Source organism: Ostrea edulis, chromosome 2 (assembly GCF_947568905.1).
Source record: "Ostrea edulis chromosome 2, xbOstEdul1.1, whole genome shotgun sequence".
Taxonomy (NCBI): domain Eukaryota; kingdom Metazoa; phylum Mollusca; class Bivalvia; order Ostreida; family Ostreidae; genus Ostrea; species Ostrea edulis.
In genome coordinates, this window is record NC_079165.1 from 66507696 (window position 1) to 66579784 (window position 72089).

Below are 72089 nucleotides of genomic sequence, written 5' to 3' on the forward strand. Positions count from 1 at the left end.
CACTGAAGGCAAAGTTTAACATATTCACAAGAACAAAAAACTCAGTTATAGATGGGAAGAGAGTGCTTACATGTGCTATGGGTAATGATAATTAATACCAAAATGTTGTGGATTATATCCATTTCAAAATTTACCAAAGGCGAAAGTGCGAAGTTGCGAAGACAAATGAGTTATATCCGTTTCTTTCTATCAACTTCGCTCTTGTAACTTCGAACAAGGGCTTCTTAGCCTTCACATTTACCTCCCTTGTCCTCGCACTTTCACTCTAAACGCATATAAGCCATATAATGAGGCGTTTAATCGGAACATTTTATACGTTATGTCTGAAAATGTTCTACATGAAAATGCACTATACATGTATGTAACGATGTCTTCTGTTGCTAAGCAACAGAGAATATTTTACTTCTAAGATCAGTTTGGTATTGTTTCTTAGGACATAGATGCAATTATTCTAGCGTTTGAAGAAAATAATAGACACCACTGAGTTATTTGATTGGTCATTCTTACGAATGATTCAATAAAACTTTTCTCATATTTTATTAATGATTATGCATATTTGTATGAAATTCATTAACTCATCAAGAAATTGTGACTACAATAGCAAGTTTAAGAGAGTAACTTGTAGAGACATATGGTGTTTGTTGTTTCTGTCTAAACGAGATGAATTCATTCTGCATCGTCAGCTTTCCATAGTTTTGTACCAATATTGCATTATCACCTGCATATGGAGATTATATCTCTCAACGGATTCAGCACACGAGAGCAAGCTCCGAGTATGATCAATATTGAAATCAAGGCAGGCTACTGACAAATAAGTTGATGTTATAAAGGTCCCAACTATCTCGTTTTAAGTAAGCAATTTGGAAATCCTCGTTATAATGATCTAATTTGCAAATACAATCTATCACAAGGTCGAATGCTGTCAGACGTGATTCATACCAATTGTTAGGCGGTATTTTGTATATTGATATTGACAAGGACTAATCGGTTTACATGAACAATATATAGGGCTCGAGAAGGGTATGACCGGTCGACATGGGGTGCTTACTCCTACCCACTTGACCCCGCTTCTGGTATGACCATGGGGCTGTGTTTGCCCTTCTCTTAATTTTGTATTCATGAGATTGATCACAGTTTATCTCCACTTGTTCATCATAAAAATACAATATTTACTTTCCTAAAAGGTCCACATTACCCACAAGGAATAGCCACTCTTATTGTATTCTTATAAATTAGGTAGGTGAGAAATAGAAGAAAGAAACACGGAATGGTGTATATTCGAATAGCTGCTTGTAGACACTTTATTACATTTGAATAACAGATGATTACAAACACTTCCAATCTTATCGACAACATGTAAAAGTATCCCTCAAGAATCACATGCGAAAATGATGTATTTCAAAATCACGGAAAATGATAAACAACTATCATAATATCCCAAATTTTGACAAACCAAATTCTCCTACCTGTAAACAGGAATTACTTTCCGCAATTGGAAAATGCATATATACATGTATATATATGTAGTACACAGTATGTATAATATTTATAACAAGCAAGTTTAGAGTGCTGCAGTACATGTACCTCGACCTCTTTATTTAAACAAAATGATCACATGATTACTTAATCAAATACTTTAACGCACAGAATAACAAATATCAGAAAGTTACAGCACTGCTGAAGGAGTGTTTTTGGTTTTCTTGTACAATAACTTTCCAATAGTAGAAAGCTATTGTTAGTTTATACAAGCATATTTTCATTTGTTACCAGGTTATCAAGATATTTAGACACACCAGGATTCAATATCAGGAAGTCATGGTGCAGGTAAGGAGGTGTTAAGTTCTTTCTATACAATAACTTCCAATATGATGAAGTTATTCTCCGTCGATACAAGTTATCATGAATATTACAGATGGCAGAAACGTCCTGTGCTCTGCAAAGTCTTCACCGGCCTCTTTGGTATCGATACAAACGATCAAATATGTTTTAGCACAAGATAAACCGATAAATGCAGCGTATATCATCACGTTCTTTGGGATCTAAGATGACCACAAGTTTCCTTACTACAATCTGACAAAGCAATATATTTTCATAGAGTTTATTGTATTTTCCGATTAAAAGAGCTGGATATCAGTCCACACAATTCAATTACCAGAAGATTTACGAATTCATAGTTACCATTTAATACCTTCTAAAAATAAATGATAATCAGTGAACAATTTTCTGATAATAGGTATCACATATATTTCCTTACCATAATTATGTAACATGCACAACCACTAAAAAGGTGTATTCTTTCTTTGCAGAGTGATGGAGAAGTTATGGTTGGATTCTGAAGAACATTTTTTCCCAATAAACTGTGTACCTTGCAACGTATACATACCCAATTCATGTTATCTAGATCCTATATCAATACGCTGAAACAGCCACTGGAACTACATGTTATCTAGATCCTATATCAATACGCTGAAACAGCCACTGGAACTACATGTTATCTAGATCCTATATCAAGACGCTGAAACAGCCACTGAAACTATATGTTATCTAGATCCTATATCAAGACGCTGAAACAGCCACTGGAACTACATGTTATCTAGATCCTATATCAATACGCTGAAACAGCCACTGGAACTACATGTTATCTAGATCCTATATCAAGACGCTGAAACAGCCACTGGAACTACATGTTATCTAGATCCTATATCAAGACGCTGAAACAGCCACTGGAACTACATGTTATCTAGATCCTATATCAAGACGCTGAAACAGCCACTGGAACTACATGTTATCTAGATCCTATATCAAGACGCTGAAACAGCCACTGGAACTACATGTTATCTAGATCCTATATCAAGACGCTGAAACAGCCACTGGAACTACATGTTATCTAGATCCTATATCAAGACGCTGAAACAGCCACTGGAACTACATGTTATCTAGATCCTATATCAAGACGCTGAAACAGCCACTGGAACTACATGTTATCTAGATCCTATATCAAGACGCTGAAACAGCCACTTGACCTACATGTTTGTAATTGCACTGCAATTTGAGTTTCCCATTCACTGCGACATAAATGGGGACCATAATGAAATATAATGATAGTGTTTGTATGTTTAATATGGGGTTAAACGGAACATCCATACACGTATTCATATATATATATATATATTTATATCGAGGCAGGCTACTGACTAAAAGGTGAGAACGCCGTAAGTTGAAAGATTCTGTGTTCAAACTGTTTGTATACTATACACTTACACTAAAAATGTTCAAATCAATCAAATCAACAAAGTTAATATTGCAGGACTTTAAACAGTCTCGTTTAAAGTCAGCATTTTGCAAATACTATGATCGTTGTAATGATTTGATTTGCAAGTACAACATATCATAAGGTCGAATGGTGCCCGACGCGTTTCAAACCTATTGGTAGGCTTTAATTTACATACTAATTTTGCCTACAGATTACTCCGTTTACCTGGTTAAGATATAGGGCTGAAGACGAGTGTGGCCAGTCAACAGGGAATACTTACTCCTCCTAGCCAGCTGATGCCACCTCCAGTCTGTTCAAGGGTCCGTAATTGCCCTAGTCTTAATTTTGTATTCTTTATATGATTTGTGAGATTAATCACAGTTTATTATTTGTTCAAATTTGGATGAAAGACGCATTCTCAATCATGCAAACAAGTTTGCAGAAGGACTTTGAGCTCTTTAATTTGACCCCGAACAAGCAAGTTTTATATATCCTCTACAATTTTAGAAAGTTCGACAAAAATTGGGTTAGAAATACTCCTTAAATACTGTCCGGAAAAGGTTTAGGAATGTCAATTCCAGACCTTAGAATCTACCATGAAAAATCAATAAAATTAAACCTAAGGATTTCACACACGAAAGCATTCCTATAAATCTGATAACTTTTTATATTGAAATTCAGGGGACCAACTTCAATTGTTCATTCTATACAAAAAGTCAATATAACCTAATGTTGAACAATATATTAATAATGTCATTGTAGGTGTACTTTTACTTCAATAACAAACTGATCAACCTCAAAAATCCTAAAATGAATTCAAAATTAAGAGTAGGGCAAGGACGGACCCATGGGAATACCAGAGGTGAGATCAAGTGCCAAGGAGGAGTAAGCATTCCCTGTTACCGGCCACACTCGCCGTGAGCCCTATATCTTGATCAAATAAATGGAGCACTCCGTTTTCAAAATCAGCTAAACAATTGGTATGAAACACATCGGACATCATTCGACCCAGTAATAGCTTGTATTTACAAATGAGCTCATTATAATGAACATAGAATTTGTAAATGCCGAATTTAAACGAGACAGTTGAAACCCCTGTAATATCAACTTATTTGTCAGTAGCCTATCTCGATTTAAAAATTGACGACATTCAAAACATGCTCTAGTGTATCAAAGTTTTAATACATACACACCTTATGCAGGTGAGATAGTTAGATTGATATACAAATAGTAAGAAGTTGCCGCAATATAACAGATACTTCAACATAAGTGACGTGAAAATAAAAGAAGTAGACTTTAATTGTATTTCGTCCTTCTTCCTGAATTTTTTTTTTCTGGGGATTTTGTGCGTTTTTGTTATGTATCACGAATATTGCGATATAAGCTTTCATTAGTACCTTGATTAGATATAATTGTTATCAATTAGAACCCCAATATTTTGAATGCGATAACTAAAACTTAGGGTCCACTTTGGTAAAAACATGAACTCTTTGAATCCCTGAACCTCTGTAGTGTTGCTTCCAATTTGTACACAAGTAAGGGAATCTTATTTTCCCATAACATCTGTGTGCATTATATTGAATATAATCTTTCTCATTATCGTACAAGACTCCTATGGTCAATGATCCACCTACTTTTGTTACACACCATGCACGTGCAATTGCTATTATATCACCCCATGGATTCAGTCTATCGCCATATCGCCCAAGTCCGGAATGTTCTACTGAGCTAAAAGTAACAACTGCGTCAAATAAACCAAGTGAACCATTCATAAAGCTCTCACTGAATTCAGATGGAACCATCGTTTTTACTTTTGGATGCCTTGATTCTATTCTGCCGTATTCTAAGGTCACGACTTCTTTTGCACCTTTTTCAAGAACTGTCGCCTCAAGCCAAGGATTTTCTGAACCAATTACTAATACACGTCCATTCTTAATTCCTGGGGCATGATCCATTCCATCCCTCAATGCGTTTGTCTCTGAGGCACCATAGTTCCCCCCTAGTGCACCTCTTGCTGCTTGCCTTACCATCTGGTCAATCCCTTCTTTTGACCAGACAGGAGACCTAGCTTTGGATCCTAAATATATCTGGTTGAAATACCAAGCAGAAACAGTTAACCTGTTACCCATCGTAAAGTCATTCCAAAGTTCTGGAGGGATTTCTTTAGGAGGAACTTTGAATGTATGACCTTCATCAATGTATGGATTCCGATAAATAGCCTTGCAATTTATTGGAGCCGTCACATGATTAAAATATGGACCAGGAGTGCCTGGTCTGGAAGTATCACATAAAGTTCCACAGCTCGCACGAATGGACTTAATTTTTCCCAATTCAGTTAACATACTTGGTGGAGGTTCATGATATGTTTGTTGATAAGACATAGAGTTTGAAAACGTCTCACTCAAATTACCTCGACGAAATTCGTTCAATGCCAGTAGTCCTGTGATTAATAATATCAACAATAATGCGTATTTTATCACTCCATTTCTTCTTCGGAAATCAGGGAAAATGGTCATCTTCTTGGATCACTGAAAAAGAAGCACACTATAATGAATGTAATTAGATGTAAGCAAAACGTACGACGCATGATAATGGGTCCCACAGAAGGTAAATAATACATGTATCTCTATGTATATATACATTATTACACCAAGGAATAAATGACTATTGTATAGTAAATATAACATATCTATGACTATTGTATAGTAAATATAAGTGAACATATAAAACCGGCATCACATCAAGAAATAACCACATCATATAATACAAAACCATCAGGAAGAAATGAAATATCCGCATCATATAAATCAAAACCATCAGGAAGAAATGAAATATCCGCATCATATAATACAAAACCATCAGGAAGAAATGAAATATCCACTTCATATAATACAAAACCATCAAGAAGAAATGAAATATCCACATCATATAAATCAAAACCATCAGGAAGAAATGAAATACCCGCATCAAATAAATCAAAACCATCAGGAAGAAATGAAATATCCGCATCATCTAGTGATCAGTCATTCAAGAAATTGCTTTGTTAAACACCACTTTCATTCTACGTACAACTGCTCTGAAGTTGATAGTAAAAGGTTACTGGATTTCCTCATTGACAATATCGTTGTAGTCTTTAATGATCGGGTCTTCCAAGAGTCTGCATAAATTCCAAAGGCAAACGAATTGTGTTTCCTTTTCAGATGATCTCTTTTTATATTCTTATGAGGCAAAATTTATTCAAAAAGTTCAACATGAGAAGAAAAAATCTCTTGCTGTGGCCTTCAATTCGACATTTAGATATATCGACGACGTATTATCTATTAACAATAATAATTTTCATTCATGTGTCGATTCGATATATTCCAGTGAACTTGAAATAAAAGACATCACAGTCTTCCATAATTGCTTCACACTTTGATGTTTTACTGAGAGATGTTAACGGCAAACTAATACTTCAACTTTATACGGGATGACCTCACTTCTCTATCAAGAACTTCCCATATTTTTGTAGCAATATTCCATTATCACATGCATGTGGTGTTTATATCTCTCAACTGATTCGATACGCAAGAGCTTGTTCTACGTATGATCAGTTTTTAAATCAAAGCATGCTACTGACAAATTAGTTGATATTACAGGGGTTTCAACAGTCAGTATTTTGCAAATGCTATTGATGTATAACGATCTAGTTTGCCGATACAACCTGTCATTGGGTCAAATGTTGTCTGACGTGTTTCATACTAATTGCTAGGTTGTTCTTTACATATCGATTTTGACTACGGATTACTCCGTTAATCTGATCAATATATAGGGCTTAGGGTGTGTGTGACCGGTCGACAGGGGATGCATACTCCTCCTAGGCACCTAATCCCACTTTTGGTATGTCCAAAGGTCCGTGTTTGCCCAACTCTCTATTTTGTATTGCTTAGAGTTATGAGATTAATCACTGTTGATTATCTTCACCTTTTCATAATACAAAACCAACAGCAAGAAATGAAATATCCGCATCATAAAATTTGAATCACCAGAAAGAAATATACACAAACATTATATATATATATATATATATATATATATATATATATATATATATATATAAAGCACCGGTAGGAAATGAGAACCGCAGAAACGTAATAATCTAGGGTGTTGGTTTTTTTTTTTTTAGCATTTAATAAAAATCTTTGATGTTATAAGTCTTGTTGCTCTATGATATATAATGGATATGAAATATTTGTAGATTTGACCTTTAACCTCAGAATTGAGTCTTCCTTGTAATTGATCTTGACCTTAAGTTCCAGTGATATAAATCTGGCAACAAAATACCTTAACCCAAAGATATAAATCTGGCAACAAAATACCTCAACCCAGTGATATAAATCTGGCAAAAAAGTACCTTAACCCAGTGATATAAACCTGGCAACAAAATACCTTAACCCAATGATATAAATCTGGCAACAAAGTACCTTAACCCAATGATATAAATCCGGCAAAAAATACCGTAACCCAATGATATAAATCTGGCAACAAAAATATTGATGGTTACTTATAAATTTGAATGTCGTTTTTCATTTTAAAAATAGTCCAGTGCAACTTCAAAATTAATATCCATTTTAAGATATGAACAACTATATAATGCTTCTTTTGTTGAGCGTCGGTGGGGTAAATATGTTATCATGTAGAAATAGATGAATACATTAGACTCCAGGACTCCATAATATGAATTGCTTATATTACGAACACTAAAAAACTGTTTTCACGAATTATACAGTACATTGTTTTAAAGACTGTCTGGACATTTGTGTATGAAACTTAGTGATCGCGATAAACACGTACTTGTGCATGCGCAAGCTGACCTTTTCCACATGTGTACGGTCGCGTGCTACTTTGTTGAATTACAATTTATAAGCAAAGGTACATGTACTTAAAAGTTTTGTTCATTTCGACGCTCGTATCACAACAGCACATGAGAGCGTTAAATCCGTTTTCAGTTACAATGGAAAACATGCTTACTTTGTTCGTAATTATTTTGAAATAAAGGCATGCTATAATTTGTGAGAGTTAGGGATCTTTTGGATGGGACGTTTAAACCCCGAGATATTGAGTCACAACAGGCGATGGTGCTATAAAGACGGTCTTGAGTTCAATGCAGTGGTCAGAATTTGTGCTACTTCATCAATCAGCTGGTGTCGTCTCGATATGAATGTAAAATTGTCGAATGGAACATAATGCAAAAAAAAAAAAAAAAAAAAAAAAAAAAAAAGAAAGAAAACAACCTCGGGATTGACGTTGCAGATTTTGCTACATATTTATATGGCACGCCTAATTCACAAAAATGAGCTAAACATAGTTTCACAGTTGATAAACTAGGTTTATCGACTGTAAACTATAGTTTACGGACAGTAAACTATAGTTAACGACGTTAATCTATATTTCACATCTGTAAACCGTAGTTAACAGATAATCTATGTTTCACAAGCGTAAACTATAATTAACAATGAAAACAATCATTAGCGATTGCAAAACATAGTTTATCTGATAAATACGGTTTCACGATTGTAAACTACGGTTTACAAGTCTAAACTATTACTAACGAATGTAAATGATAATTTACGGTTTGTAAGATATAGTTTATAGTCATTTAATGCGCCGAATTTACAACAAAGTGATAAACAGTTTTGTTTAATATAGTTTATGAGTAAAAATGGCAGTTAGCTATAGTTTACGGTCAAAAACTATAATTAACGATTGTTAAACATAGTTTATCTGATAAATATAGTATCACAATTTGTGAAACTAGGATTAACAATTGTGAACTATAGTTAACGAATGTAAATTATAGTTTACAAATGTGAATCTGTATTTATCAGTAAAATCTATTGTTAACGTTTATTTAAAGACAAACTTGGATTAGCATTTGTAAACTATAGTTTACAACCGTTAAATATAGTTTTACAGATAAAAACTATAGTTAACGAATCGTTAACTATAGTTTACGGTCCGTAAACTATAGTTTACAGTCGATAAACCTAGTTTATCAACTGTGAAACTATGTCTAGCTCATTTTTGTGAATTTGGCGTGCCGTATATTTACATAATTTAAAGCTTTGGAACATTTTTTCTATTGAGTCCGCCCAAGCTCATTTATATTTAGACCTGTTTGTCGCGAAGTAGCAAAACATAAATATACACGGAGAAAACCCTTTTAGATAAATATAATAACGAGTCCTTTAAAGTAAATGTCATATAGGAGTTGTGCGAATCATTTTCATCAAAGGGTACCGGACTTCTTATTCAATATAAAATTCTTGAAATATCTTTACTAGAGATGTTTCTGAACATAAATCGAATGTGAAGACGAAGATGAATATGAAACTGATGCATAATTGTTTCTGAACATGAATATTGTAAAGTGGCGATAGATAATTAATTTTCCTGGAGACCACCACTTATCATCTGCCATTACCTGGTGGCCGCGACTTAATTTACCTAGCTCCTCCTCCACCTTTTTGACAACGATCATTTTCTTTTATTTTTTATGCAAAATAATATTTGATAAATCTTGATATTTATATTCGATAAATCTTGATTTATATTCGATAATCTTGATATTTATAGGCAAAAATTTTGATTTATATATGCGAGAATCTTGATATTTATATTCGATAGTCTTGATATTTATATTTGATAGTCTTGATGTTTGTATTCAATAAATTATAATTTATATTCGTTAAATCTCGAATACAATGTATACATAACAAGATTGTCGAATATACATAACAAAATTGTCGAATATACATAACAAGATTGTCGAATATAAATCAAGATTTTCGCACATAAACATAAAGATTATCGAATATAAATCAAGATTTATATAATATTGCAACGTTTGACATGCCATATTCATTGGTGCATTTCATGTACATGTACTAATGATTGATTTACATTATTGTTCGATAAAATTATAGAAAATGTCACGTAAACACAACAAAATCCTGTTTCATTTGATGTGTCCAAAATCCTGGGTACCCTGTGACCTTTTAAAAAACCAACAAACTTGAAAATTCTGTGTTTACGTTGGATTTTCTATTATTTGATCAAACATCAATAAGAAGACGTTTTCGAAGGATTAAAAATTTTGGGTAATGTTTTTCAATTGAATTTTTAAGTAACGATTTGTGAATAATACAAAAAATAGCCTGGTTCAAAAAATAAATATAGCTTTTAGCAATATCAAGATTTTACGAAACCCTATAAGTTTGTCTGGGGTATCCTATGTCCTTAAGACTGTTTTTATTTCAGTCAAATACACAATCTTGTACAGAAGCTGTTTTTTATAAATGGCATATCACTGATGAAGATGTTATGCAAAATGTTGTACAAGCAGAATAAGAAAAACAAATTTGATAACACCATCATCAAAAGAGAACTAACATTGCTAAATTACTTAAACGGGCATTAAAAATACTTTCATTCTAAAAGTATATCCTTTATAATATCAATGTCTTTTAATCAAATGGCTACAATGAAACAGTATGCGTTTACTTTAAACACAGTTGTCTTTCTTTATCTTTGTATTACAAATAGGTTAGGAACATCAGTGGCGGATCTAAAGGGTACGGGGTTGCAACCCTCCCCACCGTTTGGTTAAACAATTCCAAGAAAAATTGTCATTTCTGCCCTTTCGGCCTCTTCAGTCCCCTTCCCTTTTTAGTAGGAAAATGTACAAACTTGGGTCGCAACCCCGCTAATACCCCTGCAAATCAACAATCAACAGGTTGATATGCTGCCAAATTATTCGATTGCTTTAACCGGTCGCGGAAGCATACACGGTTTAGGGCGTTTCTTCGCGACTGGGAGGCCCAGGTTCGATTCCCGATGTCAAACCTACATATGTAAGAAGTTCAATTTTGATAGTGACTGTTCCTTCACCAAGCGCCCGCATAAGAAGTGAAATTCGCAGTTCCTTCGGATATAATCTCAAAAAGAGAGAGAGTATGTATTGGCTCATTGACAAACTCTCACTGTAAAGAGAGTAAGTATTGGCTCATTGACAAACTCTCACTGTAAAGAGAGTAAGTATTGGCTCATTGACAAACTCTCACTGTAAAGAGAGTAAGTATTGGCTCATTGACAAACTCTCACTGTAAAGAGAGTAAGTATTGGCTCATTGACAAACTCTCACTGTAAAGAGAGTAAGTATTGGCTCATTGACAAACTCTCACTGTAAAGAGAGTAAGTATTGGCTCATTGACAAACTCCCACTGTAAAGAGAGTAAGTATTGGCTCATTGACAAACTCTCACTGTAAAGAGAGTAGGTATTGGCTCATTGACAAACTCTCACTGTAAAGAGAGTAAGTATTGGCTCATTGACAAACTCTCACTGTAAAGAGAGTAAGTATTGGCTCATTGACAAACTCTCACTGTAAAGAGAGTAGGTATTGGCTCATTGACAAACTCTCACTGTAAAGAGAGTAGGTATTGGCTCATTGACAAACTCTCATTGTAAAGAGAGTAGGTATTGGCTCATTGACAAACTCTCACTGTAAAGCCATGCGTAGGTCATTATCCTGTCTATATTAAAAATCTCTAGATTTTATTGGCCGATTCCCCTGATATGATAACATGCCTTTTACTAACGTTATTGTAGTATAGGAGAGAGGAGAAAATCTTTGGCTGGACCGGGAATCGAACCCGGGATCCCTGCATTACTAGTCAGGTGCTCTAACCAGAGCTATCCAGGCCGATATCCACGATACGTATAGCCCTGATTACCACATTCCTCCCTCCTTAAATAGTCTTCGCCCTCGAAGACACACAACCCAGATTCTTTTAGCCCCTGAGAGGACAACCTGCAAATCCAGGGGTGGTCAACGGCACCAAATGTAGTATATAAAGGAGAGAGGAGAAAATCTTTGGCTGGACCGGGACCCCTGCATTACTACTCAGGTGCTCTAACCACTGAGCTATCCAGGCCGATATCTACGGTCCGTATAGACCTAATTACTAGTTATACTACCAGTGTGCCCCTTTCATGTGCATGGTTTATTGACCATACGCTGTACATTATGCTGCCTCTAATAAAAATCTTGAAAACCAATACTATATACATGTACAACGATAGTATGCTCCTTACTAACCTAATATTGTCAATATACCCCTTCCACGTGGTTTACTGACCACATATGTTACGTGTACTATGACGTCATGAGAATACTTGCATACCCTGTCACTAGAAATTTTACCTAGTCAGCGCTTATTAGGTCGTCATAATCAGGAGCATAACTAAAATATTTATTTTTGAATCTACAGTTTGTTGAAGAAATTTGTTAAAATTCTGCTGTTGGTTTAAATGTTGCATTTTTTTTTTTATTGTTGTACAAGTATGCTGCAGTCTTATATTTTTGTTGTATATTAACGAAGCGGCAAAAATGATTCGCATGTAGTTGCAATTTCGTAATTCAATTAATGAACAACACTAGTTTATTTTGAAATACCCTCTAGATATGATTTTAATCCACATGAAAGTTCAGGAAAATATATTACAATATCAATTATTTAACATCTTATATGACCAGTATAAATGACAAAGTACATATATGAAAGCAATACATAAATTCATCACCGAAACAAATCTTGCTAACTGCTATGGAAAACTGAACGACAATTGTGATACCGAACCCGAGGTTTACCCTTTTACGCTCTGTAAAGACGCTAACTCGTAAGAATATTGTTATTCTGACCCAGTGGTTCTACAGAAGATTCATAATGACCCTAGTCCTGTTCTTAGATCACCTGAAAGGTCAAACCATCTTTTTTTAAAATCTGAATTCTTACGTCACCTGTCTGTTTTGTGTGTCTGTCCAAAACCAGTCCACCGAGCTAATATTTCAAGCAAACTTGTTAAAAAAAACATTTTTTATTCGAATGAAAGTTTGTTCAGTAAAAGCCAATAACTTCTGAAAAGGGAGATCATTAGATATAAATAGGTCTGGGTCATTTTAAAACTTTCTTTTTAAGAAACATTAAGGTAAACGACATCAATCCTTCTGTAAAAGCCTCTTTACATGCGTAGATAAGAGGTTTTTTTTTAAATAATGGCCCCCAGCGGCTATCCGAAGTTTTACATAGGAATATGAAAACAAATCTAATATTCATGACGCAGACGTCAGGTTTGGACTACAAGGAGTATTTTTCAAAAGAACATCGTTATGTATAATTCTTTTCAGGAACAAGGATTTATGTTACCAAAACACCACACGTGACCCTCGAATCATAAATCCTCGCTAAACGGGAGGCGGGCACCATAGTTATGATAAAATATCACTTGTATATCATTCTGACAAATTGTGATTACATGTATTTTGTTCTTTGAAAAGAATGCTTTGTTGTATGTATCTTTCGGGGTAGGGGTGGGGTGAACTAATTATTACATTTTACATTGTATGCAGTGTTAAGGACGCATGCACTGAAGAAAGCATAATAGTATTTCTGTCAGTTTGAGTAAAAAGAAAACGAACGGTACCGAAACATGAGAATTGCTCAGGAAAATAAGCATGACCTCTTGTATTCTTAATTCTAGCATACAGCAATGTTAGGCACATATTAAGCAACACTGACACACAAACAAATGTTGAGATCGTATTCAGCAACACTGACACACAGAAAAATGTTGCAATTATATTCAGCAACACTGACACATAGAAAAATGTTGGGATCCTATTCAGGAAGACTGGCATACAGTAATGTTGCGATCATACTAGTATCCAGAAACAATGCAGTTTAGTTATATTGATAAAACTTTCATTCAACTGCAATGAAAACTCATTAGTCTTTTAAAAGAGAAAAGATATGGGCACTGTAATTTCCTAATTACAATATCTAGTTCTTACCACCTGGTTTTCTTGTAATTAAATCGGTCAAACAATCAGTAAGATAGCACTTTCTTGCATGATTGACTATCTGATCTATCAGGTATTATGTGTGTAGTCATCTTATCTGCTGTTTCAGCCTTATCACATTCATTCCATTGTATTCTTTACTATAACTAATCCTTTATGTTCTATTATATGAAATTCATAATGTACAACTACAAAACTCGAAACGAATGATGGAGGTTCCATACCAATGATTGTTAATGTCTGATAATTTTCACACTAAACAAGATGTGTTTGTGAAACACAAATGCCCCCGATAATGGCCAATTCCAAAGATGGTCAATGTCACAAGGACAAATATCTTAGTATCAGTAGAAAGATCTTTTCACAAGAAATGCTCATGTAATAATAATAATAATAATAATAATAAGACCTTTATTTAACCAGGATTACATATTTAGCGATAACGCTAGTTTTCAATATGGTCCTGCATATAACATACATACAGACAGATATTAGTAAAATAAACACAGATTAAAAGAAGTAGAATACATATAAACTTAAGAAATAATTATGAATGTAAGATAAATAGAATACAAAATGAAGCTTAAAAAGTATGGTGATAATCTCTAAGATAATTTCTCTTAAAACACGCAACACTCGTTGAGTTTCTTATGTTTTGACTCAAGGCATTCCACACTGTGCTCCCTGAAATGCTGAAAGATCTTCTATAATATTCTGTTTTTGCCCTGGGTATATACAAAATATTTGAATAAGAATTTCTAGTTTGCCTCTGACTGACTTCTGATACATATTTAAAAACATTTAAATAATCTGGCATTAAACCATGTAAAACTTTATACACTAAAATGACTTTTCTATAGACAAAGTAAACTGATAGAGGCAACCAGTTAAGTTCTGTAAACATGACATTAGATGGTGTTTCAAAATTTCTGATGTTAAGAATTACCCTTGCAGCTCGTTTTTGCAATATAAAAAGCTTATTCACATTTTCAGCATTTCTTGGATTGCTCCATATAGTACAACAATATGTAAAATGTGGAAAAATCATAGTATTAAAAATCTTCAGCAGCGCATCGTTTGACATAAATATAATATGTGCAATATGAAAGCTCCAATATTTACCATTTAGAAGTTATGACCCATGTCAATCTTTTCAAAAAGTAGGTCAAACTCCAAGGTCAAAGTCACATAGACCAACATTTTGGTACCCACGGAAAGGTCTTGTCACAAGGAATACTCATATGAAATATCAAGGCTCTAGCACTTACTGTTCAAAAGTTACTAGCAAGGTTAAAGTTTCATATAGAATGACAGACAGGACAAAAACAATACCCCCCTCCCCCCCCCCCCCCCCCCCCCCCCGATCTTCGATATCAGGGGCATAAAATATCTAATGAATGTTAACGTCTGATAATTTTGACATGAAACAAAGCAATGAATGTGAACGTCTTATAATTCTTCCACTAAAAGAACCAATGAATGTTAACGTCTTATAATTCTCACAATAAAACAAACCAATGAATGTTAACGTCTCATAATTCTCACATAAACCAATGAATGTTAACGTCTCATAATTCTCACACTAAATCTTTTTTCCTGGATACACTACGTACTGTTGCGACATAACGAATACTCCGGGCTCGATTCTGATCGGAATAACTGATTCCGTAGGTCAGTTTAATTGCTTTCTCTATTTCCTCTCATTACTTCAAATATAACACACTTCAGACTTTCGTATACTCATTATCAATTCAATTTTTACTATCCACACGTGAAATCATTAGACTTTCGGATCCACTTTTGTAAAAACATGCACTCTTTGAATTCCTGAACCTCTGTAGTGTTGCTTCCAGTTTGTACACAAATAAGGATATCTTATTTTGCCATACCACCTACCGCCATTATATCGAATGTAATCTTTCTCATTATCGTACATGACTCCTATGGTCAATGATCCATTCACTTTTGTTACACACCATGCACGTGCTATTGCTATTATATCACCCCATGGATTCAATCTATCGCCATATCGCCCAAGTCCAGAATGTTCTACTGAACTAAAAGTAACAACTGCGTCAAATAAACCAAGTGAACCATTCAGAAAGCTCTCACTGAATTCAGATGGAACCATCGTTTTTACTTTTGGATGCCTTGATTCTATTCTGCCGTATTCTAAGGTCACAACTTCTCTTGCACCTTTTTCAAGAACTGTCGCCTCGACCCAAGGATTTTCTGAACCAATTACTAATACACGTCCATTCTTAATTCCCGGGGCATGATCCATTCCATCCCTCAATGCGTTTGTCTCTGAGGCACCATAGTTCCCTCCTAGTGCACCTCTTGCTGCTTGCCTTACCATCTGGTCAATCCCTTCTTTTGACCAGACAGGACTCCTGGCTTTGGTTCCCAGATATATCTGGTTAAAATAATAAGGAGAAACAGGTAGCTTATTGTTCATGGTAAAGTCATTCCAAAGCTCTTTTGGAATTTCTTTTGGGGGTATTGTCTTATGACCTTCGTCAATGTATGGATTTTTGTATATAGCCTTGCAATTTATTGGAGCCGTTACATGATCAAAATATGGCCCAGGGGTGCCTGGTCTGGAAGTATCACATAAAGTTCCACAGCTCTGGCGAATAGCTTCAATTTTTTGCAGATCAGTCATCTTCTTTGGTGATGAAGTCACTTGATTGCTTCGTAGATCGATTCGTTGGTCGACTTTTTTATAAAGCTTTGCAGTTAAGTCGTTTAGATTTAGTTTACCTTGTTGAACATGGTTGAAGGCGAGTAGTCCTAAGAGTATGAAGACGAGCAATGCAAAATATTTGAGAAACCCGCCTTTCCTTTGCAAATCAGAGAGCATTACCATTTTAAGGAATACTGAAAAAAGAGACCAAAAATTATATACGATTAGACTGCAGAAACCCGGAAAGTATATTATTGTTACAGGGTGTATTGAAAGCGTTGTCATCAATGTATGTAAAATCATTCGAAATGATGCAGTTATTGTAATATAATAATAATAATAATAATAATAATAAGACCTTTATTTAACCAGGATTACATATTTAGCGATAACGCTAGTTTTCAATATGGTCCTGCATATAACATACATACAGACAGATATTAGTAAAATAAACACAGATTAAAAGAAGTAGAATACATATAAACTTAAGAAATAATTATGAATGTAAGATAAATAGAATACAAAATGAAGCTTAAAAAGTATGGTGATAATCTCTAAGATAATTTCTCTTAAAACACGCAACACTCGTTGAGTTTCTTATGTTTTGACTCAAGGCATTCCACACTGTGCTCCCTGAAATGCTGAAAGATCTTCTATAATATTCTGTTTTTGCCCTGGGTATATACAAAATATTTGAATAAGAATTTCTAGTTTGCCTCTGACTGACTTCTGATACATATTTAAAAACATTTAAATAATCTGGCATTAAACCATGTAAAACTTTATACACTAAAATGACTTTTCTATAGACAAAGTAAACTGATAGAGGCAACCAGTTAAGTTCTGTAAACATGACATTAGATGGTGTTTCAAAATTTCTGATGTTAAGAATTACCCTTGCAGCTCGTTTTTGCAATATAAAAAGCTTATTCACATTTTCAGCATTTCTTGGATTGCTCCATATAGTACAACAATATGTAAAATGTGGAAAAATCATAGTATTAAAAATCTTCAGCAGCGCATCGTTTGACATAAAATATCTTATTCTTCTTAAAATGCCAATTCTCTTGGAAATCTTGTTCATAAGTGATTCTATATGACTTTTCCAGGACAAAGTTTCATCAATAATAATACCAAGTAATTTTGACTCCTGAACACATTCTATGACATGGTTATTTATCACTAAATTTAATTTTCGATACTTTGATAATTTTTGTGCCGATCCAATAAGCATACATTGAGTTTTAGACAGGTTTAAGCTTAATTTATTTTCCTTAATCCACATTATACTGCGCTGAAGATCTTCATACATCTTTGACTCAATATTTTCCACTGACTTATCTGTTACATCTTGTGAAGTATCATCTGCATACATATTTACATGAGAATGTTTCAGTGCTTGTGGATAGTCATTAATATACAGGATAAAAAACAATGGGCCTAAAATAGAGCCTTGCGGAACTCCAATGGTTACATTTCTTTCCTCCGATAAATTGCCTTTCCAAATAACTCTCTGTGTACGATTTGTTAGATATGATTTAAACCATTCAAAAGTATCATTGCATATGCCAAATGACTTGAGTTTGTGTAATAAAACCTTGTGATTTATAGTGTCAAATGCTTTCCGTAAGTCTATAAAAATTACACCGGTTGTAGTTTTCACTACCTGATTACATCCAATACAGTGAGCATTTATGGTCTGTTGAGCTCCTTCTGGTCCTGGGTTTAAATGGACATCGTTTGATAAAAGTAGACATAAAAATCCTATATAGTGAGTAGTCCTCACAGAACTTCTTGATTTCGTTGAATGCTCCATAGATAAACTTCTTGTTAAAATTTCACGTCCAAAACAACATAACTTTGTACCATGCATGTCTGAATGATAATGGAATATGTCTCTAAAAACTAAGATTGTTCTGCATGTTCTTGTCTTTTATCTTAGATATTGTTCGAAATATTTTCAAAACCTGTGTGGTTAATATTGGAAACACACAAAATGTACCTAAGTGTTGCGGATATAGAATTAAATAGCAATAGCGATAAAGTGTTCATGGATTTCAAAAATAATTTCAAAGCAAAACAAATTTATAAATCTTTCTGACGAATGTTGATATAAAAGAACAAAACACCCAATACAAAGTGCACACAAATATGAATTAGAAGTTCATAATAATTCTACAGGGAAATCTTTAAAACCTTCAGCGAGTCCAAATGTTCGAAACCAGAAAAACAAAACGACATGTTATGTTATTTTTTTCTAAGCAATCTATGTAAAGAAATAATCTTTATTTGTGAAATAGCAAACACTTTCTTCGACAACTGTCATTTTAAAAGGACTTGACAAAAGTTTTGCAGATTTTAGCTATATTACGCTAATAACCTGCTTAGTGGTCATTTCCGGTTGAATAACTTCTACAGAGATTGCAATTATAGATACCGAAGGATATGGAGACCATGTAAAGTGATGTGAACAACACGAACTGTAATGTGATGTGAACAACACTAACTGTAAAGTGATGTGAACAACACTAACTGTAAAGTGATGTGAACAACACGAACTGTAAAGTGATGTGAACAACACTAACTGTAATGTGATGTGAACAACACGAACTGTAAAGTGATGTGAACAACACTAACTGTAATGTGATGTGAACAACACGAACTGTAAAGTGATGTGAACAACACTAACATGTAAAGTTATGTGAACAACACTAACTGTGGATTTCAAAGAAACAGATAAATAATTCTACGTTTAATTAGCTAGGCGAAACTAGATGTAGGTCCTTCAATAGTCATGTTGCATTCCTGTCATTTATTATAACTTGAAAGTTTCACGCTATATCATGAACATGTGGGTTAGATAAACGCACAAAATTGTCGAAGTGCGCTTGAAGGTAATGCTCATAATAACGATAATGCATTGAATAATACACGCTTCATCATTAAAACTAAAACAGAGAAAACATGGAAATTTATTTAATAAACATTTAAGTTTCTTTTTATTCCGTCTTTTTTGTTTCTTACATGATAGGTTCTTTCACTACAACGCAATAGCTACATTCCAGTCGAGCCTGGACATCAGTAAAGGGAAAAGAGTACCAATTCATTTCCCATAGACCTCAATGCTAACCTTTGGCCCTCTCACTAATTAACTATATCAATTTTAAACAAATGACCGCAAACATTTCAAAGTTCATTCCAAGTGTTGATAAAAAACGACAAAAAATATATATGGTCACGTGCCTTTTATAGAACCACGGGGTTAACCCTCCATTTTTTGATAACGTTCAATTTCTATTATTTTCACGTGCAAACTAAATTATTTTCACAGGTGAAATAAGATTAATTGGCGGATTGGCCCCCACCCCACTCTTTAGGTGGTAGTAATGGATGGTAAAAATGTAATATTAAATTAACTGATCAATTGAAGAATGAACGGAGCCCCTTTCCTCCAATTTAGGAGTGCGAAGTTTGGACAAAAGAGACATTTTAGGTTCCCTTTCTGCTTGTCAACAATTGTAGAAGACAATTTCTCCTCCGACTGTCCTTATACATTTTGAAAAACGGTGCTGCGTGTTTGCGTACTATTCTAAATCTTTCCAAAATAATCACTCAGCGATACGAATTACATTGTTTTTGCAATACTTATCATTTCCATTAGTGGAACTCTTCAAATTAAAGGCGCGTAAAGTCCTGCTACCGGGACAACATAATGTAAACACATTACTTAGTCATACGTAATATAAATTATGGTATCGAATACATATTATAACCGACTGCAAACCACAACACTGATTAAGATTCTAAAGTCAAATTTAGGAATTGATTATTCTTACAAGAAAACAGACGAACGTATTAAACTATATGAGGAAGAGAAGCTACTAAATTTGCCAAATCTGACCGATATAAAGCGTCAATCGCAAGAAGAACTGTGAAGGGAAAAACCTATATGCACATCCAACACAAGAACTTTTCTTGTAATTAATGTGATGAATATGTTTTTAAAGTTATTCTGTCAGACTATGAAGACATTCTATTTTATCATACAGTTAGGACAGGTTCATATGGCATGGACTTTGTAATCGTACACGTACCCCCCCCCCCCCCTCCCCCGGTCAATTTCCATATTTTAGAACAAGATATATACATGTATATGCCAAACTGCATTTTTTAAAAAGCCATTTATAACACTAATTAACACACCTAGTGCGTTTCCAAACTGCATCTAAGCTAATTTGAAAATTACAAAAAATATTGATGGACTTGGGTGTCCAAAGAACATCGTTGTTTGGAATTTTTAAAATAGGTGTGGTGTGTGTTGGAGTTTAAAAAACATGAAACTTCTTTAATAAGATAGTGTTAGAATATTTGAAAAAATGCAGTTTGACTAATGGTAATTTTATTTAAAAATACACCATGTATTTTAACTTTTAAAAAGGGGGATGGGGGTGCTCTGAACGTTTCGTTTATGTCCCAGTAATCTCGCACTTGCTCGCGAGATTTGTGCATTTTCTTACCAATGACGCACAAGAGTCATCAAAGCGCGATAACTCCAACGAGCTGGTAATGAGAAGTATTGGCAGCCGCCATATATAAATTAAGTGGCGGCCGCCAGATAAAATAACTGGCGGCCGCCAGTTAATTTATGTGGCGGCCGCCAGTTAATTTATGTGGCGGCCGCCATTTAATAAGTGGCGGCCGCCAGTTAAATAAATATTATTCTATACCCTGGCACCTATCGGCTTCCGTACGAATCAGAACGCGCGCACAGGATCTAAATAATTCGGAGCACGCCCTATATTATATAGTACTTAGCAAAATTCTCACGATTCAAAGATCGTGAGGAAGTACAACTCCGAAGGGAACCAACCATTTCCATCCGAAACTGACGAACAACAAAAGCTACTCATACATGCATATAAAAGGCGGCAAGAAAGGCAGTAGGAGAGCATATTAACATCAACAGAAATGAGAAAACTGCATACTGAATATGACACACGGAAAGACAATTCCGAATTTGTTCGTGGAACATCGCGAGCTTACTATCAGGTAGAACTGTGACAATTTGATATTATAATTTTTCAGTGAATGCTGACGTTTTAGACAATCTTAAAATATATATCATCTATCGTTAAAGGTGGTGGACATAGATTTAGAAGTGTAGAAAAGTGGACATATAAAATGAACATGTATGTTAGCACGTCGTGTACCGGGATGAGAGAGGATTTGTTTTTAATGAATTACTATTGGTGATAAATATTTTCTTGTTTTTAAAGGCAAGCTGCTGTATATTAAATCATTTGCAGACTTCAGAATCTCTCTCAGACAACAACACAAAACTTCTTCCAGTATTTCACTTTAAATTTGAAAGAAAAATAATAAAGATTCGATTTCTAAGGGTCTCGGTCTAATTTTCACCAATTTACTATTCAGTACAAAATGAGAATAAATTATAAGCGCGTTGAATTATTTTGAAGGGAATGTCAATTGATGTAACAAGTAACAAGTTAAGCTGGGTTAGATAAGCTTTTATAAGTTACTACACAAACTGGTCACGTCATAAACCCTGTGGCAACATACTGAACGGACCCGAGCTTCCTGTTGATTATCACACGCCCAAAGGCCTTAATGTACAAATCAATAGTGGTCACTCTCAGTGAGGTGATTCGTGGACAATGGGCGACGTATATAACAGTACATACCAGTGATGGTGTTAACTGAAGACAGATGATCAATATAAGATGAACAGGCTTCTATCATAAAAGCAATAAAATTCTGGTTTCACAAAAAAAATGAATCTAGGAATATTGACAACACCCGGGTAGTGTACAAATCTTATGAATGTCTGCAATAAATTCAGTTTAGTATCCAATGGGCTTAAAATAGTCTACATGTGTTGGACGATTGCCAGAATGTAAACTAGATTCATTGAGAAAATTTGATGGTTGGGGGGGGGGGGGGGTTCACGAGTAAAAGTTTCTGAATATCAATATCCTATTCAAAATGTACATCAACATTACTCGGTAAAGATTTTTTTCATATGCAAATTGTACATGAAATCGTCCATGTGGACATTTAAATGTCGCTTACCCAGCTAAGTTCCTATAATGGGCAGATTATTGACACACATTAAAAGGATCGGAATTAAACAAGTTCTGACATAACAAATAACTGTACATGTCATCCAGAGAAATTATTTCAAAGTAAATTTATATATGTGTTGTACACGTGATGTATCTATAGATCTGTGTGTAGCAGCAACAATGTCGTGATTCACCTCGAATGTCTTCTGATTATGAATAATATTTGGTCTGTATAAATTTAAGTACGCGTAGTCTTGCTTCAGTTTAGTGTGAATTCTGTCAAGATAGCTTTTTGCCAAATGCAAAATAAGACAGTGGTTTTGAAAATTTTATAATCAGAACTTGTAATTGTGTACTATGGGATTTATCAATCGTTTCTGTAACTAGGTAATTCCATTTTTTACAGCGTTTGAAGGGAAGTGCATCCTGCTGTGTTTGTTTGTTAACTAGCTTTTTTTATTTTGGCCTAAGTAGCTCAGGATAATTTATGGCATTCAACATTTATTGACTTTAAACAGAAATCCGTTTCTCACACAAACAGTAAATTTAATGACTAGTTGTAAAATCGTGTTTCACTAATAGTACAGCCATACAAACTTTGTACCAAGATGGGTTTTTTTTTTAATTTCCAGTCCGAGACATAATAGGGTTCATTTTGAAATAGAAATCTTAAGGAAATCAAGTTTAATTCAAAGATTAAAATTTTCAACCACAGGCCTTAGATAATTAAATGAAGGAAAAAATGTACCCATAATTAAGAAAACAAAAAATAACAAAACAGTGTTGCTCTCAGGAATACAATTATCCTAGTTTAGAATGTACATCAACATTCCCAGTATAGATTTTTATTCACTTTTTTCTGAAGTGTCCAAAATATTGTACACAAAGACAAATACTGATACAAAGTTTTAATGATCTACAATTACCTTTATCTTTAGAACTTATTTTGTATGGTGACAATAATCTCAGTTATAACCAAAATGTTGTAATTTTCAGAATTGTACATGAATTTATTTTGTCTACAAATAGATTTGTTTAATTTCTTAAAATCTTTCATTTTCATACCACAGAACCAACTTGTTTATATCTTTTTCCTGTGTAGTAAATTTCTATATCCATACCTAAATTATATTTGTCAGTAATACACCAGGCTGTAAATTGTCATAGAAATGGAAACTGTTAAACATATCAATGTATGTAATATTATATTGCTTCATTATCATTATATAATAACTATATCTGTATGACCTTGACCATGTATATGTATGGAGAGGGCTTATATAGGCAACACCTGTTGTATGTAATATACATAATAAAATATCTTTTGAATTATAGATTTTTCTGCACATCTCAACTTGCATTCCATGCCATTATCATATGCGTACGGTGAACCAAATATTGTTTGATTGATTGATTCTACTGACTACGTCGGCTATTTTCTTAGCCATAGGTGGACAACAGCTGAAGTTTAATAATTGATTGAATTTTCTAGCCAATTGGAAACTCGCGTCGGTATATCTAATGTTCAGTTCCTATTCTTTTTTTCTTTTTTTTTTTCATTTTTAGACTAATCTAGAAGGGATGGTACAAGCTAGTGTAGAAATACTGCGTGAAATACATCGGCGCTTTGAAAGATGTGAAAAACATATTTTTATTTCGGAACTGTAAAATTAGCTATGTGTACATCACAAGCTTCTCTCCTTTTGTAACTCTAAATAACGTTTAAAAAATGAAATTTAAACTTACCAACGGGGTTATTACATACAGTCCTGTCAAAGTAATTATAAACGATTCAAGACCGTATGACCTGCTACGTTCCTAGGATCTTGGGTATTCATACGCTTTGAGAGGTACTTGCGCATGCTCTCTCGAATATCATAAATGATTCCATAAAGAATTCGTATCTATGTAAGGTAAACACTACGTTTGATATTGATCTGTTTCTGTATAACATCATCTTTACTAGCCAAGGGTGACGCTCCACGGTAAAGAGAAACACCGTGGAACGTCACCCATGGCTAGCAAAGATGGTAAATGTATATTATGGACCCTCTTTATACCAAACTTATAGTGTTGCCTTGTCGCTTAGCATGCAGTAAATATAATAAAGAAATGTGAAGAAAATGTTTAAATGGTAGACGTCAAAATATTTTGAAAACCTAATATGGTATGTCTGACACAAGTAAAGTCTATAATAAAACACCTATTTACTGACTATTTGGACAATAGCAAGTTTATTGTTCCCCTCGACCGCGCCTCGGGAAATAGTTGCTGTCTTGGAGGACAATAAACTTCTTTTGTGTTTATACGTTTGTTTGATCTGTCTTCTTCTGTGTATATATGTTTGTTCTCCTATTTTCTCCCCATCTGTTTATTTTTTATTCATCTGTTTATTTTTTATGATCTTTCTTTCATACTACATGTATAAACCTATTTCATTTCTTACTTGATCCTGCAAAATGGTACATGTATATAGATGGTGTTTTTACAGTCATCAAATGACACTCCTTTACAAATGCATAATATTAGTTATATCTATCGATATAAATCTACTCATATGGTTTTAAATATCAGCATTGCTTGCTCTTCATTTCTTTAAAAGAGCATCACTAATTTTTTTTGCTATTTTACACATATTACTTTAACGCGGTTGTGTTGAATATAACCCAGGTCCCCAATAATTTTCTAAATATGTAATTATTGTACATGTGTAACAACTTCTGTGTTCTACTTCCCAAGAATTGATATAATAAGTGAACTATCAACCAATGACACTATCACAGTTACAGAAACACATTTAGTCTGTCAGTAGTGAAGACCTTGTGATGGTTTCTCTCCTTTTCTACCAGGTCAGGCGGTGGATTAGCCCTTTATGTATCTCAAAAGCTTAAGTTCAACATCAGACATGATCTTGCACATCCAGAAATTGAAATACCTATTGTACTAATATATGTTATGTTGTTTATTAGTCAAAAGCAAATACAGCTTATAGACATAGTATACAATGTAATAAATCTAAAATCATATAAAGGTCTAGAAAGAATAGAAATCGTGCTTGTACTTTGGTATTTCTAATTTGAAAGGAATTCTCAATAATTTACCCAAGTTACATAATGCCTTTACATTCTGTGTCGATAAAAGCTGAATTAATCCCTTTACATTTTGTGTCGATAAAAGCTGAATTAATCCCTTTACATTTACAATTCCTGGATCCGCCCCTGGCCTTTACATTCTGAGTTGATAACAATGGATTGATGTCCTTTCACAAAAGGAAAAAATCTTGATTTGTGTAATATACAGACCACCAAACTTAAATTCTGAATATTGGGATAAGTTCCCCTACTCTGCGGGAAAAGTCTTGGATATTGATACAATGTTTTAGTAGGTGACTTCAGTATAGATATCCTCACTCCTTGCAATCATTTCTTCAAATGTCTCTTACAAAGGCTCAACATCACAGGGGCTAATCCCGTTTTGGGCCCGAACCCTGTGATACCATAAATTATTTATGGTATCACATGGTTCGGGCCCAAAACGGGCTTAGCCCCTGTGCTCAACAGTAGTAATATGGTATACATAAATCTACAAATTTTACAACAATCAGTGGTACGTGTATTGATCTTGTTCTTACAAATGATGTAAATAAGGTTGAATCTGTAAGTGTTGATCCACCTATCAGTAGTTAACATTCCCCTGCCACAACACAGATATTGTTTACAACATACAAGCAACACGCTTATATAAACGTGTTGTTCAAAATTTTAACATGGCTCACTTCCGAGGTTTTAATAAGGAATTCAAAAGTATTGATTGGGATGAAACAATATAGCAACTATTGTACAACCCATTTTGACAAACAGTAGCCCTGATATTCTTAACATTTTTCTGTACATGTATATTTCTGAGGGGATCATTTAAATAATAGTTCTGCAATATGTGGATGCATTCAAAAGGTTTTTAAATTCCTACAAATTGTTCTCGAGATGATTTCGAACATTTTTTCTCATACATTCATTAGTAAAAACATCAGAAGCCTTTTGTGGCCCTTACCTGGGCATTATTCTCTGAATAATGGGGATATATTCCCTGAATAAAAAGAACAAAGGAGGTGTTTTTCCTGAATAATGGGGGGCACAGGGGACATCTTCCCTGAATAACGGGGGCACGGGAGGCACCTTCCCTGAACAAAGAAAGTATTATCTTCCCTGAATAAAAGGGACAAAGCTGGTGTCTTCCGTAACAATGGGGACAAAGTTGGAATTTCCCAGGAATAAGAAGACAAATTGGGAGAGAAAACGATAAAACTTAAAGCCCCTACTGGTCCTGGATTACGTGAAAGCAGCGTGCTCTTACGTCACCTCGCTTTTCTTAGTCAGTGTAAAACTGTAGTCCACAAATATTTTCATTTATTCATAAAGGTAAAATTATTTCTTAGGAGATCTAGTTAAATCAGGTATTGGAGATCTGTATCTCGGGGGTATTTTTATGGGAGAGAAGAACAGTATAATGATACAATTGCAGTCCCGCATCTAGATATGATCACTATCATTTTTAGTCATTGTGATGTTGTTGGGGTTATTTTTGTTTTCATTGTAGACACTCAATACACTCAATGTTTAACTCTCTTGAAAAAGGAAAAACAAAATGTAAAATTCATTTTAAATATTATCATATCTTGCGCAGAGATTCCCAGCCATTAACATAATTTTCCCCAGATAGGTTCCTACCATTTGAAGAACACATGGGTTCTGCGAGATCAATTGTTACCAAAAAATGAAACGATAATATCTCTTAGTCATCAATAAGTGTGATTTACAGGAGTAAAAAGAAACAGTGTGGGGAGTATTTAACTTTGTTACCAAGAAATTTCTGAAAATCGTTGTTAGATTTTGAACAACAAGCCACCACTTTTCTGTCCAAGTGGGCAGATGGAGTAGTATTCAAAGAAATGAACGCTATTGTAGATTATGCAATTGTAACCAAATTGGAGGTGAATTTCATTATATTCTGGAATGCAAAGCATTTTACAAATTACGCAGCGAATTTTTCAAAATAGAATACTGCTCTGAATCAAAAACTAAACAATTTTGTAAACTTAAATCTCCTAGAGATTTTTGTATCTCTAAGAAAGTACTGCATGTTCATTACAAAAATTAATCATATTGTCTGTTCTCCTGATTTTCTTTGTTTGGTCCATATGTTATTGCATATATATGTAAATGCATATACCATTCCATGGTTTGAGTGAAATAAACTGAACTGATTCTCATGAACTGACTGACAGAATGAAGTTATATAACTTTAAAGGTCTAGGTAAATGCATGCCAGACTATGCCAATAATCACCTACCCAGTACAAAAGAAACGCAGCTGAAGCGGAAAGAATGTTAACAATAATCGGTTGTGATCCACTCTGCTTGACCAGGTCAATTTGAAATAATTGTCCATACATTCCTCATTCATTCATTCATTCATACTTTATTTCCTCCCGTAGAAGATTATGAAGAAAATACATTTACATCAATATAATTACAAATACATGTACTTACAAAGAAAGAAAAAAGGGGAAAAACACATTATGTACACAATATAACCAAAAATTGAAAAGAATAGGATATTCTTAGTTGTACATCTCAATAGATGAGTACATATGGTAGCAGCTGTCCCTTTTAAAGCCAAAGCATATTTAATCTGTAGTATAGGGCTGAAGTGCTACGCACCAATTTAAAGTTCAGCAGACGGAATGATGTGGCATCCATTCTAATTTTCTATGAGGATATGAATGAAGAAATTCCAATATGACAATTTTTTGTTTTTGTATTTACACCCACCCAGCGAATTGCAATATGACAGTTACCCCAAATTGTTCTAAAAACACTAACCATGAAACATACGCATGGAAGAAATGAATGGTTGGACTTCATTTAATATTTTTTTATTTCTCTCTTGGTCAACGTTATGCATGTATTTTACACCTGAGCGATTACTTGTGTAAAGTCTATATTTCTATAACTACAACGAATCATTTATCTCCATATTAAATGCATACTCAAATAAATAATCAGAAACATAAACAGGTAAAGATAAATAAATGGAGATCAAATATTTCAAGAATAATAGTTAATAACAAATAAAAACTTTCATCAATTAACAATACAAAACTTTTAAGGTATAAATGATAACTCCATGTAGCTGAAATTACAGATAAATAAAATACGTGTATGATTGGAATGGTCTTTTTTAATTGGATATATGATTGATTAATTAGCCTTAGCATAAATGTTGCAGCTAGGATTAATGGAGGGGTAACTTGTCTGTTTTTCTATTTCTTTCTTAGGACTGAACGATTCACCAAAATATCGATACTGTTTAATATAAATGCTCGATTCAATGCTCCATTCGTTGCCTAGATCATCGGTTCTTTAAATTGGGTTCGGTAAAATACATCGGGCTTGACCTGTACTTATTATTTATACATACACGAGGGATACCCTCACCACGCTTTTTACTCTAGATCGTCTAGGTGCACCTACCCAGAGGTGGACTATACGAACAACATCAACAGTGGGGTCCGATAATGATCAGACTATTTTAGCCTCGAGACTGACAAAAACAACAATGAACTTTAGTTTACGCAATTTCCAAGTTTCCCAATAGTTATTACCCTTTGTTGAACTCTTACGCACGATGAGACGCAAACTATGTTTTCGTATTCACGCGGTGGGGACAAATGCTTATCGCTGCGTTCATATATTGCCTGAAGGATGATTACCAGACGTCATGCAACCACCCGAACTGCAGAAACACACAAAGTTGTAAGTTTATGAGTATTTGATAATAAAATAGCCCAAACAAAACTCGATAATCACCAAATATCTTTGATTAAAGTATCACTCGTGTAAAAGAGGAAATAAAGAATTATTTCATGTTTAATTCAATGGCCTATTCAAACAAATTATTCTTGATATGGTCAGTTTAATGTATACCAACGGCTGATATAAATTAGAATTACGCTTTCATAACGTATCCTTATTTCCATAACCAGTCTATAATATATGTATGCATCTTGTACCCACCCAAACGTTCAACAGAATTCTACGTACCACTACCTCCATCACAAAAAGCTGATATCTAGGAAATTGCGTATTAGTTCGGCGGTTCGGAAACATTAAGCTTCTAAAATTGTGACTGTGAATCTTCGTAATTAATTGTTTTAAAGATTATTTTTCAGACTGTTGCAAATTATTATCCTAGTTCTTGAAGCACTAGTTATTAGATTAAATTTCTGATGTTTGGTAACTGAACTTTGTTGAATCGTGGCATACACATTGCAATACGTATCGTATCGTGAAGGGGGTGTATCGTTTCAGCTCTAGAAAGTACAGAGCCGTATTCAGAGAGGATAAGACACCGACTTGTCAGAAAGCTTATTCAAAGTCACCGAGCAGAAGATGTGTGGTTCCAGGCCCCAGAAGACTACGATGGCAAAGATGACACAGCTGTTCGTTCTAAGGACTATGTCACAGAGACTTGGGTCATAAATAGAATCATTTTGATAAAGACGGGGGGAAACAACCAACGTGGTTGAGGATGACCCCACAAGTTCAACCAAATCTACAGACCTGTCCATCTCAATTCGTTTATGATCATATAAATGGTACAAAGAGAACGGGCAGAAAACAATGTCAAGACCATCCAAATTACAACAGGCGGACTCGTCAGGACACACACCCCCCGGAAGTCAGTCTCTCTCTCTCTCTCTCTCTCTCTCTCTCTCTCTCTCTCTCTCTCTCTCTCTCTCTGCGCAAAACGTCTTTATCGTATTATATATATTTACAATATCGTATTATGTGTATTTATAATATCGTATTATATGTATTTATAATATCGCATTATATGTATTTATAATATCGTATTATGTGTATTTATAATATCGTATTATATGTATTTATAATATCGTATTATATGTATTTATAATATCGTATTATATGTATTTACAAGTACACGTAATATACGTGTGCTTGCAATAGTTTAAAGTGTATCTAAAAACAAGCAAAAGCAAACAAAACAATAACATGATAGATACATTGTGAATGGTTGAGATTGGAAAACAAGACACCAATTCCTCTCTCATTATCATAAGTTAACAAATAGCTATATCACGTTTTGACAAGAAAGCGAAGAGAGCATGAACTGAAGAACTTAAAAAAGGAGGTTTAACTAGAATAATTATAAATCTTTTCAATGTTGTTTTCAGAGGGATGAAACGTCTTATTCATTGGATAGGCCTATAAAACCGTTTCTTAAGGTGGCAGTCAGAGAAAAAGTAATATAATTTGAAAGTTAAATCAGAATGCAAGTCTTTTTCAGTATTTATTTTCATTTTTAATTGTGAATCAACGAACCGTCACAATAGGTGGGGGAGGTTGTGTCAGAAAATGACAAGAGAAAGGGGGCAGTACCCACGAGCGCTTTCTTGAAAATGATTTTAAAATACGTATACAAAAGTATATAACTTGGGTATATGTATATGAAACGGTGAACCTGACGATGACTTCCCGTTTTCTCTGCAATTCGCAAGAAATGTCATATTTGCTTCCATTGTTCATAATTAGCCTTTTGATTTTACTAGATGCTGACCTCGTCATTATTTCACGTTCCGCGTTTTAGCAACATTCGATGATTCCTCTGCCTACTTTTTACAAACTTCCAAATCACGCGATTCCTTCTTACCCAGCGGTCTTTATCCCATGTCACGTGTCACAAAACATTTGCTTGCTATTGTAGCTCAAAAATATTTTTTTAAGTTTTTATTTTTCAATTCAATTCTTTTAACTTTAACCTATACAGCTCATCAGTAAATCATAACGGACACAGGTAATATCAGTATATAAAGTATACACATGACGGAGAAATTTAAGAAAATATTTAATACAGCGTCTGTATTTTGACAAAAGCACAGGTGGGATAGAAGAATCCCGTGCATACATATTGTAGAACCCCATTTGTTTTGCAATAGCCGTTAGGGGTGACTGATTCAATTAAAAGCACCCAGCACTTTAAATAAAGCACAATGTTTCGTGAATATAATTTTCTGAATACCCTATTTAAAATTTCCTACAACACACCCAGTATAGATTTTCCTGTACATCTCAACTTTCAGCCCATGCCGCTATTGTATGCGTACGGTAAATCATATAGTGTTTGATTGATTCTGCTGACTACGTCGGGTATTTTTTCAATCATAGGAGGACTAAGGTTGAAGTTGAATGAATAATTTATTGAATTTTCTCAAGTGGAAACTCGCGTCGGTATATCTAATGGTTCAGTTACTATTTATTTTTAAACCAAAGCTAGAAGGAATGTAGAAGTTCTGGGTGACATGCATCGGCGCTTTGAAAGACGTGAAAAATATACCTGTAAAATTACCTATGTACATTACAAGTCTCTCTCTTTTTATATTGATGTAACACTACAATAACGTTTAAAAATGAAATTTAAACTTACCAACGGAATTTTTACAGTCCTCCCAAAGTAACTATACACGATTAAAGGCCGTGTATGACCTGATCTTGGGTATTCATACGAATTGAAACGTACTTGCGCATGCTCAGCTCTTCCCGACAGGTTTTGTCATGGATTGTTGGTTAGCAAGCAAATTTCAAGTTCAACACAGTCTAATATTTCAACACTCAGAAAATAATGAAGATTCATGATAAATGTATCAAAAAATAAAAATAACATAGATCTACCTGCATTTCATGACATCCAATTAGATGTAACTTTACTTTATAGATTAATCAAAAGTATCGTAAACTTTTGCAAACTCAGTCACTATGAATGCCATGGATGAATGATGCTAATCGGGACCCGACTAGACGAATATATTATAACTAATGTCCATAAAAAATCGTAATCCATGTAAGGTAATCCTCTTGTTACGTTTGATATTGATCCATTTCTGTTTAACATAGATCCTTTTCATACATTGTACATGCAAATTTGTTTGATATTGATTTATTTCTGTAATATAGATCCTTTCCATACATTGTACATGCAATTTGTTTCTGTTGGAAAGAGTACTAACGATTCGTACAATCTCTTGAACATGTACTACCTACTCAGGAGGTCCTAGTTCCTACCACAGAGCTCATCATTCAAACAGATTTGAATCTCTATATAATTATCAATGTTGCAATATTATTTTGCAAAATCATTTAACCTAAATGTTGATGAGAATTTTGAAGAAGATTCACTATATCTACAAGTTTAATGGCGTCCATATTGTACCCCACTCTTTGTTTTGAACGTTTTAATAAAATCGATTATGCTGATAAATCGTAAATGACCGCTTGTTATTCGTTCTTGGGAAGATTTTCTGTCCATGCATATTGTCATTGTAAAACTTGGTACTTCATTTGTGATTTTACCCTGGCTAAAGATGTCATCTTGAATAAAACTTAACTCTACGTGGATAGTTTTTATATCATTTTGACAAACAGTAGCCCTGGTCTTCTTAATATTTATTTGTACATGAATATGTCTGTAGGGATCATTTGAATAATAGTTTTGTAACATGTGTATGATTTCATGTGGTTTTTAAATTCCTACAAATTGTTCCTAAGAAGATATCGAATATTTCTTTTGCATTTCTTAGTAAAAACATCGAAAGCTTTTTGTGGCCCTAACCTGGGCATTATACACTAGTTTGAGAAGCTATCGTAGACATTTTCCCTGAATAACGGGACAAAGGAAGCGTTTCCTCTGAATAAACAGACATAGGAAGCATCTTCCCTTAATAAAGAGATTTAGGAAGCATTTCCCATCAATAAAGAGATAAAGGAAGCACCTTCACTCAATAAAGAGATAAAGGAAGCACCTTCACTCAATAAAGAGATAAAGAAGGCTTTAAAGAACTGACGATACATATAGTTCACAAATATTTTCTTTTATTTTTAGCAGGTCTAGTTAAAACAGGTATTAGAGTCCTGTATCCCGGGTGGTATTTTGATGCAAGAGAAAACTTGCAGTATAATGACACAATTACAGTCCAGTATCTAGATTTGATAATTATCATTTTTTATTCATTGTGATGTTATTGGGTTGGGTTTTTTTTCCATTGTACACACTCAATGTCTATCTTTCTTGAAATTAATTTTAAACATTGATAATTTATTCAATTAAAACTATTTGGGCAGTACAACCCATCAACATTTATTTGTAACAATAAGATAAATACATAGTTATCAAATGCATGTGATTGAGACTCTTAAAGTTTTTAAAGAGGGGATGAAACCCTGATCAAATGTTTCACAGTTCCACACCTCCATTTTCTTGTAATCAAGAAGATATGTACATTGTATCTATGAAATTATGCATGGTTCAATGCATCATTGGAAAGCAGTATTAAACAATAATATTGAACAATACTACAAAAGTATGAAAGCCCAGAAGGCTCATTCGTACAAACGGCATAATACACACGCATACATATCAAGTCGACAATTCAGCATTACGTGATGCAAACAGCATAATGAAGATATATTCCTAGACCAGCAAGGGTAGGTAGATGTTGTGAACCTAACGGTATGAACTTGGCTATTTGTAATAGTATTCTTGAAGGTTTTTTCCTTTAAATATAGTATTTAGGACATTGAAGGATAAAATGAAATCTCAATTCGTTGGGTATCACAAACTTCACATTATCTATGCTGCCTGCTCTCACTCTGGTAAAGACGTATATTTCTTTAAATTTGTTTGACTACAAATGTTCTGAACTTGGGTTTTCTCCCTTTGTATATGAATCATTTGTATATTTAAAAAAATAAAAATAAATAAAGAGACAATTCCCATTTACGCAAACAAATAAAACAAGCATAGACCCGATCACCATACGTTGTCTGATTCTTAATGAATATTTGGGCCGTGATATTAGACACTTGAAAAGAGATGCTCGGCCCTTAACGTAAACTATAACCATGCACATCTATACATCCGTATCATTTGACGAGCAGTTGGATTCTCTACAAAAATGGAACAATATGTCGGGGTCTTCAATGGGTGTAATTTACAAAAGTTTTAAAATAATTTTAAAGGCGAGGAATATTTAACATTGTTACCAAGAAAGTTCTGAAAATCTTTGTTAGATTTAGAACAAGCTATCACCTTTCTGTCCAAGTAGGCAGATGGAGTAATATTCAAAGAAATGAATGAAATTATTTTTTCAAAATAGAATACTGCTCTGCCTCAAACACTAAAACAATTGTGAACTTATATCTTCTAGAGATTATTGTATCTCGAAGTACTGCATGTTAATTACAAAAAATAATCATACTGTCTGTTCTCCTCTGATTTTCTGTTTGATCCGTATGTTATTGTATATATATGTAAATGCATATACCATTCCATGGTTTGAGTGAAATAAACTGAACTGATTCTCATGAACTGACAGACAGACTGAAGTTATATAACTTTACATGCTTGAGACAGAATGTTCACCCATTAACAAGTTTTACCATCACATTCTTTCATAATGTAACCAAAGTTTGAAAAGAATCAATCTTAATTTTTGAAAGTAAGCTTCGACGTGAAATACCCGATACAGATCAGTGTCGCATCCACAACGTGGATACAAGGTCAAAAACAAGAATTATAAAAAGCACCGTAACAATGACCAACGACATGAACAATAAGATTGCGAAAGGATTAATTCAGGGGGATAAAAGAAAAGACCCATAGGAGAGAACAATGTTCTGGATAAGTCGCATTGCTATATCAAGTTTCTTTAACCATTTTCTGTCGTATATATCTTTGTACTTTAATTCTCAGGTACATGTGTCACGTATAAAAGCATGCTATAAGTTTAGGTAATGCTTTTAAACTGCTGGAATAGACAACAGTAGCTAAACACCTCGGGTTTTCATTTTACGATTTCAATACCATGCATCAGTGAATTGTTTTACTGTTGCAAGATAAAAGGCAAGTAAGCAAATAAGGATTGGAGAAAATTGTGTGGTAAGCTACACATCTGTAACAGTTTGTTTTTTGGTTTTTTTTTTATAAATCAAAGCACTGAAAGTACTGAAACGAGGTGACGAACGATGCAAAATGTCACAAAGATACTATTGATGTATACAGTATATCTATTTTGTTCAATCCATGTGCTGCTCCAACACTCTTCAATATTTACTTTAGTACAATCAAGTTTCTATTCACATCATTCATTCTTCGTTTTAAGGACATTATTTTTAAAACTTAAACACTACCTAAACTGCCATAGAAAAAAGAAAACTAGGAATCGAGTTATCACCATACCGGTATAAATTCTCGAATAAAGATTCTGAAAACAGGTTGAAATTCACTGTACTCATCGGGCACAACTGTAAAGTTTTTGAACTTCCCAGTGATTTTTGTTTCCACGCATGATAATATCAAACAAGATGCCCATAGACCTTATCGGTCAGCTTAGCATTATTTAAAAGTATCACTAGCCCAAGGGCTACGCAATCTATAATAATTTTTCTGTTCTGTATACAATGTATATAGGCTAAATTCCAGCGGTATCAAACAAGATGTATTCTTTTTTAATACACAGACACGCACGCGCGCACGCACGCGCGCGCGCACACACACACACACACACACACACACACACACACACAAGTGTGTTCCCTCTGATGAAAGACTTTACACAATATGATATATCTTACATTAACACTATATGACTATTTTGGATCCACCCTTGAGTTGCGAAATCCCAATTTTTGTACATCCCTTTTCTGCTTTTCCTAAATGTGCCTTCAGTTTTTATACAGTATCAGCTGGATTGAAGAAGTCTTTCAAATGATATAAAAGACATTTAATTACTATGACCATTCTGGCCCCACCCTGGTACCAACACCCCAGCCCTACTCCTGGGATAATGATTTTTACAATTTTGATAAATGAGTATCTCTCCTTCAAAGTATCAATAACGTTAAAGAAGATATATAGATGTAACGCATAAATACTATATGTCAAGTTTGGTCCCGCCCTGGAGTTACATGTAGAACATCTACCCCCGGGATCATGAAATTTACAAATTTCAAAAGAAGCAGTTATAAAAAAAAAAATTGTAAATTGAAGAAATTGAAACGGTTCAATCACGACGGACGACGGTGGACACTGACCAATAGCAACAGGTCAACTTTTTAATTAGGTGACCTAAAATTAACTCCATGTTGTGGAAACAAATACAACAAATATTGTTTCAAGAAGTGCATGCATCATCTCTTTTAAAGTTTTTAATTACTTACAAATTGTCATCTCAAAATTGTTGATCTCTTATTTCTATATCATAGATTGTATCAACTTTTGCATTTATTTATCTCTTGCAAATAAAAAATCATGCCAACTCCTGCATTGAATAGTATATTTGTTGGAGTTGGGAAAAACATTGGGCCAAAATTTGCTCTACACCGGCTGCAACGGATGTTTGATACTGCTGCTACTCTAGTCACGAGGTCGTCGAAACAGGAACACATATTTCCGATTCTGGCGGAACTCCATAATTAATCCAAATTGCATCCTTTAAAGAGCACATCTTGTTTTATACTGCTGTCGAATATTATAATTTAACTTGGATTTGCAAAACAGGAAAGAGTTGATATCACACAGTCAAAATAATTAAATGAAAAAGTAGGAAAATACATGTATTCAGTTCCAAAATATATTCAAATCACTAGAGCTTTCTGGATTTTAACATCCATCCTCAGGTGAATACAAATATTCAATATTTGTATCCATCTGTTAAAATCCAGAGAGCGCTAGTGATCTGAATATGCATATTTTCCTGCTTTTTAATTTAATTACATATATATATATATATATATATATATATATATATACATTATATAAAGCACAGAAATAGCAATGAACTCTTAAGTGAACATAACTGCCCTAAGTAAAGAAATATTTAATATAAAGCACAGAAAATTTCACTTTATTTGGATACCCACTTCCGCCCCTACCCGGGATTGAACTCACGACCTGCGGAACCAAATCTCCTAGCAGCGTGTAACCAACGCGCTAGACCGCTCGACCATCTAGGCAAGTCTCTCTCTCTCTCTCTCTCTCTCTCTCTCTCTCTCGTGTGTGTGAGAGAGAGAGAGAGAGAGAGAGAGAGAGAGAGAGTAAATATTTTCTTGACTATTTGGTTGTAAAACACAAAAAGGTTGATAGGTTGGTTGCGTTTGTTACAAGATCGCTTTTAATAAACAAACATCAAATCTAACAAAGCTGAAAAATCACACAAATAAATACAGAATTCGAAACTGACAATGGGTTGGGTGGGAGGGAAGGCTAAGGCACAGCAATACAAGGACTTCCTTTGTAACTTTTAACGAACTTCACACTGCCCTAAAACTGACCAGTATACTAGTATATATACTAAGCACGAAAGCTCTCGTGCATGAGCTAAGAAACCCGCGAAATGTATTTACGGAAAGTAACGAAAAATGACCAATCATAAAACGTAAAGAAATGAATACAACGCAAACCCAGCACACCTCTGGAATGTCCTTCCAGGTGACATCAAGAAGTCAACATATCTTGAAAGAACTACGCACGTTAACTCTGGATTCCTGCCTACATTTTCAACTCGTATATTTTAAAAGCTTCATAATTTTGCTAATGAGTTTTAAAACAAAAATGTAAAATAGAATCCATTAATAATTGATTACTAACTTTAATACAAGTGTTCATTAATTTATTGCTCTTAATTGCAACTCCTTTTGATTAAGGGGAAGAAAAATACGTTTCTTGAAACCGGGCTTTCATTTTCTAAAATGCTTATTGATATCAATAAATAAATAAATAGGCGGCCCCCAGACCCCCGCCTAATTTCCGGCCTCCTCCAAATTGAAGGTTAATTTACGGCCCTGCCTTCCGCGGTTACACAAAAACATCATCAGTTCAAAAAACACCTTAAATTGCAGAGATTTAGGGTCTTTAGTCGATAAAGTATCGGTTGAATACAATTTTCTTATATCTTCCTCGGAAATAATTTCCTTATGTTTGCTTTCACCACCCCCTTCCATTTTCAGCTTTTTCAAACAAGCATGAAAAATTTTGTTGGCCTCCTTGAATCTGTCGTCATTTACAATGTCAAATTTGTGCGTTTTTTCAAATGTTTTCTGTAAACCGTACCTGAGAGAAATCATTGTTTTCTTAGCATAAGGCTCTCCATTGCGATTTCTGACGTTATAATAAAATTTCTTCAGAACAAGAGCCAATTCTTCGGCAGGTATATCTTGTATATCATCGTAATTCCGTTGAAGCATTTCGTTGATATATTGTTCAAAAATATTTTTCGCAACGTTGATAACATTTTTCGTATTCCTGCTTTCCGTTTGATCTAATAGTCTGTATCTCATCATCACTAAAATTAGTAAACCTCGCCATTACGTAAAAACAGCAGACTGATAATCACGTGACTTGCGTAGCCAATAGAAATAGAGCAGACTATTGCCCGGTCAACAGTTCGAAAACTATTGACTGGTCAATAGACCACGAGTGTGAGAGTTGATTTATCAGTTGAAAAGTTCGTTATAGATTGTATTAGTTTTATACAGGGAAAAAAGGTGTATAACAATTTCCATTATTCCTAGCAGAGACATACCATGTATGCGCTAAAAGAAATTTCATAAGCAAATATCAAAATACTCACGCGTATCGTCAACATGCACAGTGAAACACGGGTGTTGCTAAAACAAGGAACGGAAAATCGAACGGAAGACGGAACGGAAAACGGAATGTAGCTAAGATAACACCAAAAATTGCAAGAAAATACTTTATTATGATTAAATTCTCAATTGTGGGAATTTTTTTTTACAAACGATAAAACAATTTTATCTTAAAGCAATACAAGCTGTACTTGTAACTGACGGCATTTTTTTAACTATCCAATTTTGCATCAATTAACTCCTATCGGTATAACTAGAACCCCAAAATCTGAAGCAAAATAAACAAGGGAATGTTGTTTGAGAGTATACCTATAATGAGCGTTTGATATAAATCGCCATTGCGTCGTATACATCGACATGGGAACGAAGATTGCCGAACACAATCGGGTTGCGGAGACCGATGTCATATGCAAAGATGGAAACTGACGTGAGTAACTAAACGTTTCGTTTGTTCAAAATGGTACATCATTTCATGAATGACAAGAAGTACATTAATGTACTTTAAGTGTAAGAAAGTAATAATTACGCAAAATGTGCCACTCAAATGAAATTTTGATAGTGAATTTCTATAAAATTGGCATGTTTTTAAAAATTGTTTACAAACCTGACACGTGCTCAGTGCCTCACTTTCGCTTTTTTTCCGAACTGGTGGTCTCAATGAACATCGGAAATAACGAGCTGGAATTACTGACAGGATGACTTGACGAGTTTATTGCTTCAGATTCACTCTGATTCCATTAAGTTATATATATTCAATCACAAATATGTTAAATATTTGTTCTTTTATTTTTCAATTTATTTACCGTTAGTTACAGTTTGTATTGCTTTAAATTCTGCATTATAAAATGATTTTAACGAAGTTAAACGTCTGTATATGAATTTACAAAGCATTTTGCCAGAATTTGGAAATGTCGGCATTGACAGATGTTTAGCGAGCAGTGACACCTATGGGTAGAGAGTGGAAAGAACACAAGTACTTTATCTGCCACCCCACCCCTGGTGGCAAAACGTCATTAACGCACATTTACATGTAAATTTACACATAATACCGTGTATGTGTAAACTTACCACAGGGAGTGTGGTATGTTTATAACAACGGCAATTCATGATCTTATTAAGTCAGCAAGTTAAACATCTTGTGTTTGATATATTATGTTTTTAAGTAACAGAGACTTTGTGATTGCAGCACTCCAATCCTAAATAGGGAGGACTTCTAACAATTTATATTTTTTATCTAAATACATGTACTTGTATCTTAACATTTAGATTAATAATGAGATGACATTTTAATTCCATTCAAGCATAAATTATCTGTTAGTCTTTTAGCTATTTCATATCTGTTAATTTATCATACGGGTTGTAAATTTCATCCTAGTTTTTATTCGTTCTGTTTCAATCTTTTTTTTTCCCGCTGTATCTCTTCGGGTTGAACACTAATCCGCAGGATGTCGATCAGTAAATGTACGAACATTCACATAAACGCATCCCATATCCTTTATACAACCGGGTTCGTTCGGTTTGATGTGATACATAAATAAATACATGTATTATACCAGGTGTAGAACTAAATTACGAATAAAAGCAAGTTCAATTTAAGGTAACTCCATACTCGCAGTTTTATTTGATACAAGTTTAAAAAGTGTATTTATTTCCATTCATTAGAGTTAAAATTAACAAGTTATCAAATAAAATACATAGGTCATCACACTTTTTAAGATATGAGACGTACATAATCAGAATCATATATCACCGTCAGAAAATTGCAATTCTCCTTAAACAGCGTAATTAAAATTCCACGCAAACTGGTTATTACGATATAGTAGCATTCATAACAATTTCATGAAACTGTATCCTCACAAAAATATACAAAATGTCTGTAAAAAATAAAGCAAATCTATCTCATAATAGACTTGATGAAGATATCAATAGAAACAGTTATTGCCCTTGGATTCAATATCATTGATTATTCATCTATAACTTAGACTTTTGAAATAGTTTATATTTAACAAGATTTTTTACAATAACTATAGGAAAAGACTCCAACAAAATTTATGTTCCTATCATGTATAAATCATTGATTTTGCAATATCTGATGACGTTACAGGAGGGTGAAATTACTTCTGGCTCACTACACCCTGAAATAGTTTCTCAAATCATTACGAATTGATTTAATCATAAAAGATATTATGATACACCTCCTACATTCCTCCCTCCTTAAGATCAATTATATATATATTTTTTTATAATTGTCTTTCAATATCAATCCAGGTTCATTTCGCCCCTGGCAGGCCAACCTGCACCACCAAGGGTGGTCAACGGCAGCAAATGTAGTATAGGAGAGAGGAGAAAGTCTTTGGCTGGTCCAGCCTGGGAATCGAATCCGGGATCCCTGCATTACTAGTCAGGTGCTCTAACCACTGAGCTATCCAGGCCGATATCCATGGTCCGTATAGCCCTAATTACTACACAAGTATAGTAAAAAGACGGAGTTGTTTGATTTGAGGGATAACATTAAAAATTTATTCCATTATGACATTAACTTTAATCTACTAACTTCATGACTATGTAGTATGTGAATTTTGCTTAAAATTGCTTCATAAAGTGTCTGATATTCGAAAAAAATATTCTGACTAGTATTGTGAATTCTGGATCGTCGATCCACAAATCGAGTAAGAGATCGGCTAAAACTCCACCTTCACAGTTAAAGCGAAAAACTGTTTTAAAACAATTCATTTCTTCTGTGGAAAAGCTGAACGTACACAAGAGACAATCAGTATCGGAAAGGTTGGAAAGGTACATGTACATTTAAAGAACAGTTACAAACAGTTTTTAAAAAAAAAAAAAGCCTTATATAAATATTCTTAATTTTTGCATAGCAAATTCTAGTTGACCCTCCATATTACTGTGCACTTTATGCGCCGTAACTTCCGGCGAACAATTTAAATTTATTTCTTTACGTTTTACAATTTGTCATTTTTTGTTACATTCCGTAGATACGTTTCGCGGGCTTCTTAGCCCATACACGAGCGCTTTCGCGCTCAGTATATATACTAGCCCTGGTCAGTTTTCGGGCAGTGCGAATTTCGTTACAAGTTACAAAAGAAGTCCGTGTATTGCTGTGCCTTAGCCTTCCCTCCCACCAAACCATTGTCAGTTTTGAATTCAGTTTTGTGTGATTTTCAGTTTTGTTGATTTGATGTTCATTAAAAGCGATCTTGTAATGAATGCAACCAACCTACCAACCTCTTTGTGTTTTATTACCAATTAGTCTAGAATTTTTTTATTTTCGGACGAGGGCACTGAGGGAGAAAATAAGAAGGAATCTTTCTATCCGTTTACGAGGTTATTTTTCGTTCACAGAAATGGCCGATTAGTTACGATTGACGTAAACCGTGCATTGTGACGTCACATCTAGCCTCGACTTTTTTCACTCTTTCAAATCAAACAATTATACCGAGCGAAGCTCGGACGGGCCGAAGGCCCGTCCGCGAAGCAAGGCTCTAACGGTAACACGTATGTAAAAGAAAAAAGTCAAAATCAGCAAAAGAAAAAGAGATAATCTCTATATACGTTCACTGAAATTTTCGTGATCCATATGGGCGCCGCCATTTATTTTTTCATTACCTGTTTCAAAAGTTATTCGTGTTTTATTTTGAACGCCAATAATAGAAGACTCTGACGTGCAATTCGTAATTTAAACACTCAGTTTGTTCAAAGTGAATAGTATAATTATCATTGTAACAGGTTTTAGCAAATAAATACATAAAAAACCGTAATACGACTAAATAGATGAACGAGTTCATGAGTTTCTTTGAATAAGAATATACGATAAAATTACGGTTACTTTTTTACCATTTTGAATTTATTGGTTAATTTTGTTTAGTTATAACGGCCTTTTTCATTGCATACGGAATGTTTTATTGTTGTTTATAATTGTTTGCTTTGAAAAAGAGAAAAAGGGTCGAGGCTAAATGTGACGTCACAATACACAGTTTACGTCGCCTTGTGTTTTATTTCCCACGTTCAATGAATAGGCGGATCCTGTAAAACTGTTGTCCCCATATAAACCCCTTTAATATTGAGATGTTACTGGGGTTTTAGCGCAAGGAAAATTTCATTAAAAATATATATTTATAAATGAATCATAACCTACCATACTTTACGGAATTATGATTACCACTTGGGACACTCCAATGGACATTACATGCTTCGCTCGGTCCAACGGTCACACCGTATACATATTACCGAGCAAAGCTCGGACGGGCCGAAGGTCCGTCCGCGTAGCAAGGCTTTAAAGGTAACACGTATGTAAAAGAAAAAAGTCAAAATCAGCAAAAGAAAAAGAGATAATCTCTATATATGTTCACCGAAATTTTCGTGATCCATATGGGCGCCGCCATTTATTTTTTTCATTACCTGCTTCAACAGTTATTCGTGTTTAATTTGAATGTCAATAATAGAAGACTGACGTGCAATTCGCAATTTAAACACTCAGTTTGTTCAAAGTGAATAGTATAATTATCATTGTAACATGTTTTAGCAAATGAATACATATAAAACCGTAATACGACTAAATAGATGAACGAGTTCATGAGTTTCTTTGAATAAGAATATACGATAAAATTGCGGTTATTTTACGATTTTGAATTTATTGGTTAATTTTGTTTAGTTTTAACGGCCTATTTCATTGCATACGGAATGTATTATTGTTGTTTAATATGTATACGGTGTGACCGTTGAGACGAGCGAAGACCCATGACATCTTACAACACGACTTTAGGCATTTCATTTAACGCGGGAAATATAACGCGGTTGATGTAAACAGTGTATTGTGACGTCATCATTAGCTGCGATATTTTTTTTCTTTCAAACCAATTAATTATCCACAACAAAACGTACGAAGGTATGGGAAACCTTGTTTGGAATTTAAAATCATTTGTGGTACTTTCCAAATTATTTATTTGTTTTATCTACGGGGTTGTCAATGAAGTATACCGCAGTGACGGCGACATTTTTCCGGAGGCATTATGGGTAGTCCCCATCATTTTTCAGCTGATGAAGAGCAAACCACGTGACTCAATTGCGTAATTATTGGAGCGAGCTCGTCCCGTCGCTTCGCGAGCTATAATTGTTTGCTTTGAAAAAGAGAAAAAAGTCGAGGCTAGATGTGACGTCACAATGCACAGTTTACGTCGCCTTGCGTATTATTTCCCGCGTTCAATGAATAGGCGGATCCTATAAAACTGTTGTCCCCATACAAAACCCCTTTAATATTGAGATGTTACTGGGTGTTTAGCGCAAGGAAAATTTCATTCAAAATATATATTTTTAAATGAATCATAATCTACAGTAGTTAACAGAATTATGATTACCACTTGGGACACTCCAATGACCATTACATGCTTCGCTCGGTCCAACGGTCACACCGTATACATATTAAACAACAATACAACCCGTTTGCAATTTAAAAGACAGTTAAAACTAAACAAAACCAATCAACAAATTCAAAGTGGTAAAAGCGTAAATATATCGTATATTTTTATTTAAAGAAACTCGTGAACTCGTTCATCTAATCAGTCGTATTACTCTTTTCCTGTTTGATGGTTGGCTAAAAACTGTAACAGCAATAATTATCCCATTCATTTTTAACAAACTAAGTGTTTGAATTACAAATTACACGTCAGTCTTGTATTTTTGGCATTCCAAATCAAAACACGAATAAACATAGAAGCAACTAACGAACAAAACAATATGGCGGCGCCCATATGGATCACAAAATTTTCAGTGAACATATGTAGAGATTATCTCTATTCCTTTGCTAATTTTTTTTTTTAATTTTCTAATATGTTGTACGGTGTGACCGTTAAGACGAGCGAAGCCCATTAACATCTTGCAACACAACTTTTATCCGCCTCTTCATTTAACGTGGGAAATATAACGTGGTGGATGTAAACAGTTACATTGTGACGTCATATTAGCTGCAATGTTTTTTTCTTCTTCTCTCAAACCAAGCAAAAAACAAAATGTTTGAAGCTACAAGAAAGCTTGTCTGGAATTTAATAACGTTTATGGTACTTTCTAAACAATCTAATTATTTTGATTACGGGTTTGTCAATGAAGTATACCGCAGTGACGGCGACATTTTTCCAGAAGCATTATGGGTAATACTCATCTTTTTTCAGCTGAAGAAGAGCAAATCACGTGACTCAAATGTGTAATCATTGGAGCGAACTTGTCGTGTCGCTTCGCGACGCGAGCTTCGCTCGCTATTACATACATGTTACCTTTAGAGCCTTGCTTCGCGAATGGACCTTCGGCACGTCCGAGCTTCGCTCGGTATTATAATTCAAATTGAATTATCTCCCTTAAACAGAGGTAAATAGATAGTCATAGTAAGAAAGATGATGGCATTCAAACAGACAAAGTGACATGACTCCAAAATCTATAGGCGTCTTCCTCTTACTGTAGATTATTTCTGTGTAAAATTTGAAAACTGTACAATAAAAATTGTTGAGTTATCGTGTCACAAATAAAGTGTTGACGAACAGACGGACGGACGGACGGACAATGTGATTAATATAGGGCTTCCCGCATTTCATGCGGGATCCTAATTATACATTCTTTGTTTTGTCAAATAAATGAACTTTCATGAAAATTCATATAACTATCTATATTGACCTAAAAATCATTTAAAAATGATAACTTCTAAGAATTGCCTAGGGAGTAGGCGGCGAAGTAATACAATCGTTCGCAGTTCTTTAAATGCATAACAGAAATGATAAAATTAAAGCACTTTGTACTCATATACATGTACATTATATAGACCAGAACATGTTCTCTCCGCCCTGGGAACAGTACATTATATAGACCAGAACATGTTCTCTCCACCCTGGGAACAGCTCGATGCGTTTTTTGTTACCCTTGGCTCTGGGAACAGCTCGATGCTCTTTTGTTTGTATTACGTACACTCAATCTGTTTTATTATGTACACTCGGCCATGGGAACAGCTCGATGCTCTTTTGTTATGTACACTTGACCCTGGGAACTGCTCGATGTGTTTTGTTACCCTCAGTCCTGGCCTCGAGGAATAAAACACTTTAAGGTGTTCCCAGTACCGAGCGAAAATACTCTGATATCTCGACTGATTAGACATCAAATAACTACATGTATATAATTCACAATTGTCAATATTCATTGTACCTCATGTACTATTGTGTAGGCTAACCTATGTCCTGGACACAAGAACTCGTATCCTGGTCACAAAACAGGACACAAGAACTATAGTGTCCTGGACACAAGAACTCGTATCCTGGTCACAAAACAGGACACAAGAACTATAGTGTCCTGAACACAAGAACTTGTGTCCGGGAGTAAATAAAGATAATACATCTTGTGATTTAAACATCCTCTTGCAATTATCCTCTTCTACGTTTGACATAAAGTTATGGTATCCTTGTTTTGTTATGTAATCAAATTTCAAACATTTCATAAATCGATAATATATCCGTTGATGAATAATGTCTAGATGAATTGCATGATTGTTGAAAAGAGTTACATAATGGATAAACCGCAGTAAAAACAACAGTGAAAATTTTTCTGCATTGTTTGGCTGCTTAATGTATGAACAGAGGCGGATCAAGAGGGGCTTACGGGGTTGCAATACCCGCCCCCATTGAACATTTGATAAAAAATGGAGGGTTTTTTTTTTTTTGGTTGTTTTTTTTGCTCATTTTGGAGGGGTTTTTTTTTCAGCAAACATGGAACCCCCCCTTCCTTGGCGAATTTTTTATTTCTGGATCCGCCAATATGGTATTTTGTTTTCATTTCTAGATCATGCATGTTTTACACAATAAAAACAAGATGTGTTTGTTAAACACAAGTGCCCCCGATAATGGTCAATTCCAAAGATGGCCAAGGTCACAAGGACAAATATCTTGGTACCAGTAGAAAGATCTTGTCATAAGAAATGATCATGTGCAATATGAAAGCTCTAATATTTACCATTTAGAAGTTATGACCAAAATCATTTTTTAAAAAGTAGGTCAAATGTCAAGGTCAAAAGGTTTAGTACCTACGGAAAGGTCTTGTCACAAGGAATACTCATTTGAAATATTAAAGCTCTAGCACTTATTGTTCAGAAGTTATTAGCAAGTTTGGTCACAGGGTAAAAAATATTCGTACCCACGGAAAGGTCTTGTCACAAGAAATACTCATGTGATTTATCAAAGCTCTAGCGCTTACTGTTCAAAAGTTATTAGCAAGGTTAAAGTTTCAGACAGGATGACAGAATTACAGAATGACAGACAGGAAAAAACCAATAAGCCCCCGATCTTCGATCTCGGGGCATAAAAAGTAATGATGACAATCTCTTACACGTATGTATAGTAGGACTATTGATAGTATTGTCCTAAAATCAATCTTTGTTCAAAATGCAAGATCAGTTCTATATGACGTAGTTTTCGTTCTCCAAATTAGGGAGGAGGGTTGCAGTATTCTGTGGTACGTGTTTTTAATTTGCAAACTATCTCTGATACATTTTATCTGGAAACCATTTAAAACATGTTTGATAATGTCGTATGGATTTCAAAATGATTGCTATGTTCGTTCTCTGTAGAAGTTAACAAGAATTTCGATCCCGACCATACAATATAAAAAAGAACACAATAATTACAAGCTGCGATATATGTGCATGATTGTTTTACAGTTTGCTAATTATTTGGCATTGCGACTGTAAAATTATAAAATCTTTCAACGGATGAGAATATGCAATTTTTGTATTTGGAAAAGGCAAATAGACAATGAGTTTCTTGTATTATCATACGCAAGAATTACCCGGATAATAGAAATTGTAACACTCTGAATGCATGTTTTCTGAATTGATTTCCAAATGCAATGTAAAATCACTGAAACAGTTGTACTGCACATGTGTATTTCTAATAGACTAGGATTTACGAATTAGTATACATCATCCATGGTCGAATTTCTCGATCTTTAGGTATAATTTACTGTTAAAGGGGCATTCGCTGTCATTTTGTCATCAAAAATTGAAATAAATGAACATTACCCCATCTTATACATTTCAGTAATAACACCAGTATCTAATGATTTCAAATACTTTTTACCCTCAAAACAGGCACATCAATATGTGATTTTAATTGGTGATCAAATAATTATTGTCCTGCAAGACAATAATTCTTTATCATGTATTTCTTTACACTAAAAGCGGTTTTCTAACGTAGTTTAATTAGGTTTCTCTTGTTTTTGTACAAAATAACTGTTTTTATTAGTCATTAAGATATTAAATTCGAACCCAAGCGTTATAATTGCTTGTGGAGTAACAATCACATTTGTGCATAGACTGTCTGAAAAGAACCCTGACTGACAAAAGAAAACATTGCGTAATTTGAAGCAACGTTGGCTCCGAATTATATTATGTACCTGTATTAGGGTAACTCAAGTAGTTTTACTCTTCGTTCTTTGTTTTTGACAATAAACCTCCAACACTTAATTGTGCACATGTTTTCTGTTTTCGTAGGAACGGTGTTCAAAGACATCAGAAATATGAGTTCCAACTCAAGTTTTTAACACAACAAAAACCGGGGGGAACCCCCCCCCCCCCCAAAAAAAAAACCCTGCAACTGCACAAGTTGAATATAAATATAAAATGAGTTCTCACCTACTCTTCCTTTACATGAAACTCTCGAGGTTTTCAGGACGCACTGGTTCGGATGCCTTCTGTCTAGAGAGTAGCTTCAGGACTTTAAATCTGTCACAGTCGATCGAGTGAATACGTGTAGTTCAGAATGCTGAATGAACACATTATCCAATTGAGGAAGCTGTTTATATTAAGTAGGTGTTGGTCTATCAAGTCATTGTACCATAGTTTGGCGTGCTTTGTAGTAGTTACCCCATATGATATTGTTGGTTATGTGCAGATACCCGATGGGTGTGGTCATAATGACACGAGGGAACGTAGCTCCCGAGTGTCATTATGACCACGCCCATCGGGTATCTGAACATAATCAACAATATTATATGGGGTAAGTGACTTGTACCCTAGTTTACTATTATTCATTATATTTTATTATAGCTTTCGGAAGCGCGGTCGCCTGTTTACAATATGATGCCAATTGTTGTGTCTTTACATTACACTTTGAACACCATATATTTTTATCATAATGACTTTCTATCACCGAAAAATGTATGTTCATTAATTGTTTTTAAAAAGCCGCCCGTTTTTAAAGTGCATATAAATGTTTGGACTGTTGGTTTTGAAATTTTTATTTTAATACATATTTTGACTGAATTGGCTGAAAAAGCATTTACATGTATATACAATAGATTTTTAAAAAAAATGGTGAAACATAAGAAGAAAAAATAGAATTGTAAGACGCGAAACCATAAAAGAAACACAAGTCTGATTCACCCTGTTCGCTAAACAAGTTTATCTCTCAAACGCGTTCTTATCACGTGACTGGGTCTTTTATAAAAATCTTTATAAATGATACCCGTATTTCTACTTACACGTGTTTCTCGACTTAGGAGAATATGGAAATAGAAAGTCTTTGGGACGAGACCATTGACGATATTATCTTGTATCAAGGTTTAAGTGAGATTCAGTGCGAATATCTATAATGTATTTGGAGAACTTAGTCTGAGTCAGTTATCCGTGTTTGATATGTGCAATTTTGATCTGGAGGAACTTCATACAGTGGACAGTGATGTTGTTTTGTTTTTTCGAGAATGTGGGCGGGGTTTGAAGAAAAGTGTGGGTTATGTACAGATAACCCACACTTTTAACAAAAGAAAGCACGCCAAGCTATGGTACAACTTTTGTTAAAAGTGTGGGTTATCTGTACATAACCCACACTTTTCTTCAAACCCCGCCCACATTCTCGAAAGAAAAAAACAACAACATCACTGTCCACTGTATGAAGTTCCTCCAGATCAAAATTGCACATATCAAACACGAAAAACTGACTCAGACTAAGTTCTCCAAATACATTATAGATATTCGCACTGAATCTCACTTAAACCTTGATACAAGATAATATCGTCAATGGTCTCGTCCCAAAGACTTTCTATTTCCACATTCTCCTCAAGTCGAGTAACGTGTACGTAGAAATACGGGTATCATTTATAAAGAGTTTTATAAAAGACCCAGTCACGTGATAAGAATGCGTTTGAGAGATAAACTTGTTTAGCGGACAGAGTGAATCAGACTTGTGTTTCTTTTATGGTTTCGCATCTTACAATTCTTAATTTTTTCTCTCTTATGTTTCACCTTTTTTTTTAAAAATCTATTTTATATACATGTAAATGTTTTTCCAGGCAATTTAGTCAAAATATGTATTAAAATGAAGGATATCAAATAGGATTTTCAAAACAGTAACCACAATCATCAGTTGAATATATTGCTAAATTTTTAAACAGAAAAATGCATGAATATGGGTTCTAAGAATTTTATTTGAATTTTTAAATTTCAATTCTTAAAGCCAATGCCGGTACTAAAAGTTGACGAATGCGTAAATGTTAAATAAAAATATCAAAACCAACGGTCCAAACATTTATATGTACTTTAAAAACGGCTTTTTAAAAACAATTAATGAACATACATTTTTCGGTGATAGAAAGTCATTATGATAGAAATATATGGTGTACAAAGTGTAATTTAAATACATAACAATGGCATCATATTGTAAACAGGCGACCGCGCTTCCGAAAGCTATAATAAAATATAACGAATAATAGTAAACTATGGTACAAGTCACTTACCCTATATAATATTGTTGATTATGTGCAGATACCCGATGGGCGTGGTCATAATGACACTCGGGAGCGTAGCTCCCTCGTTCATTATGACCACACCCATCGGGTATCTGCACATAACCAACAATATCATATGGGGTAACTACTACATGAAACCGGGGATTATGGGCTACTAGGATATTAACGACTTGCCTTTTAGATTTGATCTGAACAGTATTATATATATATATATATATATATATATATATATATATATATATATATATAAAGCACTAAATAATCACAACTAGGTACTGAAAATTTTCGAACCAGCGACGTACGGCACCCACCGCCTAGCAAGATTGTCAAACCAGTGTGTAAGTCCACTCGGCCACAACGACTTCCCTAAAAAAGGAAGATTTGTTATGCTCCTAAAGCGCTACTTATTCACACTGATGCAATCTCACACAGTCGCTGTGCCATTCAGTGTTTAAGATATTTTATAAGGAGAGTGGATCTCTCGATGCAATTGTATAGAATATTTAATATAAAGCACCAACCTTACGTTTACCCCTAGGATCTAAACGATACATGTGATAATCAATTAATTAATATATAAAGCACTAAATAATCACAACTAGGTACTGAAAATTTTCGCACCAGCCCGGGGTCGTATATATAGATATATATATATATATAAGCACAAAAACCCAGCAACACCCTACTTTCTAAAGTGTCAGATCTGAGAAGATGCAAGGTCAGTAAAAAAAAATTATAAAAGCGCTGAAAAGGCCACGACACTGTTGGTTATTATAACAATGATAACCAACAGTGTCGTGGCCTTTTCAGTGCTTTTATATATATATATATATATATATAGAGAGAGAGAGAGAGAGAGAGAGAGAGAGAGAGAGAGAGAATATATATATATATATATATATATATATATATATATATATACATGTATATATATATATATATATATATATATATATATATATATATATATATAATCCAAATAGAAAGAATTGATATCACACAGTCAAAATAATTCAATAAAAAAATCAGGAAAATATACAGTTCCAAAATATATTTATATTTAAAAATTTAAAAAGTTAAAAAAATAAAAAAAAATTAAAAAGTTAGTAAATATATTTTGGAACTGTATATTTTCCTGATTTTTTTATTGAATTATATATATATATATATATATATATATATATTAATTAGCAATCCTAAAACCATGTAGTTTGCGGCGTAAATACGTTAGTAGGTTTAGTGTAGTTTTAGTGCTGCGGTGTAAATCCTTTAGTAGACTTTTGGTAGTTTTAGTGTTGCGGTGTGAATACGTTAGTAGATTTAGCGTAGTTTTAGTGCTGCGGTGTAAATACGTTAATAGATTTGTGGTAGTTTTAGTGTTGCGGTGTGAATACGTTGGTAGATTTAGTGTAGTTTTAGTGCTGCGGTGTAAATACGTTAGTAGATTTAGCGTAGTTTTAGTGCCGCGGTGTAAATCCTTTAGTAGACTTGTTGTAGTTTTAGTGCTGCGGTGTAAATACGTTAGTAGATTTAGTGTAGTTTTAGTGCTGCGGTGTAAATCCTTTAGTAGACTTTTGGTAGTTTTAGTGCTGCGGTGTAAATACGTTAGTAGATTTAGCGTAGTTTTAGTGCTGCGGTGTAAATCCTTTAGTAGACTTTTGGTAGTTTTAGTGCTGCGGTGTAAATACGTTAGTAGATTTAGCGTAGTTTTAGTGCTGCGGTGTAAATCCTTTAGTAGACTTGTTGTAGTTTTAGTGCTGCGGTGTAAATACGTTAGTAGGTTTAGTGCAATTTTAGTGCTACAATTAGTGTAGGTGTATTTTGTTGTTGTTTTGTAATTCTCTGTTAATATTAGCCATATTATGTAAACCTTTGAATGGAGATAACAAAATTACATTCAACCAAAGTATTGCAGTATCAAAAATTGTGCATGAATTTATTTTGTCTACAAAGAGATTTGTGTAACTAATTTCATTCTATTGTCATAGAACCAATATCCGATTTCCTTTCTTTTCAATACCCCCCCCCCCCTTTCTCAAATTGCTTTCAACTAAAACTGCAATTTTTGACTAAATAAATAAAATTTGAAAGTTTTCAATTTCAAAATATTGTTGTACATATCCTCCTTTTTTCATCCATATCAAATTTCTCTGGTGTAGCATACCGCCTTAATATGGCGAAATGATTAGCTCATATTCATGAGTCAAATCGAATGAACATGAATTCGCGAGTAGTCCGTAAATCAAGAGTTCCTACATATATTATAGCAACAGAAAAATAAAATTTAATAATTTTATTTCGCGAGGGATGCCTCTCACGAATTTACGCGAGAATAAATTCCTCGTGTATATTTAGAAATCTACAGTATTTTTTTAGTCGTGCCATGAAAACTCGCGTCTCCAATCTATTGCACTCTAAATGTAAACAAAGATGGTTTCTGCAGCAAGAATGATTACTGGTCAGCATGATATGATGAATTAGGCTGGGATACCTTATCAACCAGAAGAAAAGTTCATAAACTTACTTTATTTTACAAAATAGCATATGGAATTCCTCCCCAATATTTTCAAGAACTTTTGATACCTTACATTCCTCCACAAAATTCATATCAATTAAGAAACCTCTGCTTCATACTTAGATATTTTATTGAAAGTAGATATTAACGGCAAAGTAACAACTCAACTTTATGACAAACGGGATGATTTCAGCTTCTCCATCGCCAACTTCCCATATTTATGTAGCAATATTCCATTATCACCTGCATATGGTGTTTATATCTCAACTGATTCGATACGCAAGAGCTTGTTCTGCAGTATGGTCAGTTTTTAAATCAAGGGAGGCTACTGACAAACAAGTTGATGGTACAAGGGTTCCAATGGTCTCATTTAAAATCAGCATTTCGCAAATTGTATGGTCGTTATAACGATCTAGTTTGTCAATACAACCTGTCATTGGGTCAAATGCTGTCTGACGTGTTTCATGCCGATTGTTAGACCGTTCTTGGCACACTGATTTTGACTACGGATAACTCCGTTATAGGGCTCACAGCGGGTGTAACCGGTCGACAGGGAATGTTTGCTCCTCCTGGGCACCTGGTCCCACCTCTGGTGTATCCAGGGGTCCGTGTTTGCCCAACTACCTATTTTGTATTGCTTATGGGATTTATGAGATTGATCACTGTTCGTTATCTTCACCTTTCATAATAATCTTAAAGTTATTCTTCCTCAAATTAGGTCTTCATCATAACAGCTTTCTACCTTCAACAATCAAATTTTTGAATGACCTGCTTACCTGTGTTAGAGTCCTCCCTATTCTTACATTATTTAAAACTGCTATACTACCCCCCCCAAAGCCAAATAAAATGTTTAATCATGGTAAACGCAAAGTAAACATCTTACATTGTCAATTAAGAAATAATGCTAGTAATCTAAATTTTGACTTACATTGTCAATTTCTACGAGATACTGCTACTTGTGATATGTGTGGTCACCCTACTGAAAATGCTTAAATGTGTTCAGTTTTCAGAATAAAGGATTATTCTTTTAGAGTCAATAAATACGATTGCAACTGCAAGTTATTGCTCAGTGGTGATGAGATTCTTAAGTTCAAAGAAAACATAAAGATTTTTTAATTTGTTCAGAAGAACATTATGGAATGTAAAAAATTTTGTAAAAAAGCATTTTTACATGTACCTAATGTTATACATTGATCTTATCCTGTTGAGTCGTTACCCTCACTTTTTCTCCCGCTCTTTTGTACTTATTTGTTTTTCTTTCATTATGTTTATTTGATTTTATATTTTTTCTTTTGTATGTCCCTCTTAGTTCCCATTAACCACCCTCTCATTCTCGTAGTTCCCATTAACCACCCTCTCATTCTATTAGTTTCCATTAATCACCTCTCATTCTCTTAGTTTCCATTAACCACTCCCTCATTCTCTTAGTTCCCTTTAACCACTCCCTCATTCTCTTAGTTCTCATTAACCATCCCTCATTCTCTTAGTTCCCACTAATAACCTTCTCATTCTCTTAATTCCCAATAACCACTCCTTCATTGTCTTAGTTCACATTTACCACTCCTCGTTCTCTTAGTTCCCATTAACAACTACCTCATTCTCTTAGTTCCCATTAACCATTCCTCATTCTCTTAGTTCCCATTAACCACTCCCTCATTCTCTTAGTTCCCATTAACCACCTCTCACTCTCATAGTTCCCATTGACCACCCATCATTCTCTTAGTTTCCATTAACCACCTCTCACTCTCTTAGTTCCCATTAACAACCCCCTCATTCTCTTAGTTCCCATTAACCACCCCTCATTCTCTTAGTTCCCATTAACCCCCCCCCCCCTCATTGTCTTAGTTCCCATTGACCACCCATCATTCTCTTATTTCTCATTAACCACCCTCTTATTCTCTTAGTTCCCATTGCCCACCTCTCATTCTATTAGTTCCCAGGCTATTTTAAGCATGTATAATTTCGCCTTATATGGGCAGGTAAATTCGAATCTAGTACTCCTATGTATTGTGACTGTGATAAGAACAAACATTCCCCCACCTACCCTTCCTTATGATTTCAAATTCAAAAGTGAACCATTCAGAATTGAACCTCTTAAAAGTGAATCACATGAAGGTGCTAAGCTGAAGAACTTTACTACTAGAAGTTAACTAGTACAGGTTGCAATGAGATTGGTAACTTAACACATTTTCATGAGGTTAGTCAGCCATTACCTGGAATACCACCATTTTCTGGTGATGAACCTCCACAGAAAGGGAATGTTTCATACAGAGAATGGAGGTATGAGGTACACACTGTCTTTTGAATGACCCTGATATGAGAGACAGTGCAGTTATTCAGAGTATTCGAAGATGTTTTAGAAGTACTGTGAAAACAATATTAATACCTCTTGGTGAAAAAGCATCATTAAAAGATGTTCTTCATAAACTAGACATTCTGTTTGGTGAATTGTCTGACAATGGCATGATTATGCAAGAGTTTTTTTTAATGCTTTCCAGAAATCGGATGAGAATGCTACTACTTTTAGTTGTAGATTACGACGGGATGATTTCAACTTCTCTATCATCCACTTCCCATATTTTTGTAGCAATATTCCATTATCACCTGCATATGGTGTTTACATCTCTCAACTGATTTGATACTCAACAGCTTGTTCTGCGTATGGTCAGTTTTTAAATCAAGGAAGGCTACTGACAAACAAGTTGATGGTACAGGGGTTCCAACAGTTTCGTTTAAAATAAGCATTTCGCAAATTGTATGGTCGTTATAACGATATAGTTTGCCTATACAACCTATCATTGGGTCAAATGCTGTCTGACGTGTTTCATGCCTATTGTTAGGCCGTTCTTGGCACACTGATTTTGACTACGGATAACCCCGTTTACCTGACCAAGATATAGGACTCACGGCGGGTGTGACCGGTCGACAGGGGATGCTTACTCCTCCTAGGCACTTGATTCCACCTCTGACATATCCAGGGGTCCGTGTTTTATCACCATATGTGATTGTAATTTGTAATTGTAATTAAAAGATTTATATAGCGCCCTATCAACATCAGTTCTCTAAAGCACTTTACAAATGTGAGAGAAAAGATAATACAGAATCGTTGTGCACATACATGTGAATAAAATATTCATAATGTCAGAATTAAAATTATTATTATTAATATATAGCGCCTAATGTAATGATATAATTACCCCCAATAACATAAAACAACTTAAAACAACCCTTAGGAATAATTAAATACATAGAAAGGAAATAAGTATAATAACAAACTACAGTTCAAAAAGCAACTGAAGATTTTTTTTATCAGGTCTTCCAATAGCCTGTTGGAATTCCCATGGGCACGAATTGTGACCTGTTTTTATATTCTTATGAAGCAGAATTTATTCAAAAACTTCTACCTGAGAAAAAATCTTTCTGTGGCCTTCAATTCGACATTAAGATGTAAAACTTATACGGTACCAATTTTGATGCACCAGATGCGCATTTCGACAAATAATGTCTCTTCAGTGATGCTCAACCGAAATGTTTGAAATCCGAAATAACTATGAAGTTTTAGATCTAAATATAGCCAAAAACAGCGTGCCAAACAAGTGGAGCCAAATTCGTCCAAGGATAAGAGCTATGCATGAGGGAGATAATCCTTAATTTTGAAATGAATTTCTAAATTTTATAACAGCAATTAAATATACATCCGTAATTTCAAGCTAGTAACGAAGTACTTAGCTACTGGGCTGTAGAGACCCTCGGGGACTAACAGTCCACCAGCAGAGGCCTCGACCCAGGGGTCATAATGTAAAACTTATACGGTGCCAATTTTGATGCACCAGATGCGCATTTCGACAAATAATGTCTCTTCAGTGCTATATCGAAGACGTATTATCTATTACCAATAAATTTTATTCATATGTCGATTCGATATATCCCTGTGAATACGAAATAAAAGACACCACAGAGTCGTCCACTTTTGCTTCATACTTTGATATTTTATTGAAAGTATATATTAACAGCAAACTAATAACTCAACTTAATGACATACAGGATGATTTTAGCTTCTCCGTCGTTAACTTCCCATATTTATGTAGCAATATTCCATTATCACCTGCATATGGCGTTTATGTGTCTCAACTGATTCGATACGCAAGAGCTTGTTCTGCGTATGATAAGTTTTTATATGGAGGCAGGCTACTGACAAACAAGTTGATGGTGCAGGGGTTTCATTAGTCTCGTTTTAAAGTCAGCATTTCGCAAATTCTATGGTCGTTATAACGATCTAGTTTGCCAATACAACCTGTCATTGGGCCAAATGCTGTCTGACGTGTTTCATGCCGATTGTTAGGCCGTTCTTAGCACACTGATTTTAACTACGGATAACTCCGTTTACCTGATCAAGATATAGGGCTCACGGCGGGTGTGAACGGTTGAGAGGGGATGCTTACTCCTCCTAAGCACCTGATTAAAAATCTTCATCTCAAGAACCACTGGGCCAGAAAAGTTTACATTTACATGAAAGCTTCCTGAGATAGTGCAGATTAAAATTTGCTAAAATCATGGCCCCAGGGATAGGTTGGAACACAATAGGGGATCAAGGTTTTACATTCAAATATATAGGGAAAATCTTTAAAAACCTTCTCAAGAACCACTGGGCCAGAAAAGATTACATTTACATGAAAGCTTCCTGAGATAATGCAGATTAAAGTTTGCTAAATTTACGGCCACAGGGATAGGTTGGAACACAATAGGGGATCAAGGTTTTACATACAAATATATATAGGAAAATCTTTAAAAACCTTCTCAAGAACCATTGGGCCAGAGAAGTTTACATTTACATGAAAGCTTCCTGCCATAATGCAGATTAAAGTTTGCTAAAATCATGCCCCCCACCCTCCAGGGATAGGATGGGGCCATAATAGGGGATCAAAGTTTTACATACAAATATATAGGGGAAATCTTTTTTTCAAGAACCATTGGGCCAGAGAAGTTTACATGTACATGAAAGCTTCCTGTCAATCATGGCCCCCAGGGATAGGTTGAGACCATAATAGGGGATCAAAGTTTAACATATAATTTTATAGGCGAAATCTATGGCAAGTCCTTTTACTATTCGTAAAATAAGATATCTCTTATAAATAAGAGAGATATCCCTATTAATTAAAGAGATATCGCTGTAAATTAGAGAGAGATATCTCAAAGAGAAAGAGATATCTCTCTAGCGTAGAGAGATATATCTCTATTAATGTAAAAAGAGGTATTTAACTTAAAGAGATATTTCTTTATATTTCCCCCCTGTGATCATAATGACTTCTCCCTGTTGCAGTGTCATTGAAATGATGTAACCCTATTTTTTAACCAATCAAAATACTTCTAGTGTAGAAATGGCGGAAAAGGTTGAAGAGGTGGTTGGGTTATCATTATCAAGATGCCGAGAGGCTAAATCTAGTCTAGCTCGCATTTCATCTATCTACTGTCTTTGTTTGTTGTTACCTGTATACACTTCACATGCGGTAAAAGCAATATATTTGCCCGGAATTGCAGCCATCATGGTAAGATTTACTTTGGCGGGCTTCCAGTTTAGGGACAAGTCCTTAAGTATTCAAACTAATAAAAAATATTGGAAAGAGGTATCTCTTTCTCTTTGAGAGATATCTCTTTTTCAACGATTAAAGAGATATCTCTTGTACTTTAAGAGATATCTCTCTAGGAATTCTTAGAAAGATACATGTATATCTCTAAGTGAAGGAGATATCTCTCAAAGTAAAAGATGTATATGTATCTCTTTTAAGTGAAGGAGATATCTCTCAAAGTAAAAGAGATATCTCTCAGAGTAAAATAGATATCTCTTTCCGTGAAAGAGATATCTCTCAAAGTGACAGAGATATCTCTCTAAGTGACAGAGATATCTCTCTAAGTGAAAGAGATATCTCCTTTTTAGAGAGATATCTCTTAAAGTTAAGAGATATCTCTCATTTTAAAGAGATATCTCTTTAAAATAAGAGAGATATCTTATTTTTCGAATAAATAGTAAAAGGGCTTGCCATAGAAATCTTTAAAAAATCTTCTCAAGAACCATTGGGTCAGAGAAGTTTACATTTACATGAAAGCTTCCTGAGATAGCGCAGAACCAAGTTTGTTAACACCATGGCTCCCGAGGGTAGAGTGGGGCCACAATTGTGGATCAAAGTTTTACATACAAATATATCGGGAATATCTTTAAAAATCTTCTTCTCAGGAACCACTGGGCCAGAAAAGTTACATTTACATGAAAGCTTCCTGACATAGTGCAGATTCAAGTTTGTAAAAATCATGGCTCCCGATGGTATGTTGGGGCCACAATAGGGATAAAATGTTTACATGTGAATATAGGGAAAGTCTTTAAATATGGGTCAAAGTGACTCAGGTGAGTGATGTGGTTAATGGGCCTCATCTTCGGTTTCACTACCGTAAATGTGATAATATCAGATTTGCGCTCCTCCACGTTATGCTCTATGTCCACCATTTTGGTAGTTATTACATCCACATTGCTGGATAAAAACTTTAGAGCTCTCTGAATAAAACTATGTACATTATTCCACCCTTCACTCTGCTTCTTCTCCTGTGGCTGTCCTCCCTGTCGAGTTTGTACCCTCTTCAATGGCTTTAACTCCTGTAGCGACCTTACCCCCTTTAGAGGTTGTACCAACTTTGAACAGCAGCGCCCTATCTTTTCCTTGTGTAATTCTCCCTCTGATAAAAATATCACTCTCCTTTCCCGCAGTTCTTTCCTCAATATTTGAATATCTCCTCTCGTTGCATTTTAGTAAGGTCGGGTCCAGTGTAGACATCGTTGTAATCGCTATTGTTCTTTAAAGTTTTTGCGTTATTGAGATCACTTTATTTGTTTGCACATTATCCACAGCAATCTTCATGATGAAGACCTTATCACTTCCTTTTTGCCGATTTTGTACATGACTCAATCTTCTCATCGGTTACACCAACCACTCTCAGTAGTCTCTTCACTAACTCTTCGTCCTCCTTCTGCCTCACTTCGAATTCATTTTCCTCGGACTCTGGAAGGTTCTGTACAATAAGGTTTCTCACACGAAGATCCTCCTCCCATTGCTCATTGTCTCTCTAACTGTGTCAATTTGTGCTCCACTACTACTCCCTGTCGCCGGCTCCGCAGCCCTGTCTGTATTTTCCAGTTGTCCAACATGCTCCGTAAGTTCCTCAACATATGTTTTGTCTGCCTTTCTGTTCAAGTTCTCTATTCCATCAATTCGACCTGTTAACTAGTATGCTGACACTTTTCTTCAATGTCTTTATCACTCTGAACAGCCGATAGTGCTGGTTTCTCACAAAACCAATGCAAGTTCTTGTTCGCCACCATTATTGCAAAAACACTGGATATCATGTCAACACATTCAGTAGAATACCACTTTTCACATCTCTCACACTCTAACAGTTTGTCATCCTCCTCTACAAACGCTGCCAAAATCATCGAATAAATAATTACTTTAATGTCAATTTTACCTGATTCAAAACGCTTTGATGTTGATTTCTAATAAGTGTCTGAATAAACGTCTGAAGACAAGTTCTGATCGATGGTGAGTGATTGGATACCCGCAACGTTATTCTTGACATTCCTATCGTGCTCTATCGTGCGTGTATCCTATCGTATCGTGCGTGTATCCTATCCTATCGTGTATCAGGTTTTCCGTTTTCTATCGTGTTTTGCGTGTATCAGGTTTTCCGTTTATCGTGAAAATCGTTTATCGTGTAGCTTCGGAAACTATCGGGATCGTATATAAAATCTAATGAAAAAGTACGATACTTTCCGAAACCTTTATTCGTTTTGTTAAAGAAGCTATTTTTAGGAATCGAGGAAAGACGGTATATTTGAAGGAGAACATAAAGTTGTCGATTTTAAGGCAGAAGAAGAGCTATTTGTCTGTCCAGAGAGAGTAAAAATTTATCACAATTTGATTCTAAGTAGTCTGGAAAGTAGGCAGTGGTCTGTCGAGCAGACCGAGGACAGTAAATTTGAAAGCTCCTTCATCTGAAGTTCATAAACATTTGTTTGTCTAGAAACAATTATTTGTAATTAACACTAACAGAAAAATAGGGAGTTTCGATTTGAAAGGAAAAATCAGTAAATTACATTGTTTATCACATACATGTATATTTTAATAATGGTTCTTTTTCTTCCGATTTTTCCCCCACCTGTATGCTACTTATATAGCAACTGCTGAACTTGTGCGCGTCCTTATATCTGATTTTGTGTATCACCCGTGTTTTGACAGCTAACATTCTCAGTGACATTGTATTTCACATATTTAGAAGACTAAGTTTTAAAAGGGTGCAAGGGTGTTGCATCCCCCAAAATTCTGCTCAACTGGGCACGATTCCGCTGTCATCGTTGTTTTTTTTTTTACTTGTACATGTACACATGTACCAATAGTCGTATGTGTAGATACTGGAAATTTATGTTGGTTTTGATGATGATTTGAATTTTTTACACACTAAGCGTTTCAAAATTGCGAATTTAATACAAGCCGAGTTTTGTTTATGTTTTTTTTAAACAGTTTATTTATGTTTTGTTAACAAAATATCAATTCAAATAAATATGTTCCAATTACTTATGACTATCAATTATCATTCATAGTGTAAAAATATCTAACAGGTGTAGTGCGGTTGATTTTTTTTAAAGCGGTCGTTATGAAAATAACTTAGATGTTGAATGAGCCGTGAACTTAGAGCTTGATGCAAAATAACCCCTTCCTCGCTACACACACAATATTACTTGGTTTTATTTCATATTCAAGGTAATATACATTAGCATAAGAGAGCTACTGAAGCATCATATCACTACATTATATTACATTTAGTTAATTCCCTGTATAATTTATATATTAAACATTAGGTGACAATATAAGTTTTAGAATCATTGGCTGAGAAAATTCATATATAGATATCAAATAATGAATTCAATGCCGTATATATTTTAGTTTTTTTTTTTTATTTTAGCTGTGATAGCATAAATAAAATATAAATAAAAAAGTACGACCGTGGATTAAAGAAATTATATGGTACAAAACCGATCAATGTTTTAAACAAATGTTACCGCGACGGGGACAGGTAACTGATAGTCATCCTGCGATGAGACGCGGCTTTCCCGAGTTACCTATAGATTACCGCGTTAGATTTTTCCCATCGCGAGAACGCGGAAAACAAGAAATCCGCGTTGTCCGTAATGTAGGTATATAATGAGCATTGAAATCCTTCAATATTATTATCAACATAATGTAATTATGTTGTAGGTATAAAAATTTCGTTCTGTCTAAATCGTTTCTAAATTTACAACATTTCTATCAGGTTTTCCGTTTATCGTGAAGATCGTTTATCGTGTTTTGCATTTATCAGGTCTATCGTGAAGATCGTTTATTAGGTTTTGCAACAGAAATTCCTTTCATCTGACGAACGTTCAAATTGAATATCAACAGTGATCAGCAATGTTAAATAGATATTTATCGTGTATTTTAAAAAGCGTTATGATAATTTTGTATGCACAATCTACAACACTGCGCCAAGATATTTGCTGATTTTTTGGCGCCAAAATGGTTTTCAATGATTATGAGAAATAAATCAATTGTTTTCATTTATTCTTTCAAATATATTTTAAACTCTTGTAAATGACTACATACAGTACAATGGTTTTCAAAATCTGGAGAGTAAAATCTGTAAATTTGCCGCCTCGCCTTATTCAGTCATATCGCATTTACCAACACAATTGCCCTGTACAGGGTGTAGGTGATGTACACCACGTGTACACCATTGCACTTGATTACGGAAGTGTACACTTTTTGGTCGAATGTAGTCAAATCAAATGCACTCGCGGTCTGCCATAACATTTCCTAAATTATTTCTTTCTATCCAGGTCAGTAGTTTATGTGAAGCCCTGAGAGGGACAGATCTAGAAAAAAATCCAGGGGGGGGGGGGTATGTCCAGTCAATGTTTCAGTACATTTTGTAGGTTAATACTACACTAGTCTAGTAGCATAATACATATCTCATGGAATATCTAATGTTTGTCCATAGCAGCATCATGGACCATTTTGACAAACATAAAATCCTCACAGACGGTTAACACGGTTTCCGCAAAAGACGATCATGCGAATCACTTATAGTTATCATCCATGACGTAGCACAGAAAATAGAGAAAAGCTCACAAGTAGATATCATATTGCTAGACTTTGCTAAAGCATTTGATAAGGTTCCACATCAACACCTGTTACACAAGCTATACATACTATGGAATAGACACCAAAACAAGGAACTGGATACAATCATTCCTTTAAAGAAACAGACAGCAGAGAGTAATACAGGAAGGAGCCATCTCAGAGCAAGCTCCCGTCAATTTTGATGTACCACAAGGGACAGTTCTAGACCCCTTCTTGTTTCTTACCTACATAAATGATATGCCAGAAACAGCTAGCTTTTCGGAAACAAAATTATTTGCCGATGAGTCTCCTGTTCCGCAAAATCAAGAACCAAGTCGATAGTGAACTTTTACAGCATGACTTAACAGCACTGGAAGACTGGGAAAACAAATGGCAAATGATTTTCAATGCCAAAAAGTGCCTCGTCATTCGAATGACGCCAAACTACCAATAACATAAATTACAAGGTCATACACTAGAAACTGATCCCGTTGGGATCCTGGTTTGAATAGGTCCTCAGTACTCCTTGCTTGTCGTAAGAGGAGACTAAATGGGACAGTCCTTTGGATGCAAAAATCGAGGCCCCGGGTCACAGCAGGTGTGGCATGATAAAGATTCCTCCCTGCTCGAAGGGCGTAAGAGTGGAGCATAAACCTAAATTTTGCAGCCCTTCACCAGCTATGGTGACGTTTTCATATGAGTGATAAATTCTCAAGCGGGACGTTAAACAATATACAACCAACCAACCACTAGAAACTGTAGAATCAAGCAAATATCTAGGCGATACCATCACTAACAACCTTACATGGGACAGGCACATTGACAACACTGTAGGAAAAGGAAACAAAGCTTGGGGATTTATACATTGAAATCTCAAAACCTGCACGAAGCCAGCGAAGTCGGCCGCCTACACATCAGTGGTGAAACCAACATTGGAATATGCCAGTACAGTATGGGACTCAACAAATCAGAAAAAAATAAGCAATGTGGAGAAAGTGCAAAAAAAAGAGCCGCAGGATTTGTGTTTACATGTAACAGCTACACAGACCGAACAACAGGCTGCATCACAAAAATAAATAATCTTAGGCGGGAAAGCCTACGAGAGAGAAGAAAAGGAAACGGACTTTGTATGCTGTACAAAATAAAAAATTGATGAATTGATATAGACTGCCAACAATATACTTTATAAAATCATGTGACTACAGAACAAGAGGGAAATATCGGCTGTTTCAGGAAAGGTCCAATAAAGAAATATATGGGAATTCCTTCTCCCCAAAACCCACCAGGGACTAGTACCTCATACAAGTGGAAACAACATTGGTCAGGACAGTAGAGGGCTTCAGGGGTGCCCTTAAAGGGGCATCAGCTGTCATATTGACACCAAAAATTGAATGAATTCTATGAAAATTGCTCTAAATTATATATTTCAGTAATAACACCAGTATTTGATTATTTCAGAGACATCTTAACCTTGATGCAGGCAGAATATGTAATTTTAGTGATTGAATAATCATTGTCTTGCAAGACAATAATTCTTCCTTATATATTTCTTTACACTGAAAACGGTTTTGACCTATAAATAGTCAGAGGAAGACTCTGCTTTGTTTCCCGACACTGCACAAAGTTTTCGCGGAGCCACATATATTCACTCCAAATTTTTATGGGAATAAAGATTGATAAAAAAAATCATTTTAAAAATCACAACAATGGCAAGGCCAAGGTGACTCAGGTGAGCAATGTCGCCCATGGACCTCTTGTTAATACAACTTCCAGTACTAATAAATAAACTCATCGAATGATTTTGATTCTTGATCATCTTTGAAAGATCTCATACTGAGTTGTCTCCCAGGGATTGGTTTCTGGTAAATCAAAGATGAGCACATGGTAAGAAACAACTTACAATAAAATTTATGGGTATTCCATAACAAATCAACACATGTAGTATAGAAATAAATGAACTACATAAATTTTCATGAATATCTTTATGTGAAGTAAATACCAGTAACTAGAATACTATGTACGGTGATGCATTCGATGCAGTAAACTTGCAAAAAGGTTACTTTCAAGTGATTTCAAAATTATGCATACACACTAATAAAAGACAAATACATAGAACACATTTAATCACTGAACATCATTTTTAACATGTGTACATATCATAAAACAGATAATATACTACTGCACTGGATATCGTTTTTCTGTACATTTGTAGCTTTGCACAAAACTTCTCCAAAACTACATAACTCCTTTAGATTTTGAGAACTAAATATATTAAAATTTTAAGAGTTTAAAGCACTTGGATTCACATGACATTTCTTGAAATGTAAATGTCTCAAATGTTTATACCATAGAGTTGTTAAAAACAAAATGAAATTCTTCTTCAATGTATATATACCTCTCCTTTTTAATACAACTGCCTAAAAATATATAACAAACACACTCTTTCTTACAGTAACCATAAGCATGCAGGATTCAAAATCATTATATCACTGTAACTTCATTCAGCAGGCATCTTGAAAGTTTGGGGGAAAAAAAAGATCATACTGTTTACACAATCAATTGTTAAATCTTGACCTTGAAAAATACACTGAAAAATTTACACAGAATGCAATTTAAGCATGAAATACACAAGAAAAATTGAGCACCAGCAATCCAGAACACAGACTACTAAAAATAAAAAAAAATCAAACTTGCACCATGAAACAAAAGAAAATAATGATCATACCCTCCCCAAGACCCAAGAATGTCTCCCTTTTAATGAAATCAGTTATCACTGCTCAGACTAAGAAGGAACTTGTACAAGATGAGATGAAACTCTTCTGGTTTGTCTATCCATGCTGCGTGGCCTGCCCCTTTTATCATGTTGAGTTTACTGTTAGGCAGGTTCTTTAAATTTTTAGTAGAGACTGGACCAATCGTTTGGTCATTCTCTCCATAGACAATGGCAGATGGAATCTGGAACAGACGTGTTTTGAAAATCAAATTTGAACTGTGATTATATCTATCTACACATAAAGGGAAGTATCTCTTGGCCGAATATATGTGCATTACTTTTAATGCAGTCATGGAAAACTGATAAAGCATAATTTGACAAATTTTGATCTTATCAGTAGGTAAAATTTCAAAGGGAGTGTTGTTCTACCAAGTATTAGTGATGTCATAAAAAGGTAATACAGGCTGGACTGGCTTATTCATTTCCAATTCAATAAATGAGTTGGCTAATCTCTGTCTTTATAAAACTGAAACAAAGAAATTTTATTTTGACAAATCTACCATTATTATACATCACGCTGTAACAACCCCATGGGAGTCATTAACTGATCAATCTGAAAACTTACTGGGAGATTTTTGTACTGCTCTGGGGTGAACTCCTTTGTGTGTACTGGTGCTACAGGGACAAACCCTCTGGAGCGCTGTTTTACAGCTGAAGGGTCCTTGAAGAGATAAGGTAGAGAGTAGCTCCCACTCATAGACGGACTGATAATGACTGGGGATTTCAATTTCAGGGTAGAAATCAGTTTCTCCAAAAACATTCCCTTGTCTCCGACATCAGTCTTCTCACTTTGAGTCTTACCTCCTACAAAATGTATCACATAATTTTTCAAATATTACGACTGTATTTTACGTAATTTTTGCTGAATATATTACATTCACTAAACAGACTCACTGACTATACATGCAAATATTTACATTTCCAGTGTTTTTGCCTTTGATATCTTTACAAATTGTAATGATAGCCATTTCCTCATGAATGCACATTGCAGTTGTAAACAATGTGCAAACGAATTAACCTTCATCAATATAGTACAAAGTGTATGTCTATTATAGTATTTTAATTGCTGGGAATTCTGACAGAAATGAAATTAGAATGTAAAAATCGATTCAATGGCTGGGTTGCTTTAGAATATGTTATAGAGGAATTGGTTACACAAAGTATGTACCATGCTTAAACAAGGTGTGTTTGTGAAACACAAATGCCCCCGATAATGGCCAATTCCAAAGATGGCCAAAGTCACAAGGACAAATATCTTGGTACCAGTAGAAAGATCTTGTCACAAGAAACGCTCATGTGCAATATGAAAGCTCTATAATATTTACCATTTAGAAGATATGACCAATGTCAATTTTTTAAAAAGTAGGTCAAATATCAAGGTCAAAAGGTTTAGTACCAACGGAAAGGTCTTGTCACAAGGAATACTCATATGAAATATCAAAGTTCTAGCTTTTACTGTTCAAATGTTATTAGCAAGGTAAAAGTTTTTAAAAAGTAGGTCAAACTCCAAGGTCAAGGTCACACCTTTATGAAATGCCAAAATACATGAGGGTATGAACTTCAACACTTCCACCGGTATACTTTTAAGAGAGTGCTAACACACTTCGTGCAGTATGCTAGTGTGAAGCATTGCAGTTCATACCCCGAGACGTGTGTATTTTCAAAAATGAAATATGTTTCTTTTCTTAAATGTCTTTCAAATTACACTTAACCATCTGACTAAGGAAAGATGAAATGCCTGCATGACTATTCAGCTGTTTTACAGGAAAATATTGACAATAATTAATATAGTGTAGGACTTCAGACATGAGCAGGGATTGCAAACGTCCATCGAGACTCCCCAATTTTAATTTCTGTGTAATGAGAAGCAGTCACACAGCCAAAGACTGACCATGTCTCTACAGCACCATAAACAAAGCTAGCTCCAATCACCCAGCCAAAGACTGACCATGCCTCTACAACACCACAAACAAAGACTGACCATGCCTCTACAACACACCAAACAAAGACTGACCATGCCTCTACAACACCACAAACAAAGACTGACCATGCCTCTACAACACACCAAACAAAGACTGACCATGCCTCTACAACACACCAAACAAAGACTGACCATGCCTCTACAACACCACAAAGACTGACCATGCCTCTACAACACCACAAACAAAGACTGACCATGCCTCTACAACACACCAAACAAAGACTGACCATGCCTCTACAACACCACAAAGACTGACCATGCCTCTACAACATCACAAACAAAGACTGACCATGCCTCTACAACACCACAAAGACTGACCATGCCTCTACAACACACCAAACAAAGACTGACCATACCTCTACAACACCACAAAGACTGACCATGCCTCTACAACACCACAAAGACTGACAATGCTTCTACAACACCACAAAGACTGACCATGCCTCAACAACACTACAAAGACTGACCATGCCTCTACAACACCACAAAGACTGACCATGCCTCAACAACACTACAAAGACTGACCATGCTTCTACAACACCACAAAGACTGACCATGCCTCTACAACACACCAAACAAAGACTGACCATGCCTGTACAACACCACAAAGACTGACCATGTCTATACAACACTACAAAGACTGACCATGCCTCTACAACACCACAAACAAAGACTGACCATGCCTCTACAACACACCAAACAAAGACTGACCATGCCTCTACAACACCACAAAGACTGACCAAGACTCTACAACACCACAAACAAAGACTGACCATGTCTCTACAACACCACAAAGACTAACCATGCCTCTACAACACACCAAACAAAGACTGACCATACCTCTACAACACACCAAACAAAGACTGACCATGCCTCTACAACATCACAAACAAAGATTGACCATGCCTCTACAACATCACAAACAAAGACTGACCATGCCTCTACAACACCACAAAGACTGACCATGCCTCTACAACACACCAAACAAAGACTGACCATGCCTCTACAACACACCAAACAAAGACTGACCATGCCTCTACAACATCACAAACAAAGACTGACCATGCATCTACAACACACCAAACAAAGACTGACCAAGACTCTACAACACCACAAACAAAGACTGAACATGCCTCTACAACATCACAAAGACTGACCCTGCCTCTAGAACATCACAAACAAAGACTGACCATGCATCTACAACACACCAAACAAAGACTGACCATGCCCCTACAACATCACAAACAAAGACTGACCATGCCTCTACAACATCACAAACAAAGACTGACCATTCCTCTACAACACCACAAACAAATAGTGACCATGCCTCTACAACATCACAAACAAAGACTGACAATGCCTCTACAACACCACAAAGACTGACCATGCCTCAACAACACCACAAAGACTGACCATGCCTCTACAACACCACAAAGACTGACCATGCCTCTACAACACCACAAAGACCAAGACTCTACAACACCACAAAGACTGACCATGCCCCTACAACACCACAAAGACTGACCATGCCTCTACAACACCACAAAGACTGACCATGCCTCTACAACATCACAAACAAAGACTGACCATGCCTCTACAACACCACAAAGACTGACCATGCCTCTACAACACACCAAACAAAGACTGACCATACCTCTACAACACCACAAAGACTGACCATGCCTCTACAACACCACAAAGACTGACAATGCCTCTACAACACCACAAAGACTGACCATGCCTCAACAACACTACAAAGACTGACCATGCCTCTACAACACCACAAAGACTGACCATGCCTCAACAACACTACAAAGACTGACCATGCTTCTACAACACCACAAAGACTGACCAAGACTCTACAACACACCAAACAAAGACTGACCATGCCTGTACAACACCACAAAGACTGACCATGCCTATACAACACTACAAAGACTGACCATGCCTCTACAACACCACAAACAAAGACTGACCATGCCTCTACAACACCACAAACAAAGACTGACCATGCCTCTACAACACCACAAAGACTGGTCATGCCTCTACAACACCACAAAGACTGACCAAGACTCTACAACACCACAAACAAAGACTGGCCATGCCTCTACAACACCACAAAGACTAACCATGCCTCTACAACACACCAAACAAAGACTGACCATACCTCTACAACACACCAAACAAAGACTGACCATGCCTCTACAACATCACAAACAAAGACTGACCATGCCTCTACAACATCACAAACAAAGACTGACCATGCCTCTACAACACCACAAAGACTGACCATGCCTCTACAACACACCAAACAAAGACTGACCATGCCTCTACAACACACCAAACAAAGACTGACCATGCCTCTACAACATCACAAACAAAGACTGACCATGCATCTACAACACACCAAACAAAGACTGACCAAGACTCTACAACACCACAAACAAAGACTGACCATGCCTCTACAACATCACAAAGACTGACCAAGCCTCTACAACACACCAAACAAAGACTGACCATGCCCCTACAACATCACAAACAAAGACTGACCATGCCTCTACAACATCACAAACAAAGACTGACCATTCCTCTACAACACCACAAACAAATAGTGACCATGCCTCTACAACATCACAAACAAAGACTGACAATGCCTCTACAACACCACAAAGACTGACCATGCCTCAACAACACGACAAAGACTGACCATGCCTCTACAACACCACAAAGACTGACCATGCCTCTACAACACCACAAAGACCAAGCCTCTACAACACCACAAAGACTGACCATGCCCCTACAACACCACAAAGACTGACCATGCCTCTACAACACACCAAACAAAGACTGAACATGCCTCTACAACACCACAAAGACTGACCAAGCCTCTACAACATCATATAAGCTAGCTCACATCACCCAGCCAAAGACTGACTATGCCTCTACAACATCACAAAGACTAACTTCTAACAGTCATCAGTCCCTATCTTGCCACTGGAAATAAAACTCTATTACCCTCGGGTAGGTCTACAGCCACTGGATGGTATCCAAGAGCAGAAAATATCCTCAGGGTGTTGATTTTTTCCCAATCCTCTGAAGAAAATGCCTGTCCATGGAGGAAGAGAATATCAGTTACTCCAGGTTGTGAAATGACCTCACGGACAACGATCTGAACACTCTGTAGAATAAAACA

At 35.1% G+C, this 72089-nt stretch overlaps 3 protein-coding genes across 5 annotated transcripts in view; all 3 read right to left on the reverse strand.

The window, feature by feature from the left end:
* Nucleotides 1-4414: 4414 nt before the first annotated feature.
* Nucleotides 4415-49538, reverse strand: LOC125682335 (uncharacterized). Of its 3 annotated transcripts, none has more exons than XM_048922831.2 (2): nt 49318-49538; nt 4415-5781 (listed from the first exon to the last, which is right to left on the reverse strand). In XM_048922831.2, the coding sequence occupies exon 2, from the start codon at nt 5767-5769 to the stop codon at nt 4705-4707; it is 1065 nt and encodes a 354-aa protein (XP_048778788.1). In that variant the 5' UTR covers nt 5770-5781; nt 49318-49538; the 3' UTR covers nt 4415-4704. The 3 variants fall into 3 exon arrangements, with proteins under 3 accessions (XP_048778788.1, XP_048778787.1, XP_048778789.1); XM_048922830.2 differs by lacking the exon at nt 49318-49538 and adding an exon at nt 32428-32677; XM_048922832.2 differs by lacking the exon at nt 49318-49538 and adding an exon at nt 24668-30651.
* On the reverse strand, nt 12734-39658 carry LOC125682334 (uncharacterized). Its single transcript, XM_048922829.2, has 2 exons — nt 39626-39658; nt 12734-17032 (listed from the first exon to the last, which is right to left on the reverse strand). Exon 2 carries the CDS (start codon nt 17019-17021, stop codon nt 15933-15935), a length of 1089 nt encoding a protein of 362 aa, XP_048778786.2. The 5' UTR covers nt 17022-17032; nt 39626-39658; the 3' UTR covers nt 12734-15932.
* A 16571-nt stretch (nt 49539-66109) lies between the features above and the next one.
* LOC125680302 (putative protein-lysine deacylase ABHD14B) overlaps nt 66110-72089 on the reverse strand; it is a 19113-nt gene continuing 13133 nt past the window's right edge. The window contains exons 3-5 of the mRNA XM_048919771.2: nt 71912-72074; nt 67481-67719; nt 66110-67097 (exon numbers count right to left, since the gene is read on the reverse strand). Of these exons, the coding sequence (XP_048775728.1) occupies nt 66906-67097; nt 67481-67719; nt 71912-72074 (594 nt within the window). The 3' untranslated portion in view covers nt 66110-66905. The remainder of the gene's footprint in view (nt 67098-67480; nt 67720-71911; nt 72075-72089) is intronic.

What these genes read in the sequence shown, in the direction of transcription:
- LOC125682335 (XM_048922831.2), bottom strand. Translation starts at nt 5,769, where the DNA reads ATGACCATTTTCCCTGATTTCCGAAGAAGAAATGGAGTGATAAAATAC.
- LOC125682334 (XM_048922829.2), bottom strand. Translation starts at nt 17,021, where the DNA reads ATGGTAATGCTCTCTGATTTGCAAAGGAAAGGCGGGTTTCTCAAATAT.